At 37.1% G+C, this 60,010-nt stretch overlaps 4 protein-coding genes across 8 annotated transcripts; 1 reads left to right on the top strand and 3 right to left on the bottom strand.

Annotated features, from left to right (window-relative positions):
- Nucleotides 1–24,416: 24,416 nt before the first annotated feature.
- On the top strand, nucleotides 24,417–35,178 carry bnip2 (BCL2 interacting protein 2). Of its 5 annotated transcripts, XM_054619861.1 has the most exons (13): nucleotides 24,417–24,805; nucleotides 24,981–25,293; nucleotides 28,364–28,459; nucleotides 28,596–28,663; nucleotides 29,097–29,273; nucleotides 30,710–30,892; nucleotides 31,106–31,208; nucleotides 31,291–31,422; nucleotides 31,540–31,626; nucleotides 31,710–31,808; nucleotides 32,924–32,959; nucleotides 33,529–33,556; nucleotides 34,498–35,172. In XM_054619861.1, the coding sequence occupies exons 1-12, from the start codon at nucleotides 24,733–24,735 to the stop codon at nucleotides 33,533–33,535; spliced, it is 1,374 nt and encodes a 457-aa protein (XP_054475836.1). In that variant the 5' UTR covers nucleotides 24,417–24,732; the 3' UTR covers nucleotides 33,536–33,556; nucleotides 34,498–35,172. The 5 variants fall into 5 exon arrangements, with proteins under 5 accessions (XP_054475836.1, XP_054475833.1, XP_054475834.1 ...); XM_054619858.1 differs by lacking the exon at nucleotides 33,529–33,556 and having other exon boundaries at nucleotides 34,498–35,178; XM_054619859.1 differs by lacking the exons at nucleotides 33,529–33,556; nucleotides 34,498–35,172 and adding an exon at nucleotides 33,045–33,131.
- A 4,890-nt stretch (nucleotides 35,179–40,068) lies between these two features.
- LOC129107880 (beta-1,3-galactosyl-O-glycosyl-glycoprotein beta-1,6-N-acetylglucosaminyltransferase 3-like) lies at nucleotides 40,069–41,361 on the bottom strand. Its single transcript, XM_054619481.1, has one exon. The coding sequence runs from the start codon at nucleotides 41,359–41,361 to the stop codon at nucleotides 40,069–40,071; it is 1,293 nt and encodes a 430-aa protein (XP_054475456.1).
- A 925-nt stretch (nucleotides 41,362–42,286) lies between these two features.
- Nucleotides 42,287–45,378, bottom strand: LOC129108158 (beta-1,3-galactosyl-O-glycosyl-glycoprotein beta-1,6-N-acetylglucosaminyltransferase 3-like). Its single transcript, XM_054619844.1, is given in 3 exon segments — nucleotides 42,287–43,310; nucleotides 43,313–43,651; nucleotides 45,289–45,378. Coding segments are annotated over 2 exon segments (1,290 nt in total). The 5' UTR covers nucleotides 43,650–43,651; nucleotides 45,289–45,378; the 3' UTR covers nucleotides 42,287–42,357.
- LOC129108157 (proprotein convertase subtilisin/kexin type 5) lies at nucleotides 44,219–59,093 on the bottom strand. The gene is made up of 16 exons (XM_054619843.1): nucleotides 58,841–59,093; nucleotides 56,873–57,076; nucleotides 56,719–56,787; nucleotides 56,516–56,558; nucleotides 52,377–52,522; nucleotides 51,226–51,420; nucleotides 50,051–50,137; nucleotides 49,772–49,970; nucleotides 49,441–49,664; nucleotides 49,084–49,326; nucleotides 48,047–48,292; nucleotides 47,308–47,503; nucleotides 46,789–46,994; nucleotides 46,590–46,690; nucleotides 45,787–45,958; nucleotides 44,219–45,709 (listed from the first exon to the last, which is right to left on the bottom strand). Exons 1-16 carry the CDS (start codon nucleotides 59,019–59,021, stop codon nucleotides 45,327–45,329), a joined length of 2,895 nt encoding a protein of 964 aa, XP_054475818.1. The 5' UTR covers nucleotides 59,022–59,093; the 3' UTR covers nucleotides 44,219–45,326.
- Between the last annotated feature and the right edge of the window lie 917 nt (nucleotides 59,094–60,010).

Below are 60,010 nucleotides of genomic sequence, written 5' to 3'. Positions count from 1 at the left end.
AATATAGTATTCCAAATTACATTTCATATTACTGTCTGCCAGAAAATATTAAATAGTTAATCATAAAAATGTCTTTTAAGAAGTCATTGAAGTATTTCATTAAAAAAGTCAGAAAACAGCCTTTGTATTGTACACCTTACTCCTGCGACTTTCAATCACATCCTGGCTGGTGGTTATCTTTTCTAGAAGTTACTCTCTTGTCCACCTCTGTGGTGATGCTCTGGACACTGTTTTCCTTAACGGTAAGGACTAAAATGGGGTACTTGGTCATTCCACTTCAACTTAACTCAAACACACAAAAAAACTCTTGAAAAACATCTGCACAACATTTCAGCATGACAAAAGTCACAGATTTAGAAATAAAAATTAAATCTGCATGATAAAGTTCCTTCAACTTAGTTGTTAGTGTTTCAAGTCTCTTCTGGAACAGACTGGACCTTCCTGAGACAGAAGTGGGTTTTGATCCTTTCATCTTACTTTGTCAAGTATCAGTTGTATCAGCATCTCATCAGGGTGGGCTATTTCTTAACTTCACAATTCTATTGTTTGTTCTAAGATTAGTTGTCCACACTTCTGAGGAGAACACTTGGAGAAACTCAAGATTGTTTAGCTAAACAGGGGAGCTGGGACTTGATCCTTTCACTTCAGACATCAGCCTTTCTTGCTGCTGATGGAACACCCAAGAATGCTCGACCCACTGAGATTGGACGTTTCTTTTGCATTTTATTTATTTGTTTTAAATTTTTCCTTAACATTTCTTTGTTACTGTGTTAAGAAAAGTGCTGTGTAAATAATGTTGTTTACTAATATAATTGCTGCAACCTGAGCTCTCCATTAACATTAGAAAAGCAAAACCTCAACATATCTTCTGTCATAGACTGAAAACTCATTAGTACTGACTGCCCCTTGGTCCATTAAAAATTATAAAAAAATGTTCTGTCTTTTATTGTTGCTAAAGGAAGCACTTAAAGCAGTTCAGTATATTTGTTGAAGTTGATGTAGTTGCATGATTCTTGTAATTTTTGGTTGATGAAGCACTCATTGGAATTAAAATTGGAATAAAGCGTCAGTTAAATGAGTGTTGCGGTAATATATTTCTTGAAAATGTGCACGAGGAAACATCTTACATTCTCAAAATTTTAGTACGATGACACCAGAGAAAGTAAGAAAGTCTACTTTACAATTTTGCCATATTATTAATTTTTTTCAGTTCTTCAAGATATTCTACCGTCCAAATTTTCTCTGCAAACAATTTATTTATACAAATTTCTATAAAAGTAGCTAAAATATACAGTCTTCCCATTGGTTTTTAGAACTTATTAAAACAACACTGGATCACAAGAGGAGTTCTACAGCTTGAAATGAAAGGAACCGATGCACTCAACAAAGAAATCTCATCTGCTTTTTCAGTCAGGGTTCAGAGACAAAAGATATTATAGACTTTAACATTAGGTGTAGACATTTGAATCTGTTGGACGACGTGGGTGAAGTGAAAAAACTCCATTGTCTTCAGTTTTTGTTCGGAACTCTGCCCTCTGGGGGAAAAAAGAAAAGAAGAGGGCATAAGAATTTGCATCACATTTACATACTATACATACATACATTTACTACAACTACTACAAAATGTATTGTTAAACCTTTACAATACCGACTATAACTACTACAACTAATAGAAAGAAGGTTCTAAAAGTCTTGTTAACTCCCAATTTAAGGAGCCAGCATATTGTTGAGGGCCAGAAAGGAAAAATGTTATATTCTGACATTTTCATAGCATAATAGAGAATGACTGTTTATTACATTTTTATGACATATTACTGTATATTATACTGTAATGACATACTATTCGTATATATGTAATGTTTTATTTCATTATATACTATATTATAACTTATTACATTTTTATAGCATACTATACTTTGTCTTTTGAAATGATATTTTTACATTCTATACTATGATATTTTATGGCATACTTTAATAAGATTTCTTAATCGTATACTATACTATGACTTCTTATAGCATCCTATACTATGACTTTTTTATGACATATTACATAATGATTCTTTATAGCGTTTGTTATGACATTTTTATGGCATACTTTACTATGACTTTCTAATGGCATACTATAGGACTTCTTTCACGACATTTGTTATGACATTACTGTGGCATACTATGCATATTAAAGGCATATTTATGATTTTTTTATGGCATAGTATAGTATGATATTTTTTGGCCTTTTATACTTTGACTTTTTTTTATATTATACTATAGTATAATTACTTTTTTCATGATAAAATTATGGTATGACATTTTTATGATATTTTTCATTGCATTAGTTATGACATTTGTATGGTATACTATAATATGACTTTTTAATGGCAATCGACACTATGACCTTTTCATGACATTTGTTATGATGTTTTTATTCCATACTTTACTATGCCTTTTTTCATGACTTTTTATAGCATAGTATATACCGTGCCATTTTAAATGATAATCACTATGACATTTTTATGGCATACTATAGTATGACTTTTGTAGGACAAATAATGTCAGGATTTTTTCTTTGGCCTATGTTATGATATTTTTATGGCATTCTATTGTATGGCATTCTTAAACCATACTATGACTTTTTAAAGGCTTACAACTCTAGAACTAGAAGTAGTATTATGGCATTTTGGTAATATGTGCTATGACGTTTAATGACATACTATACAAATTATATCATGAATTTCATGGCATGACATTTCTTATGACATATTTATTACGTACTATACTATCATTAGCTGTGATATTTTATGGCATACTATACAATTCTATTTTTACGACTTTGTTTTGACATATAATAATATACGTTCATGGCATAGTTTACTTTGAGATTTTTATGACATTAATATGCCATAGTACTATTGCTTTTTTATTGGGATACTTACTTTTTACTGATATAAACATATTTTCATAACATGTGTTATGAGATTTTTATGGCAAACAATACAATGACGTTTTAATGACACTTTAATAGCGTTCTATACTATGACATTTTATGGCATACTATAATATTACTGTTTATAGTATTCTATACAATTACATTTTTCATGGAACACCATACTATGATATTCATGGCATAATAAACCATTATTATTATTTTATTTTTTTACAATGCCTTTTTTATGACATGCTATAATATGACTTTCTTAATTAGATTTTTATGGGATACTATACAATGAAATTCTTGACTTTTATGACTCTTTTATGACATGCCATACTATGACATTTTTCATGACTCTTATGATAATGTTATAAGATTCTTATATTTTTATGACTCCTTTGGCATAATATATTATGATGTTTTAAAGATATGGCTTTTTATGGCATACTATACTATAACTTTTTCCATGACGTTTTAATACTATGACTTTTTAATGCCATTTTCATGGCTTTCTATACTGTTGACTTTTTTTAATGAAATTTTGATGGCACACATTTTTCATGACATATCTATATTATGCCTTTTTTTAAAAAATATTATACTATGACATTTTTAGGACATACTATAAGCTGATATTTTGTTCAAAAATTGCTATGCCATCATTTATGGCGTACTATGCTATGGCATTTGTTAAGAAATTTTATAATTTTAATGACATTCTCAAGACATATTATACTTTTACTTTTTTAAAGCTATCATTATGGCATACAATACAATGAGACTTTTAATTACATTTTTACAGCAAACTATATTCACTGAAACCATAATTTATTGGTGTTTCCTTACTCGTTACTTGTCTAGCATCCTTTGCTAGTCTTGGATCTTGTCTTGAAGGCAGCTGAGCTGCCTCTGATGAGCTTCCCTGTGATTCTCAAGCTGTTCCTCCAGTATGTTCTGGAGGACGGAGACGCAAAACAAATAAAAACATTATACAAAAAAATTCATTCAGTCATTTTACTGCTTTTTCAGGTACACCTCTCCTATTCTTAATCGTCGTCTCCATCAAGTCCACTGCTCCTCCACCAACACCATGTGTCTTTTCTCTGAGAACCAACAAAGACGAAGAATGAGCTCTTTAAATGGGCTGTAATGTCATCTTCAGGTATTCTGAGGTTCTGGACCTGAGATAATAGGAAATTATCGTGAAGTGTAAATCCCACTGAATGATGTCCTAACTTCCATGTCTATTACAGATCATATCCTATAATTTAATGCATTTTTGTTATGAAAGTTCATAACAATGCTAAAGATGGCACTCACTTTCAATATTTAACAACATTTAACACAAGGCAGCTGGTTATGAGTAAAAAGATCCTGCCTCAGCGTTTAAGCAAAAGAACATGTTCTCTCAGTTGGTCTGTATAACGTTAGTCTTTGTCCCAGAAGTCATCCATTGAGCATGCATACCTAAAAGTGCGTGACAAATAAAAGCATCTCTCTATTGTTATTTTTTATAATTTAAGGACAGATGCAAGTCACACAATGTTACAACTGAAGCAATGTTTCTAACCATTTCCTTTCCTTATAGGAACAGTATGGAAGATTTGGTGAGATCTAGTGGTAAGTTGCAGAATGCAACCAACTTAATACCCCTCCACTCACACCTCCCTTTTCAAGCGTGTCGGTGAACTACATTGGCCTTCAGGTAGGGATAGGCATCTTTCAGATTTCACTACTAGGAGCTGCTCCTATCATAACTCGGATATGCTTTTAAAAACATATATATCATTTTGAAAATAACTAAATTTAGAACAAGATCATAAATTGTTTATAATTTCGATATAACAATATATTGTTTCTAAAACAGCAACATGTTTACAACAGCAAAGCCACTATATCAATTTCCTCGCTGCCGGAATAATAAAGGATTATCTTATCTTATCTTATCTTATGTAAAGTATTAAATATCTCACAGGAAACAAATCTAAAATGACGATAAAATAAATTACATTTCTGAGTGACGTTTACAAAGAATGAAGAACACAGACATCAGTATCAGTCATTCCTCCTGTCCTGCAGGTATTGCTGGTGGAGGGAGGAGGACTGCTTCGTCTAAGCCAGCAGAGAGGTCTACAAGAACAAACCATGATAAACAGACTACATACAGATTGCTTTTGTTTTAGTTTGGTTGGGGGGAAAAAATGCTTTTGGCCCAGGCTAGTGGGCTACGCTTTTGTTAACATACTGGCGTTGGATGAGAGACTGTGGACAGAGCCCACTGAATTAGGTTTCTCTTAGATTTGGTTTGTCTGTTCTAGGCTGCTGTAGAAACATGGAGATGAAAGATGGCGGACTCCGTGGAAGAAACCCTGCTCCCTGTGTAGATATAAATGGATCTTTCTAAGCTCACAGAAACTCAACGATTCTGAGTTTCAAGCGATTAAACACTGATAAGAACATAGTTATGAATATTATTATTAATTTCTGCCTATAAATCCCTCTAAATGTTACACCCTGTTCCTTTTCACTTCCAGTATTTAAAGTTAAAATATTCCTTATTTAAAATCTATAACTGTCACAGCAAAATGCTGGTCCAATGAAAGGTGACTATTACAAACAACACAGCAATAAAATTAGCATCTAAGAGCGTGTTTACTGTATTGGACCAAATCCAAATATAGATAATTACTGCACAAAGAGATGGATGTTAATTAATATGCACTTTTAATTTAATACATAAACCCTAGAATAGACATGTCTGCACACATCTGGGCATAGCCTGTTTATTTTAATAAACCTTCATTTTCAGACATTTATTCTTGTGGAGCAGGTTTTGATCTGTATTCTAACAACAAAATAATGTATTTTCAGGTAATGGAGACATCAAAAATAAGAAAGACAGAAAATGAGAGCTAGTACATTGTGCAACCAAATATCATGTTAGTTTAAAGAGGTATGGTCACTTGTCAGTGACTCGATGTTAGTCCTCAGGGACACAGTTGAAAGGCTGAACTGGAGAAAAACATCCTTTGGGCTTTTGGGGGAATAAGCCCAATCATTGTGATGGTAAAAACAACCTGCAGACGAGCACTGAGGGCAACACAGCTCTGACCGGCTGTGAAGAACTCACTGACTACATACATCCTCCAGGAGACAATTACACAAGCTGGGTGTCTATTGCTTGTTTCTGTTCACCCCTTCCTGTTGTCACGCAGGAGTCCCTTGGGGATGTGTGTGTGTGTGTGTGTGTGTGTGTGTGTGTGTGTGTGTGTGTGTGTGTGTGTGTGTGTGTGTGTGTGTGTGTGTGTGTGTGTGTGTGTGTGTGTGTGTCTGTGTGTGCTGGGGAACCCTATACAAACTGGAATCACTTCTTACTGCTTTACTGAATAAAAATTGTAATTTGTGTTTGACGCAGCTATCCAAACAAAAATAAAATGAAAACACAAAACCTGTTTAAACACACTTTGTGCAATTAAGCTGCTTGGCTCTTGTTTATTTTTGAACTAAAGGGGTCTTACTTTTTTTTTCATTTTTTATTATTTTTAGTCGCAATAAATAAAAAAAGTCACTCAGAGGAAGCCAATTTAAGTGCCTGAAAAGATTGCACACTATAAACTACTGATGTGTGTAGGCGTTAACGCTGTACCTCTCAGTTTATTACATAAATATTGCATTACTCAATTATTTATGCGTTATTAATTAAAAAAAACATTTTACTTGAAAAGGGATTTATATTTGTAAGGAGAATCACACGACTTTTGTTAAATATATTATGTTACATAATATACATTAACATAGGTATTATAATTTTGCACGTTTGGGGTCAAAAAATTACCAGAAATAAAGTTTGAAATAAAATTGAATAAATGTTGTAATGAAGTATTGAAGAAAACAAAAATTCTACTATGCATGGGGGTTATATTAACTGTAATACATTCATAACAATCAACCCATCCAACCACATGGGTAATATGATTTATGTCACTGTGTTTTTCAGAGAACTGATTTGTGAGTGGGCACACTGGGAGATCAAATAATTCTCAAATCTGTCTCAATGTTCTCAATCTGTTTTCATTCACCAAATATACAAATTTAGATGTCTCATTCTTAAATTGTAATTTCCTGACACATAACCCCATTACAAAAGCACTGTAGATAATACACAGAGTATTCTCAGGTGTTGAATGGCAGATACTATTAAGAGTCAATTGTCATAATCTTTGTATACTTTGGTTTTAAGAGACAGGGTTGTGAGGTGTCTGGTACAATGGCTGTAAACATTGACATTATCATGTTGACTGATGCAGTTTTTCCACATTATTCTGACAATCATGGTGCTGATGTCAAAATCGAAATGCTGATTGTATTTATCCACACTGGACCTCCAACCAGCAGATGACTTAATATACATCTCTATCATCATTTCATTTCCATTTTTTCTCACTAGGAGTAACAGCTGTGAACCATCCCATTGACCATAATTAATCTGTGTTTAAAATAAACAGGCCACATAGTAGTGGAGGCACAGCCCAGGGTCTGAGGGCCCGAGTCACAGTGCTGTCTGTCTGGCCCCATGCATCTCGGTGTAATTATCCCATTGCCATGAATAATGGGACAAGGGGGATCAGAGTGATGCTTTGATAGAGATGAGATTAGTTTAATCAAGTTCATTGCTTGGGCTAGGCCACCGAATCTCATCATCCTCTCTCTCAAATCACCAGACCCTCACCCCACCCGCCGAAGCTCCCTTTACGCCTGCCATATTAGCCAGAAAAATTTATGACATCGTTAGTTTTAAGTGCTACCTCTGTTAGCACAATGCATACTTAAAGCAGAACCCTTTGTGACAACAGGATTCATATTAAACGGGGCAAAAGCAGGAGGCCCAAATCCGTGGTTAGACTCATATCATATGGTGTGAAGCACATTTACAGCACAGGGGGGGAAAAACATATCACAATAATATTATATTACAGTTGTGCCTCTGATAGTAAAATTGTTCAATAAAATTAAAATTTCAAGTCAGACAGGGCAGATCTCAGGTACCTCTACATTGAACTATAACCTTGGTCCAACAACTGAACAATTGAGGGTCACATTATAAAGAAAAGAGTCATTATGAAGAAAAAATGTTGGTTTTCTGTAGTTTAGGCACCTCTCATTAGAAAGTCAAACATGAGATTCATCACTGTTATGTTTTGCCCCCTTGAGGCAGATATTCATGTAGTACAGAAAGAATGTCGCAGGCCACTGTGTGTATTTACAGACGACAAATCATGTTTGTCTCATGCTGGCTTTGTCAGTTTTGACAAAGGCGGTCTCCTAAAGTGATCTTAGCCAGGAGAAATCCATAAACACATGTTCCCTGCAGCGCACCATCACTCTCTGCAGCTTTCCTGACGTCAGAGGACAGGGCTTAAACTGTCCACAGAGGACTACAACTTTGCAAACAAAGCCCCCAAGTCCAGCCTCTCAGAGTCCCGACTTTGACTTTCTCCTAGCTTCGTGTCAACACTGCGCTCCGCAGGCCCCCTCCACAGAAAATACCTCTATTACAGCACAATTTGGGAGCCATTCATCAAATAAGACATAGGATTAATTAAGCCTGAGGACTGAATTAGCCTCCCTCTTCACTCATCAAGGTGTACCCTTGGCCTGATGGGGGTGGGGGCTCCACGCTGGTGGTGAGGGGTGGGTGCAGGGATTTCATATTACTAGCATGTCTTTAGTACACCATACATTTATCCTGGCACAAAAAAAATGAAAATCCCTTTATCCCCAATTTGCATATGATGTATGACAATAAAATAAAAACTCCAGAGGGGAATGCTACCACAGTGCTGTTCATTACATATTAGCTTAATGGCGATACATCTACCGGGCTAAAGGGCCTTGTAGGAAAAAAGGTGCGAAAGATTGAATGACAACATTTCTGTCCCTGCAGGTACTTTTTCACACAAAAACCTAAACATCCATCTGTTTTGAATGTATAATGCCTGTTGTGACCAATGAGGATCCCACCCGATCCATGACAATGACATTCAGCCTTTCAACGTTGTTTTTAGCGGAATAATTTCACATAAAAAACAAGGACAAGCACACCAGAGAGAGGTGGACTGTCCTCTTTACCTTGAAATATGATACAGGTGTGTTTTATGTGTTGTGATGGCCCGTAACAATAAAGATCCCCTCCCTTATGGACAGAGATACGACACACATATGTTCAAACCATACTCTGAGTTCATTAGTCCATACAGCATCCTGTCCCTCACAGGAGAGGGTCATGCTTTTGATGAATGGACTGTGGCTTGTAGCTTCAGGCCACGATTCAGCACCTCAAGAGGCAGAGAGGACTCAACTCTGGTTAGAGCGAAGGAAGAGAAGAAAGAAAAGGAGGAAATGAGGAGAGAAGCAGAGCGAAAGAGAGAGATGAATTTGGATTACCCTGGAGTTCTGTCTCCCCCGAGTCCTGCATCAGAGAGACATTAGGAATCTAATGTGCTATTATTCTCCATCACCCCCCTAAGCCTAAAACATCTGTCCTTGGGGTGTCTCCAGTAATAGACAAGGGCTTTCGGACCCTCCGATAAGACAAGACAGCAGCTCCTACAAGGGCCCTTGACGTCCTGCCGACTTAATCTGCAAGTACTTCGACAAAATTGACATTGCCTAGAGAGTAAAGCAATCAGCAGACACGGTGTTGCAGAGCATTTATATTTCAGCGGTGCTTCCTGAGACAGTGGAACCTGACCTTTAGGGGGCCTGCCGAAGAATAAAATTTCATTCCACTGGTTTTTCTAACTTTCTTTTCTGCCATTGAGTTTCTTCGAGGTGAGTGGTAATTGGATGATTAAGTTCAGAACATGGGAGGTTGTGTTACATCAACATATGTTGTACTTAGTGTGTACACCAACAATATTAGTAACAATATCCTATATTTCTATTTATTTATAAGAGCTACTGTAGAGAATAATATACAATATGGCAGGATTTTGATGACTATTAGAATCAAAGTGAGGGGAAGATAAAGGTATCTGGATAAATCAATTTATTGACACTTGAGTCCTTTCCCTCTTCGTTTTAACGTATAAACGGCTTTTTATCGATACACTGATCACTGATGGATTAAATCACTTATTATTTTAATAAAGAAAACCATGTGAGCTGTTCCTCCTCCTTCCTTTCTCACACTGGATAATTTATGCTCCAAATCTTTACATAAAGTGGATATTCCTGTCTTACATTCTGTGCTTAAATTATGATATTCTGTATTTATCCTATTACCAACAAATCCCATGAAATGATTAAAACCAAGATTTCTTCAATTTATTATACTAACAAGTATTATCTATTAAAATAACATTTGTGAAACGTATTGCTACAATGGCTAAAATGTTCCTTTATTACTGAATGTAGTTCAGGCCGAGGTATGTAGTAATTATATTACAGCTAAGGGGCGTTGGGCAGAACTACGACCCTTAGCTGTGATTATGGGCTATGGGGTGTTTGTCAAACAGTGTGTCTGGGACTGACAAACAATCCCACAAAACACTGTTCTGGTGTTGTAAATAACTCACTTTCTCTGAAGTCCCCCCCAAAAAAACACAACTTATTTGTTTTTAAGTAACGTTTGCTTAAAAAATACAGAGCCAAGCAGTTTGTTTAACCTTTTAAGAAATATAAAGTTAATATTTGTGGCCTGTTTTTAACATTTACTTCTTTATTATAAATGAATGGGCTTGAGGCTGAGGGACACAAACAGGGTAGGAAAGTTTGAAAGCACTGAAGAACTAACAAATAGCTGAATTTGCTCTTTTCAGAGATTTGTTGACAATAACAATGACTTATCGATGTAATACTAAAATCGATGTATTGTGAGAAGGTGATCTAGACATTGGACATTTCCTACCAAAACGTGAATGGTAAAATGCTCTGTTTTCACTGCCAATTGACCCTTTGGATTGTAATAATTTAAATTCATGTTTAAATGGGTTTTGCGAAGAGTAATTCTGATATTAAAACAGCCTGTGATGAGGTGAACATTACAGCGTAGAGTTAATTTCTGTCAGATCTACAACTCATCACTACCTGTACAATATAGGGGAATTCTTTTTTTTTTTTTTTTTTTTTTTTTTTTTTTTTTCACATCATGAGAATAATTGTTTTCATATAACCACATATGTAAAATTCATGATACTCATTTTTAACATGAAAGATCTGTAAATGGAGGCATAGTATTTGATGTGTACTAATTGAATTAAATCTAGTCAAAGAGCCGAAATATTTGTCTTAAAGGCTTTCGAAACCCCCAAGCTATGATTATAAATGCATCCCATTAAATGAAAAGAATATATCTTGATTCATTAATTATTGATGGGAACGAGAAAAAATACTATGGGTACTCATTAATTTAACAGAAATAATGTATCATCATAACATGGGACGGCATAGCAACAACTCTGCTATGAGTGAGTGCTCGATAGAGCCACGGGATAGCTGAAACCATCAAACCTGTTTAAATATGAAGTTTCTTTGCTAAAGAGATGGTGTTGGCTGAACAGATGGCCAAACCTGTGCTTTTCACTCCTGTTTCTGTTGAGCAATTAAAAGTTTCTTGCTGTTTTTCTCCCTCCCCCTCCAAAGTACAGATTGCAAACATGACAAAAGGTCAAATATCTGCAAGGGAAAAAGGAGTGGAACAACTGTTCCACCGAGCTGCTCTGGCCTCAGCTGGTGTGCAAGCGGACGTGTATTCACCTGAACGAGGACTGGTAATCACCCCACACCGAAGTGAATAATTAGTGTAATAATTACCAGGCTTAAAATGAATCTGCTAGCTGCCCCCTCTCACAAGGCCATCAAGAATAACAGGTGTTGAAAGTGCCTAGAAGGGACAGAGATTAAAGATTATTTCGTTATCCAGAGTCTCCTTCAGGCACAATTGTCTTGTGTTTCATCCTGTCATCCACAGCGAGGGTCGTGTGGGGGCTCATTTTCCTCTGGCTTGGCAGTTTTGGGAGCCAGGCGTTTGACAGAGAGTGAATGTTGTTTAATCTGGGAGTGTGAGCCGTCCTTGAGATCCTGGACACTCCATGTCCACATAACCTCCAGCTACATGGAGCTAGGTTGTACTAATGGTTATTATTAACTGCCACACTGACTTCATAGATAAAGAAATACTGAAATAACATTTTTGGTGTGTGTTCATACAATGTAAACAAAATAGTGAAAGGTATGTCAAGATTACAATTCCAGTAATAAATCAAAAAAATACACAATTATGCTTTCCTAATTTAAGGTCACTTTCCAACAACACAGTTGCCCATGTTTTTTTATCAGGGATGACCATTTAATAATCTAAATTTACTCATTAAAAAAGTGGGCACTACTTATCTGATTTCCGTGGCAGCCTAGTGGCTGTATGTACTCTCTGTTTTGACTTAAGCAATGAAGCAAGTGAGCCTTGGGGTGTTTGTTCTTGTAGGAATTACTTAAAGACTTGTCAAGATGCCACAACTCGTGCTTCGGTTCCCAGGCTCTTTCTGTGTTTGTTATTCACACTTCCTGTGTGTTTTCGAAATTGCTACAGCAGGTGCAACAGATCTTAGCCACGACGAATTAAATATTTGTTTCTAATGCTTCACAAAGTGTATTTTGAGTTTTAATTACAGGGGAGCTAGAGCAGTCCCGATAGTATACCAGGGAAAAAGGATATAAAAAGGTCATTATATTTACAGCTATAATAACTTAGCCAGGAACCATAATGTTATATTTTCGTGCCACACAAAAAGGATCCAGCTACATAAATAGCTATTTGTATTGGATTCCTGTGTTTCCATTCAGAAATGTATAGAATAAGTGAATGTCTATGCAAAATCAAGATGAATGTGCCGATGAAACAGACATTGGTTGATTATAGCATCAGCATGACATCCTGCACTTCATCTTTCACCGTGCCTTGTTGTCCTATAATGTTGTATCATTAGTTTCTCTGACAATGATTTAGTACTCAGCCGTCTGCCCCATTGACCTGCACTGTGTTTAAATGTAACCTTCTTTTAGCCCTAGTTGTCATTTGTCACCTCTGAGCTGTCAAAAACACATAAATTGGAGACGACCCGGCATGGCCAGTGACAGGGAGACGCAGAGTGGCTGCACAACAGAAGCAGGGCAATCGGTCGCATCCATTGCATTTACATGGTCTGGGAAGGTTAGCAAGTTGTTCCTGAAAGATTACCACATCTAATTTCTTTGGGGAAGGTGGGACCTTGGTTCTGCTGCCAAGCCGGCTTTTCAGGTCAGGGCCTCCTGAATGTTAACTAAGACCCAGGAGCAGGTCAGCAGGCAGGCCGAGGGACCAGAGGAAAGCCTGCACCCTGCTCGTACACTGGCGGCCAGCAAGTCGAGCAGAAAGTTGCCATCCATCTTTGGCACGATGTTAATGATCCATTCTGGGAGAGGTCTGTGGTTAGGGAAGCTATCCAGGTAGTTCTCCACTGGTGCATCCCTGCTGCTAGGTGCAACACCCACTCTGAAAATCTCTGCCAGCCAAAAAGGCAGACTCACTTACCAAAAAATTCTCTTCTATTTCTTCAATAGGAGGCAGAATTGTTTGATGTCCTCATAACTGCTCGTCAACCCTCTGGTTGTCTTCTTCAAGCTATGCTGCGAGAAATTTTCATGTGGAGCCACAAAGGGCACCTTCTGCTTTCAGTTGTTTTTTTTTACTTTTACTTTGATCTAATTTATTCTAACAGTTTCAACCCCATCTCAAACTGTGATGTGAGCAGCAACTGTGTTTCTGCATCTGTTGGAGTCCTACATCATGTTTTGAACATCACCCAGTGAATAAAAACATTGCAGACAGCTAGGCTGCAATAAATAAAGCAGAATATGTCCACAATAGTTCTAGCACACTATATAGTACTACTATACTAATAGTATTGTGCATGTGCTTGCATTGTTAAAATGTCACAGACAAACAGTAAAAGGTGGTGAAAACACTAATTACAGTATTTTTACTAATGTATTTATACAAACCCAACTTCCTCATACAGTCATTATGAAATTTGTGCTATGACAAAAAAAAAATGTAAATTAAAATTACGTTAGCTCAAACTAGCTCTACTTTACTCTAAGGAAACTTAAACCAACTAAAATTACTATTGGGTTTTTAATTACCTATCCTTTAACTAATTCAACACCAATAATTAATTGATAAAGACAGAAATAGCCCTGCCATATCACACATTTATTTTTTAAAAATACACATAAACACCTTTGGTCCCGTGATATACAATATATATTATCCACCTAAAATAATAAACAATTCAAAATGAAAATATATTATTATTATTATTTATTATTATTATTATTATTATTATTATTATTATATTAATAATTAATTAATAATAATAATAATAATAGATCATATTCTTTACTTTTGATGAGGAAAATATAATTTGTCATTACCATAGAAACACAAAAGGTAAAGAAGACAATACACGTTCTATTCTTCAGAAATGTGTCCATGTCATTTTATCTAATTTGGTTTACAATGCAATGGCCAATTAAAAATGACTGCATTAATTTGTTAATAAAGCAGAAGACTGACTCGAGGGAACATTTCATTGGCAGTTAATTATGCCGGCTGGTATTCTCAGATGTTATGGGCAAATGTACAGTAAGACTATAAAGCTGTTATTGTGCACTGGTTCTATTTCATATTTGCATAACAGAAAGCACACCATGTGTTTTGTTGCTGCTGACATATGCAAAGGCTCAGCATGTTTAGAAAAATGCTAGATTTATTTGTATCTGCAAAGATGCATTATCAGTACATCATAACTCACTGGATTCAGTTCCTGTGCTATAAGGTGGTAATCCCTAATGTTTGATTTTCATAACACAAGTATAATCATATATTTATAATGTTGATGTTCTGTTGTCCATGAGTAAACACACACACAACATACTGAAGCATAAATGTCCACTATGTTGAAGAGCTACATATAATGTTCCATTTATAAACAATGGTGCACGCATGAAGCATATAAACAATTTTATGTTAAATCTAAGTATCTTCTATGATCTGAATTCTTCGATGCTTGTACCCATCTTCATTATGTTGACACTCTGTTTTTGTGTCTTTCTGAGGTAAATGATGCTTGAACAGCAGGGAGATCGCTCACTGTTAACCATATGGTTTGGTGCAAAAGGTCACCCGTGTTTCTGAGGGTTAATATCAAACTCCCGAACATAGACAAGAGGGACCCATGCATATTAATGACAGTCTATATACCCTTGTGCAAAGCAGGTAGATGGCAAATCTTTGTTTTTTAAGACAACATTGTACTTTAATCACAACCTATTCTTCCTACCAGACTAATATGAGATTACTTTTTTTTTTTTTTTTTAAGAATCAGACTAGTAAAAAAAAGTAATTCTTTATCAGCTGCTCAAAATAATTGAAAACATGGGGATGTATTTCAGTCAGACAACGATCATGTCACAAGATAGACTGAAATGAACTGAACTCATAAAGTTTAAATATATAAACTTCACAAAGGGTTACATTAATAAGTGATTTTTCTCCTAGGTATGATTTTTCCACATTCCTTTGTCGACATTTCTCTTTACATTGACAGTGAGCGGAACCGGTCTCCCCTCAACGGTAATAAGAAATATTGGCTTTTAACAGCCACTTTAAAGCATATGGACGCTCAGGGCCATTCCAACATTGTGTAAAAGCCAGGAGGGATTTATACAGTGTAGTTTTCCCCCCACAAATCTGAATACGCACCAAAACAACTATCACTTTATGTGAGAATTAGCAAATAGTTATCATTCCTGTGACATAAAAGGGTCCGTGCTAACATGCACTGAAATAATAAAATATTGAAAGGTCTATGAAACATAAATGTGAATCCTTGCTACATCTGTCTCTTGCTAATTGAGTTGCTACCAAGAATGTTAGTACTCTGGAGAATAATTTGTCAGTGCAAAACATCGAATGGACCAATTTATTGGTTGCTGCAGGCTGTAGAGTTCCAACAGTCTTTGATCAACCTTTTTAGGTCAGTATCTCTCGAAATACAGAGAGAAGAGAATCACATAGCAGAGAAAATATTTCATCTTTTTAAAGACAAGGAAAAGTATTTTTGTAGTTACAATGTTTGGCTGTAATGGTGAATAAATTCTTTAGAGGGCTTGAAGCCAGATTGGGGAAAATAGCAACTTCTGTGCACAATATTTATTGTTTTGTGTGGATGGTAACTTAAACATTTATCATAAAAAAGTGACAGAAAGAGTAATTATAAGTTTTGCTTTTTCTCATCACTCACTGGATGTAAGATGCATGCTCTGACAGTTACGGAGAGGCTTTTCAGACACACTACATAAAAAAGACGCTTCAAAGAGTTCTGTGTTGGCTGAGGGCTTGATCAATCTTTGACTTTCAAAGAATCTTGGCATTTTGACAATGGATGTACTTAGGTTGTTTGATAGCTCAGTCAAGTGTCAAAAATCTATTTTTGCCTAAACAATACCATAACTCTTAACTGAGTTAAGATTTGTGTCCTCAGTGAACCTGATGTAATGGAAAATTTCCGTTTTTTGTATCAATAGTGCTTTACCTTGATGTATACGATACTACATCAAACTTATTTCAACAGTAACAATAAACATGACCAACATTTTGCTATAACCTTAACTGACTCTAATCTTACTCTGAATAACATGATCTAAATACTAAAGAGCAAATCTATATAGTAGTTATGATGCACATCTGAATGTTTTAATGGGATGTGAAAATAAAATGTATGCTTAGCATAAGATATCAAACAAACTGTAATACAACAAATAGTTCATGTTTTATTCTTATTTTATAAGCAAACCCCTTTAAATGATATTTTCAACCTCTCTTTGGACAGAAAAAGTTCAACCCGACCGATCCATCATACGGTGACATAAGAGTACTTGATTCTTTATTAGGTCATTTGCAAATGTTGGTGGCCCCAAAAGGCAAACAGACGTAACTATAAAATAATCATATCTCACATCGGCAGTCCAATGGTGCTTGAGTACAGAGTATTTTTACAACCGCAACTAATTTGCATTTAAATATTTTTCTTGGATGTTCTGAATTAAAGTCAATAAAATGCTTATTTATATGTTGTATTTGTTGGTGAATTCTGCGCTCTTACTGACCACCCAAGAACCTGAGCTATTCCTCCCTAACAACCTTTGCTGTGGATGTGTACAAAGACAATGTTTACTATTTGTAAAGACTCTGCTTTAACACTAGGCACCCTGGGTCTTGTAACCATAGAAATAGACAACAAATCCTGCGGTGACTTTTTAAGGCTATTTTCCCTTTTAAGCCACATTGTAACATTTTACATTAACAGGTGACAGCTGTATGAATCAGACATTGGAGTGTCTAACATAGTTTTATTACAATTAACAGCATGGTTGTGTTAGTAAAATATAATATGTTATAGACCTTAGACTATTTTATTGTAATAATTCAAAGCGTTCAGCTTTTTCTTTCTCTCATTAGGCAACTTTAAATGGAGTGTCTATGCTGATCACCGCCTTACCCCATTCATTATACATAAGAATGCTCCCTTGGTCACATGGCTGGGAAATGCAGATATGCTGGCAGTGAAAGGGAAAAATTGAGTAGTACATTTAAAAATGCTGAAATGGTTTAATTAATTTGGAAAAGGTAGACTTAGCTAGTGGAGGCCTATCCTCCTGCGTCCTTTCAGAAATGCTGTCTCAACACCGGTCTGCTTTGTTGGTCTGTGGCCACATAACGATTCTTTGTTTGATTACATTTTTCCCCATTGTTTTTTAAATAATGTAAAGAGTTACAGTCTGTTACAAATCGACAAACACTATCAACTGTAATACAGCAACAAACACTATAAGCAATATTTCAACCACTACGAGAACCTAATCACAAAGCAAATATCAGACTAATATTTTGTCTGTTACACAACCAATGCTAATAAAAACTCTGAATTCACCAGGCAATCAAACTGAAAAAAGTCAGAATAATCAGTTAAGAACAGACACAATAAAATAAAACATGTTTGCTTGGAATATATCCACACTCCATAATAGTGAGGTCATAGAAATCATTCCTACTCAAAACATTTCAACAAGACCCTCAAGATAAGATATCAGGTTGTACAGCGCACACTACATCATTAGCTCACACATGTACAGCGTCTCAGAGGACCTTTAATTTGAGTAGGAAAAGTCTGTTCCTCCGCTATGAGGTTAAAGAGTGGGTGACAAGTGAAGAAAATCACAGCGGAATGCATTAATTAGACAGACCTAAAAGCATATTTATCAAAGGCTAAGCCATATGGGAATTATCTTAGAAAAGATCCAATAAAGACAGGACAGGTTAATAGAATAAAAGGCCTTGAATAGAATATGTGCTTATACATAAAATATCAACCTGATCTCACATGTAAACGAATCATTAGGATGTAACTATTAAAATGCTATGGCAAGCAGATCCTTAACAACTGAAATGACCTTCATGTGGTTTGACAGTGACAATTGGCTTCTTATGTTCACTCTGATTAAAATGTCAAAGCCCTAATTCATCTCGCCATTTGAAAGATTCCACATTAAATTGGACCAATATTTGCTCAGTGTGAAAAGACTCATGGCATGAGGTTGAATAAATCGATATCAAGAATAAATATTTCATGAACTCCCTTAATCGGAAAACAGTACACTGGTGCACAGAGGAAATAAACAGCCCAGTGATTCTAACTGAATCATCTAAACGGTGTCAATCACAAGTGAATATGGAGGGTTACCCGTCCCACCTAGTGATGACTGATGGCCCTTCAGCACGATTGAGACAGACGGAGCAGATTGAGGGAGCTTATCTTTATGGTGGAGCCATGGAATTGTTAACAGGATGTGATGGCTTGCGTCCGTCGAGTTGAGCTGGGAAATAAAGCTGTTGGGCTCGGGCTACCTTGCCATCATTCACAGAGGTAATGATCTCTGTCTGGCTCAGAAGTAAGTAATAGTCTGCCCAGGGGTTAGTAAGGGCACGACACAGAGTCACCAGCAAAGTTGAACTTGGACAGACAACTCTGGCCAGTGCACTGCTTTATCTTTAAATATATTTTATAGGCAATTTAATAAAGATAAGAACATATTCTAAAAACCTAGGGTCCATGAAGTAAGAGATGAATATCCCTTAATTTCTAATTTCTATGGACAATTTCAGATTGTTTCCTCTAATGATGCAGGAATAATGTAAAGTAATGCAGAAACTGCAAAATTAAAATAGAGCTCTTTAAGAGTCCCACATGTCATCATATTATGGCGATTTCAAAATAATATTCTTCAAGATCAAGGTGGAGGCGAGAGTATGTTGAAAGGAAGCAGTCAAAGATCCAGCTCCACTCAATTATCTTTAGCAGGATAATTAATCAATTCAGTATGCACATCCAAGTCTCAGAGGCGTCTTTGAGATAATTGTTCTCATTGACTTGAATAATTATTTGTTTGCTGATTTAATTATTTTCGCATTGAGAAAACAAATGAACTGAGCTGGTGCATACTCCAGATGTTTCTTTGTTTTTTTTTATGTCGGTAGGTGAAATAGTACAAAATGTACTGTGAGTATCATACTGAAACACTATTATAAAACCTAGTGCAGAATGTCTCTGTTAAAATTAACAGCAACCATATTCAGAACTTTTGTCATTATGTGTTTTTTTCAGAACCCTAACCTCAACTTGAAGGTCAATAAATAGTTTCTGCCTTGTGGCATCAATACAAAGGCCACTGAATCAAAGGCTAATATTTCTCAGCTCTGAGGTCAGCCCCGGGTTACAGACACAATGTCCTTATATAATGAGTGGCACGCTGAAAACAATTGTCAGAGTCCTAAGTTCGCACCATTTTGAGTATGAATGAGAGCTTATGGCTACTGCAGCAAATAGCACAAATTAAGAGGGTCATTTTAATGGCACTCACTACTATTTATCATGCCGTTTTAAATGTTTTGCTCATTTGTTTCCATTAAATATTTCATCTTGCCTTAAATATTCATTTAACTTCCTCTTTAAATTTTTTACAAGTCTCTTTGCAGTCGCTATCTTTTTGCCTCCCTTTTAGGCTTTGCAATCATAAATAATTATTCATCTACACCCAAAAAGAGATTGCATAAAACATGCACATGAATCCTTTTTGTCTTTTCTCATTAGTGATATACTTCGAGTAGCCTAAATACATCCCGCTACCCCACTTATGGAAATTGGTTGGAGAACCCTCCTAATGATTCTGCTTCACAAATAGGTTACAGCTTCCATCTCTGATCCCAACGTTCATCCCTCCTTTCATCATGAAAGGACAGGTCTGCTACAGCATCTGTGTTGAGATCTGGAATTCTTGTATTGCTTTTAAAAAGGAGAAACATCCTGCATCAGACAATGCTACTTTATTGTTTAAATCAACTGCTAGGCTTACAGTAAAACTGTATGAACAACAATAGCTGCTCCCTGACGCTTAACTGTATTGACGAGAAAGGTTTACTGTATTGAACAATGCTACACAAACATTACAATAGTGTTCTTTCACTAAGGTTATTTGCACTGGCTTTTTTGGTCTTAACTATCTTATTCTGGTCAGAGTTTTTCTAAAAAAAACATTTTAGAATTTAACATACAATTTCATAACAATAGAAATTTATATTTTATTAAGTATCAAAAGGACAAACTCAATTTATCAAAAGGTATGATTGATCAAAATTCCACTGTTATTCTGGGTATTTTCTGTGACATTTTGAGTACAAATGTGAATTTATAAGGAACCTCATTCTTCTATCTGTGTTATCCATGTTAATGCTAAAGCCTGGCTCAATACATCTATCTTGGCCAAACAGTCAACATTTGTCTTAATCTGTTAGATAATTGCAACAGGACTCATTAGCAAACAGCACCATGGTGGAAAGGAAGCATAAACTCTCAATTTGACTGGATTATCCTTTTGTGATGAGGCCTAATGATCCAACAGAGTAAATAGCAACGTGTTAATTAGAAATTACACTGAATGATCCGCTGCACACAGAGGAGGTATTAACCAGGCAGCATCATTATATTAGATCTATAGCTATCAGTCCTTTTTTAAAACTATGAGGTCTGATAGTTAAAGGGCAATTATTACCAAAAGAGAAATCATAGCGCATTTGTTGCATTTTAATCCTTTAAATCGTTTCTGAAAGCTCTTAAAATTAAATAGATTGACATACCCTATATTCTCTAGAATTATCTATTGATAAGGCAACACCTGATAGGTGAATGCAAGTTCATATGAAAATATTACTATCACAAAAGACATGTAATTTTACCTGAATTACAGGACAAAACAATGTGTCATTGGTAAATTCAGATAAATCTGGAACCATCTACAAATGTAACTTAAGTTTGCTTAAATAATTATAAATGGCAAATTCTTCCTCATAACATCTCCAACTTTGGTTCAGTTTTCTCTTCAAGAGGGTCTGAGCTATGGTGGATCTTAATCAATGAAGATATCCCTCCAGACTGCAGTGTTTAAATAAGCATCTGCCTCCACCTAGTGGAAAAGATCAGTCACTGAGGATGAGCTAAGACTTATTGAAGTGACTGAAGTAACTGTTCCAAAATCAGATTTTAACACAGTATAATAAACTACATAATATTTGTATAACATGTAACCTAAATGAGCAATTTAAAATCTAATAGGTTATTTAATATAATGTGAGGATGTGGTTTTTAATACAGACAATATACTGTAACGGTGGATGCAAAAATGTTTTAAATAATATCATGCATATATTTGTATACTTAATTTCCTTTTTTTCCATTTCTTAAAAGGATAAGCATTGCATACCCCGTTAATGCTATATCTGATAATCCCTTCTCATGCTAGCTGAATTGCTGAATCTTATTTAAAAAGAAAATGAGCATGTGTGAACAGATTTTGGCATATGACTGACGAGGGTGCAGAGAGGCCAAGTTAGCCAGTTTTATAGCTATACTGTCATTGTGAGCTTAGACTCACATGCATTTATACATAGCCACCAAAACCCTTATTTTACCACATGAATCACACGACCATCTTCCAAACATGCAAATAACATAAAACCACGACTTAATGAATGAATGTAAAATACTGTGGTGACCCAAAGAAAATAAAACAAAATAATCCCCGGGATTTTATAATTCAGCTTTTCTGGCATTGTCAGTATTCTAAAAAAAATTGTGGAAAGATGTTTCAAAAGACTTTTCATTACTTTTTGAAAATGTTACATTTAGATTCTTTACCTATAATAAACATGTTAGCTAAGGGCATATATCACAAATCTATTGGTTATTCTTGCCAAATTATATAAATGTATGTTTACAAGTCAAAGACCTATGTTATGTGTTTTTTACAAAGAATTTGAACTGTACATAAATAATAAGTAATAAATGCTATACCAACAAAAAAAAGACATAAGAACTTTAACAACATGCATTACTTGTTATCTATGTATGTAAAAATACAATTAAAATGTGTACCTTAGCTATCCCTTTTTTCTTTTTATTACTTATTTACATTTTTCCATGTTTATTTATTTCTGTCTATTTTTCTTATCTTCTGCAGTTGCACCCTGGCATGATAGTTTGAATGTTTCTATTTGGCTTCGTTTCAGGTTGTGAAAATGGTACATGTGCAATTTGTTCAATAAAAAATAATAAAAAACTTTATAATTCAGCTTGTGGTACCAAGACGTTTGCGCGCTTGTTGGGGCTCATTTGAAAACCTCAAGGGAAACATTGTCTGTACTCACTGTTCCTTAGGACTCAGCAGGCTGTTAGAAACAGTCTTTTCAAACCCCAATGTCCAGCAGTGAGGTGTGCAATTGAGAAACCCTTTCTGAGGCTCTGTCCATGTACAGGTTCCTCTCGCATGCAGCTATGAGAACTCGATTATGAAACTTTATTATTCACAGTGAAATAAGCGATTACACATGAGTCACAACCTGAGTTTAAAGTTGCATACTTCTGTTTCTCGCCCTCGTAGTCCCACCCCTAGGTCACATTAGTCACCTGGGATAAGGCACTGATTGGCTAATAGCTAATTGACACCTGGCCACGCCCAATTTATAGAGAGATGGTACCTGAAGATTTCAAGGGCTATTGAAAACAGAGGACATTTCGACCCTATTATCAAACTATACATTTCTCCTTATCAATGCTAACATTATATACAAACTATGGTTATTACACACCAGCGGTGATTGAGCTGGCCCATATTTCAACATACCTTAACGTTGTATTTACAATCAATAACAATGCAATTACATGTATAAACTGATCATAGGTTTAATCGGTTACTTCAGTTTAATTGAGTAAAATGTACAATGTACAATAAAATAAATTATAGACGTATTAAAAAACACAATATGAAAATAATCATATAAAATAGTGTTTTACATGAATACTATGGATACTACGTATTCTTTGTATTTACTTGAGTCTTTATACTTAGTTAGCCTACTACTTTAACAGACCTACTACTAAAATTTACAGTAAGTACAATAGAGACATTATTAATAATTGTGCAACCAAAATTTAGCATACCACTTTACAGATAGTTAGGGATATTTGATCGAGAGCACTGTTTCCCTAAAAGTCCAAAGGAAAATCAAAGTCTAGAATACAAAGTAGATCAACGGATTCCTTAGTGACACCTACAGTTCAAGGGAGGATCTAATGTGTTAGTGGTGCCAGATTTGATTATATACCATAGAGCAACAGTCAGAAACATTTAGGCTAATATATAATATATACTAACCTATATCAAAGACTCTAACTCCAATAACATGATTTATTTTGAACTACAGTTGGAGATAAATGTAACGCAATACAAATACACTGTGCAATACTATAACTATAACTATATGTGTATTTATTGTCTGTGTAGTTGTATAGTATGTGTATTATATAACTATATGTGTATTTATTGTCTGTGTCTGTATAGTTGAGCTGCTGCAACACTTGAATTTCCCCATGGAGATCAATAAAGGAATAATATAATTATTCTGTCTGTATTTATAAGATTTCTTTTTTTTTTATATTATTATTGTGGATTTTTTTTTTTTATCTTACTTATTTTAAATACTTGTTTGTTTTGTCTACTATGTACCTTGTTTGCACTATATCTATGCTGCTGTAATCTCATTTTATCTAACTCATCAACTTTGTTTAGATCATTTCAACTTGTGAGACACTGAAAATAATTTAAATTTTTATATTATAAAAATATTTTTTCAAGGCAAGATGATGGAAAGCATATAGTTATTCGGATGGTGAAAACAATGCGTCCTGAATAAAAATGTAAAAATAAATAAAATAAATCTGTGCTTTGCGCTTGATTGATGAGCGTAGAAAGTTTGGATCTGAAACTGGAGGACACACAACTGGCAACCAACTCTGGCAACCCTACCGCTAGCTTAAAACAACAGAGCGCTCCTATAGAAAGCTAACGGTAGCATAGCGGATATTGGTGTTGGTGGACACTGACTTTACACCAAACATGGATCCATGGGACGGTTGTCCTTCCGTTGTTTCATAGTCAACAACTGCATCAATTTTATGGATTCATACCAGCGCTTACTAGACAACCATTAGCGTGTTTTTTATGCTGTGGCTAAGTTAGTTAGCTAGCTAGCTAGCACACATGCTAGCGCGGATCACGTGACGTCCGCAGGAGGAAGGAAGGAAGGGAGGACGTTCATGAGCTGCTTGTGCAAAGCTAGCACACTCTTTGGTGTCCCGAGTTCACGCACTGTGACGCATTTAGGAAAAAGTGACTATCTGTGCACCCTGTTGTTAGCTGTCAACAACAACAACAACAACAACACTCCTCCTGGCTAGCGGGTTAGCGACCGAGAGCTAACACGCTAAGCCAAAAGAAGTTGTGTGTCTTGACTTATTCGAGCTAACAAGCAAACTTTTCATTGTTTTTTCCACTCTGGCACTAGGGAGGACAGGAGGACACGAAGGCATGGCATCGGATGTGATTGAGAGTGATGTGGGTTTGAACAATAGCAGCATCGCCTTTGGGACTCAGCTGGGAGACAGACAGACGTCTAGTCCCTCATCTTCTGGAGTGTCTGGAGATGGTGATGGTGATGATGATGAATTAGACCAATTAGAAAACAGCACTGCTTCCACAGTGGAAAATTGCGAAGAGGCACTTCAAGAGGGTCTGACCCAGAGGACGACTCCAGACAATGAGCAGCCGGGAGCAGTGAGCCTCCCCCAGCCAGGCTCTCCTCCTGGGCCCATTGGAAGGTCTGTAACGTCATATGCACGTTTTTATGTTTGGCCCAACATGCTGGTGATTTACATTACATTACATTACATTACAGTCATTTAGCAGACGCTTTTATCCAAAGCGACTTACAGGAAGTGTATTCAACATAGGTATTCAAGAGAACTACTAGTCACCAGAAGTCATAAGTGCATCTCCTTTCTTAAACAAGCATCTTAAAGCATAAACCAGAGCAAAAGTGTAGTGCAGAGGCAGATTACTACGAAAACTATAATTGCAACAGACTAATCCGAATATAGTAAGTGCTACAAACTACTACGAATAGGATAAGTGCAGTAAATAAATACAAATTCAATAAGTGCAGCGAACTGATACGAATACAGTAAGTGCAGCAACTAATACGAGTGCAATAAGTGCTACGAGGAAGGCTCCGGGTAGTACTTCTTGAAGAAAGAGAAAGGTTTCTGGTTGAATACCTCCCTTGCACGAGAAGCTGTTCTTGCAGACTTTTCAGCACCTGAGCCAGATGTTTGTGAATGTTTTCAAGTGTATTTGTATATGCCACATTTTTTTCTTTTTCATGCTCCTCAGATGAAGACCTTCCCTAACCTAACAGTCAAAACTGAAGTGTTGGAGCCAGAACACAATAGGAGCAATGCTGTTAAAATGATAATGGGACCTTACCACCCTGGCTTTAAACATACAGTAACAGTCAAAGGTTTGGACACACCTTCTCATTCAACTACTTTGAAGAATCTAAAATATAAAACATATTCTGGTTTGTTGAGCATTTGTTTGTTTACCACATAATTCCTTCATAGTTTGGATGTCTTCAATATTAATCTACAATGTAGAAAAAAATAAAAATAAAGAAAAACCATTGAATGAGAAGGTGTGTCCAAACTTTTGACTGGTACTGTATAGTTTACAGACATTTTTGTTAGTCAGTTCTTACCCTACAAATGGTTATTGGTACTAAAAGATGAAGACGTACTTTTTCAAACAATAGGACATTCCTGTATTTGTAGCATGGCCAGAAAAGCAGGTAAAGCAGAAGGTAGACTGTGGCTGGTATGACATTTGTTTCTCGAACATTTCAGAGGCAGTAGACACAATAACAAAAATACTAGTACTCATCTTCTTATTTTGTCCAGACCAGGATGTTCAGACCATTGAGTTAGATCAACACTTCTCTGGCACAAGCTTAACAAAAACTGGAAACTATAAGCTTCGGGAATGTAGTATACTGCATGGGTTTTTTAGACGACATTATAATGTACAGGTGTAACTGTCATTCTCTCAAATTATAGTAAGCAATGTCTGTGGTGGCATGAAAATCAACTTCTTAGTAAACATTTTGGTCCAACCTTCCTGTCTGATATGCTGCTTAATTAAGTGCTTCATTATGAGTACAGTTTTTAAACTGTCATTCATCTTTTCCACTCCTGGATGTGGCTGATCACACTTGCATGCAGCTTGGTCTCCATTGCACTTTGATTACAAGGGTTTGTTTTCAGGGAACCACATTCCTGTAGCATTTCTACCTCTCTCACATGGATTTCAAATGTAATGTGGGGATTAGTACTACACATGAGCAAACAGCTAAACTTTTTGAAAAGTTGAGCACCGAATTCCTAGCATGTTTTTGTGTCTGGTAGCACAAATACAGTTGTGTATGTGATTAATGCATCAAAGAGAGCTCTGTACAGCAAAGATACAGATACCGTGGTCAGCATTAGTAAGTAGTCTTATGGTTTATAAACTAAGCCCTTAATATAATCGTGTAAGCTTTTCAAAAAGCCAGTGATCTGATTATGTGGCCATTGGCTAGTTGCAAGCTGAAACTCTTGAGGAGCATGCCGATCAACTTTACAGGACTGTCAATTATGTATTGATATAAGGCAATAAGCATATCTAGCCTCACCTTGGGGGACTGTTGTGATAGTAAAGAAGCACATACAGCTAAGCATATAAACATAAACAGGGTTTTGACTTGGTGTAACGCTAAGGTGGTAATTAACAGGTGGGGTTAACCACAGCACACCAAAAGTGGTCATTAACCATTTTTTTTTTTTTTTTTTTTTTATGAAAAGTAGATTAAGGTTCATCCTAAAAGCCAAAGGGACCCTTTCTCCCAAACTTTGGTTATTTGTTCATAATTGTACTTCATACACAGTATGTCCAGTTGTGAACCAAAAAATTGCCTTTTTAAAATAAAACAATGCAACATTGACATGGACCATTTTTAATTCCATATTACTTATCCACCTGTCATGTCATGTGCAATGTGATTAAACATTTTAGGTAATGCAAACTGAGGAGTTTTGATTGGTTTTGGGTGACAAAACATGGCACACAATCTCTTACTAAAGCTGTTAAAATAGATCTTGTTAGACTTGTACTCTGCAAATATATGTACATACATTGGGATTAAGGTATTGACTCTGTTTACATTAATTTGCTCTTGTAATATTAGAAACCTCATTAACCATTATAATTGTTACATCAGATTTCAAAATGTAATGTAATCTACAAACCTGTAAAGGTTAATTTAAACTGTAACAGGAGGCTGCGGTTGGCCAACTAATGGGAAAGTATTAAAGACAACATTACACATCAACAGAGCTAAAATAAATCATGTGTTAAGCCGTATTAGGAATGAGAATTTTATTTCGCCCATTGAATCCTAAGGATCAAATCGTGTTTTTCTTTCTAGTGTTGTGTTGCATTTCCTCAACATTGCCTATTCAGAACGAAAATATCCCACCCTTGTTGCACAGTCTGAAATGGTGTGCTTTTGTGCAGCTTTATTCAAGTGAATTCATCTACTAACTTTATTTTTGTCGCTGACGTATTAACCCAAGAAAAAAAAATGCCCTTGAATCCTGTTTGACCCATAATTCTTTGAGGACTGTACAAGTCACAAGAAGCCGTCGTCAGACAACTCATTATGTGTTTGGGTTTGTCATGGGTAATCTGTGATGACCCTGCTCTTGATCTTAATATATTTGTAGTACAAGAGGGCCTTTTAGCAATTAGAGATCATTAAACATAAAAGATGGCACAATCATTTTGTGTTTCCGTTCCCAGCCTGGAGCGCCAAGAGTCAGTCGCCACAACAGAAGCTCGCCTAAGAATGGAAGGAGTTGAACTGAAGGAAGAGTGGCAGGATGAGGACTTTCCACGGTATTGTCAATCACTCATAATGTTGTAAATCACGTATGAATCCTGGTTCACAGCTTTGTAGCACATGCTTCTGTTTTGAAAGTCACATGAAACATAATCCTTCTGAAGGCATGATCACCTGCTGTTTGATTGTTAGGCCCCTACCGGAGGAAGAGGAGCTTGAAGATGAGCTTTTCGCAGGAACTTCTGAAGAAATTGACCCTGGTAATGAAAACAGAATAGTGAACAATGCATTGCTTTACAACATTAAATGAACTTTTGTCTTGTTTAAAACCCACACACCCATATCTATGTTGAGAGAGTTATTAGTCACTTGTATCCTTCCTGTTCATTCTCGTTCAGCCGAAATTAATATGGGGCCTCTATCTTCCAACATTGTCTTTTAAGCACAAAATCCTCTCAGGTAGTGTTTTCTATGCTGTGGAGGAACAGTAACACAAAGAGTGAATCTGGTACTGAAAAAAAACAACATAGGAAGATACCACTTGAATTTTCAGACTGAATAGAAGCCTCATATTAACTCTGTATGCACCACATAATTGTATTATAATAGACTAGACTAGAAAATCAGAACCTGTCCTTTTTTTAAATTGTTTTAAAAACGGTATAACCCCTGATGATTTGTCATCTACCCCAGGCTATGCAAAGGACCATGGCCAGAAGGCAAAGAAGAAGCTTGCAGCTCCTGACATCAGTCTTACACTTGACCGCAGTGAAGGTTCTCTTCTCTCTGACGAGCTGGATGAAAGTACAGAGCTGGACCTTGATGACATAGACACACCATCAGACAATAGCAATGAGTTTGAATGGGAAGGTAAGAACTTTGTATCATGCGGCGAGAGCAGCTTTGATTCAGATGCAAAGATGCTTTCAAGTTGGACTCAGATAGTCCACAGTCGTGTAATTTAGTCATGAAAACATTTACCCTTTTTGGTTTATTTCTTGGTTTGTAACACAGAAGCAAAGTCTTTTATATTCAGAGTCTTGGATCCATTTGTGTTCACCTTCCTTGTTTGTACAGGTTTGGATAGGCAGCAGACTGCCTTAAGTTTAGTTAATGTGCTTTGTTGTTTTTGTGTTTCCACACTGCTGCCTTCCTCTTTTTCACATGGAAGAATTGTTTCCATTCTCAGCCTGGAAACAGGCTGCAGGCCAGCAACAGGTTTCTCTCTTCCTTGTGGTAAGGTCTCTCGGACAGTCCCCAGTTTGTTCTGCCAACCGTCAGTCAATCATCTCCTATTGTCCAGATTATTTTCTGTCTTCAGTTTTCCAACAAATCATTGGGAGGTTTTGTGTTTCATACACTTCCTTTTCAGTTACTATTTTTGCGCATGTCATTTTTTCTTTCCTTGAACATTTCCTGTGTTTGAGGAAACATCAATCATGCAACTTGTCGATTAAGGTGAAGAAGAAGTGGTTAAATCTGCACAGCAATGCTTAAGCTATCAGATATAAGCCATTTGCTAGCATTGGCTGTTTGTTTACTAGAGATTCAGTGTGTCATATTTTACAAGATAACGCTTGGAAGTGACATCGTAGCATAGGAAAAATGTAATTGGATTCGCATTACGTTAGGCAATTTGGGATTTGAAATAATTGAACATCTTACCAGTCATTTCCATTCTAAATCCGTTTTGTGAATCATACAGATAAATAAACACAGATCAATCTGATTTGCTATATTACATAAATGGGCTGCTCACAGAGAGAGATCCTTGTCAAAGTGTGTCGATGTGATTTGGTTGCCCTATTCACTTTATATTTAATTCTGCTTGGCATGCTTGATTTACAGTAAATTATAATTTAACAGGTAACTTGATGTCTTCATCATGCACAGAACATGTGACATTGTGGACATTATACAGCTAGCTATACATCCCACAAAGATGCACAGAACTCCTCCTGGATTTCAACATTTATTTCTCATGCAGGGAACAATAGCAGGGTTTCAACCAGGAAATTCTATCGGGTAATTGTAAATGCTGACCTCAAGTGAAAGAGAGTCATTGATGGTAATGATTCAAAGAGAAAGCATGCCATCCAGATACAAAAGATGAAAGCAACACATTTAAATGTCCATTGATTAAAATGCATGTGTTTGAAAAGTGAAATTGTGAATTATTGATGGATCTAATAGTTTGATAAATGATTTGATCAAAATGGATCTGATTTGATGACATCAGACATCCCTCTCATCCGGTTGGTTGTAGCGTCCAAGCTGTGGGTTTAAAATGCCTCTTCTCCTTTTAGACGATCTCCCCAAGCCCAAAACCACAGACCTACTTCAGAAGGGCGTGGAGTCGGTGCAGGAGTACTCCGCCTCGGAGGAGAGGGAGGAGGGTCGACGCTGGAGGGTGTTTCGTATCGGAGACCAGGAACACAGAGTGGACATGAAGGCCATCGAACCTTACAAGAGGGTTATCAGCCATGGAGGTCAGTTGCATTACATTGTGAAATTTGTCAAAAACGTAAATACAGTAATTTGAAGTATGTCTATGTACCTTGATAAACAAGCTGCGTTACATTTGTGGTTGTCATTGTTGATCAGTCTGTTTATTCAAAATATGAAAAACAGAATGTTTTGACAATGCAAGTACTGTTTTGATCCTGAAACATCCATTTTTCACATTTGATTTGTCACTGTAGGTTACTATGGAGACGGTTTGAATGCCATAATTGTGTTCGCTGTGTGCTTTATGCCTGAAAGCAATCAACCAAATTACAAATACATCATGGACAATTTATTCAAGTAAGTGTTTATTTGATTTCCTCTGGCCTTGTGAGCTTTAATTTGAGGACCAGCGCTAATGGAAGATTCCCGTTTCCTGCAGGTACGTCATTGGCACGCTGGAGCTTTTGGTTGCTGAGAACTATATGATTGTGTATTTGAATGGGGCTACCTCTCGGAAAAAGATGCCAACTGTTGGCTGGCTCAGAAAGTGTTATCAGCAGATTGATAGGAGGTGAGTCTGAGTGTCAATCACACTCAAAAACAAGTTGTTCTTTTTTAAACTACAAATGCAGTGGCATCATCATATGTGGTTACATTGTTGATAGCTTCTCTCACTCTTTTTGTACAGGTTACGGAAGAACTTAAAGTCTTTGATAATTGTCCATCCCTCTTGGTTTATTCGCACCCTGCTGGCACTTACAAAACCTTTCATAAGGTAACTTTAATGTTTAAGGTGGCTAGAATAATGAAATGAAGATCTCCTCCAGTAACTTTTCGATTTCTTGCTTCTTTCCACAGCTCCAAATTTAGTCAGAAAATCAAGTATGTGTTCAGCTTGACAGACCTGGCAGAACTGGTTCCAATGGAGTATGTGTCCATACCAGAATGTATCAAACAGTAAGTATGCTCCACTCGAACACGACAGCATTTTTCAAAACAAAGGTCCTCTCAAAAGACAAAATATGAAGGTGTCTGCAAGCTAATAAGTATAAATCCAAGGCCATATCAGAAATTTGGTGATTTGACACTCTAATTTTAATACTTGTGATGAAAAAAAGTGTTCATGAACACTTGAGTAAGCATTCCCATCTTCTATGTTTACATATCAGGTCAGGGTGGTTCTTGGTTGAGGGTAGGATCAAGACTGTTTTTGTTTCCATAGGAATTGCAGATTGTACAGCTGTGCAGTGGAGCAATATATGGTTGCTCACTTGAATTAGTAAATGAATGAACCACATCAGTAGAGATCACCTTCCATTTCTTCCTTTCTGCTGATTTCATCGAATCCCAACCAAACGTGGTTCAAAATATAATGAAACAATTTGTTAAAAGAAATGTAACTCCTTCTGACTTCTTCAAATTGACTTCCAGTTTTCCCTTTAATTGGTTCCCAAATTCTAGCCGATAACCTAATAACGTTTTGTTCAGCTCTGACTGGTCCTGGAAAATGTGGTTACATTTCATCTGAAGGTGGTGCTACAGCTACTGTCTGCTTTTCCTGTGTGGCCAGTGTGTCGGTGGTTATGAGTCAGACTCACCTGAAAAATTGTGCAATTCATCTTTGCTCGAAGTCCTGCAATTACCAAGCAGGGATTTAGATATTTTCCAAAATCATGGACACTTTTTGCCAATAAGCATGATTGTCTTACTTACACTCTGTATTCTGGTTGATGTACAGATCCAAATGCACCAAAATACAAATATCTACACTTTTTCTTTTGTAAAATACAAATTTAGAGAATAGTACAGCCTTGTGCATCTGAGTTCTTTTACCATTTCAACAAATGTTAACCTTTGCTGATATGAACTATTGAGCTCATGCTGTGGAATTGCTCATGCTGTATTTTTCCCTTGATGTGGCTTAATCTGAGGCGGGTCTTCTATCCATGTGGCATTTGAAAAGACAGAAATACATCTTATCTTACCAAATGTGTTTGCTCCTTTGGATGTCTGGTTGCTGTTGGCTGTGTAATTCTCCTCTCCTTAACTCCATTTCCCCGCCCCCTCTTAAGGTTTGACGACGAAAAAAATAGGAAAAGCCGTAAAAGGTATATGCACTTTCACCCGGGGGTCAGTCTCAGCATTCTTTTGCATTTCACAAGACTAACAACGAAATGATCTGTTGGCTTTCAGAAATGCACCAATACGCCTCATTCTGTCCCACGTGTCTGTAGTTGGATGATTTGCTGTTACCTCCTATCCAAAACCAACGACCCCCCCAAAAAAAAATGTCCTACATCTCTCTCACAGTAGATTTCCCCTCCAAAGCGGACTGAGAAGCTGTTTGATTGGTTTCCAAAAATAGGTGGCTTGGTGATTGTTTAACAAACTAAATCCCTTTTCTGAGCCAATTCTGTGTTGTTCATTTCAAAGTCATTTCTTGTTAAATTTGTTATTTATTGCCTCAAAATAATATCAGTTATGGTTTGAATCGTACCATGTACTTTTTAGCCCATTTTATACAATAAGGCACTGTTTCCACTGTGATGCTGAATTATTGATTTATGTCAAGAAAAAGTTGGAATGGTTTTGAGGTAAATGATTTCATTGCTTTGTTCTGATATTAAAGTTGGGGCATCAAGTAGCAGTTACTTGCATATGTCTTTTTAAAATGCAGGTTTTGAATTTGATGTGGTTGATGTTGGGTAAGTTGGTTCATGTTTGTACAACAGAATGGGGTGTCACTACAGGGAAGTAGCTGGTCTTAGTCACTGTGGCTTTATGGTAACTCGCCCTCACTGAACACTCGGCCTGTCCACTCTCACAGCTCTCTGCATGACTCACTGCATACCCACTCCCTGCTCATGTTTAGTTACTGCCACAAACCCTTTGTCGGCCTTGCTCAAGCACTCAGAAATATTCTGCTCAGTACTGCTAAGTAGTGAGTGTGAGGATGTTCATTTGCAGATATGTCACGACATGTTAGAACATTTGAAAATGATAACCGTTGTGAAAGAGTATTGTGTATGCAACACTGCCACTATGAAGTGTACTTTGTAATTAGGTGGAGGCGTTTTTAAAGTTGAAGATGAATGCACTAAAACCGCACACATTACAATGGAGCTGTTTCTGAAAGAAACAACAAACATTGCACTTTTTAAGCACAAAGGTTGCACTTGTATGCATTGTAAAAGGTTGTTGACAGATTGCGTAACCTATTTACATTTTCTTATTGTACGACAATTTGCAGTGTGGGCTGCAGATAAAGCAGTCTGTGCCCTAACATGGATTTATAGTATACACTAGTGCATTTGTTTTGCGAGGTTTTCAAGGGAAGTAAGAACCTCATATTGTTAGAACGATATCGGTGCCCAGATATTTATAGTGCTTTCAGTAGAAAAAGCATGGACAATATCAGGCAGTCATTCATCAACTCTGGTAAGTCCAGAAAATAGAAATATTCTGTCACACTCAAAGAATTCCCTTTTTTAATAGTACAAGAGCAATGATCACATTTCAGGATGTGATTATATGAAAGGTGTGTTAATGGGCCGTCAACACTTTGAGTATCAGTTATCTTAGACCTGTTTGATGATATGCCAGCCCTGGCACACAGATGACTGATAACGATTGAATGTGTCTGCAGGATCGACCAGGACATGCACGGCAAAGTGGAGATCGCAGCTGCTGCTGTTCCAGAGTGACCCTGCTGGAACTGCAAGATAAAGAGGAGGAGGAGAATGTTTCCAACAGCTGTGACTCTTTGCATCAAGGAAGTGCCTCTTTGAAACTGTGCTGCCCGGCACACCGTGGAACTTTTTACAGCTTGATCGTCAGCGTTTTTCCACATGCTGTCTGAAATATTTTAAATCTTTTTTTTTTATTTTTTTTTTTTTTTTTTATTTACTGCCGAAATATCATGTCATAATTAGCTTATAGGTGTTCCCTAGTTACTGGTGTATCTACACGTTATTTAAGGCACTCTGTTACAAGTGGTTGATGCATGTTCTGCTTTATTACATTGAAATATATATTTATATTCAACAGGTGACAATGGAGAGAAATTAATATATTTTTATGGTTGCTCTGATTTTTAAACTGCATTTTAGGTCTCTGACCCGTTGACTGGCATTTCATAGAACAAGTTTTGACAGCACCTTTTTTCAATGTTCACTGCTGATGTTCTCTATCAAAATCTTGCCTGGGGAAAATAAAGTTTTATCACTTGAATGTTCCCTCTGACCTGTGGAGGGAAAACATTTGTTACAATCTGAAGTAAAGATGTAGGACTTAATTTAACATTTTCTTCAAGTAAAGACATTGATCCATATCATTGTTTTTTTGTTTTTTTTAATTCCATTTAGTACCAGTTTTGCCGTGTAACGAGGGGTAGAATGTAAATTTTGGATATAATTAGTGACCAAACACAAACAAATTATCTGGGAGATCATACAAATACAGATTTTATTGAAATCATATAAAGAATTAGAATATTATAAAAAAAAAAATGAAAAAAAGGGTTGCAAGAAAAAAAAGGGTTGCAAGAAAAAAAAATGACATAGCAAGATACATAATATAGTGGAAATAATAAGAATGAATAATATAGATGATAGATAACAATAATAATCTGATAGTGACATTAACAGCCACAGAATAAAAAAAATCCCAACACAAGATACATAATATGAATAGAAAAAGAATTAGACATTTCAGTAGAAGATCTTTGACGATATAGTATAAGATATTATGGTGTCATAATATAAACATATACATGATATATTGGACATTTAACAAAGATAATGAAACATTAAATAAATAGAATAAAACATTAAATAAAGATATTAAAACATTAAATAAAGAGAATAAAACATTAAATGAAGATAATAAAACATTAAATAAAGAGAATGAAACATTAAATAAAGAGAATATAACATTAAATAAATAGAATAAAACATTAAATAAAGATAATAGATGATGTTTCAGCCTTCGTGGCATCAACTTAAGATCTTAAAAATAAGAACTTGAAAATGTAAATATATACATATATATATATATATATAATATATATTGTTTTATATGTATGAACAAATGTCTCAAAACATTAAATAAATAAAACATTAAATGAAGATAATAAAACATTAAATAAAGAGAATATAACATTAAATAAATAGAATAAAACATTAAATAAAGATAATAGATGATGTTTCAGCCTTCGTGGCATCAACTTAAGATCTTAAAAATAAGAACTTGAAAATGTAAATATATATATAAATATATTGTGTTTTATATTTAAAAATCCTGAGCCGGGAGACATTGTTGTGGCCACCGGTAATTAATTAATTAAAAAATAAAATAAAAAAAATAATAATAATCTACCCGGCATGCAATGCGCGGTGATCGCTATGGAACCTATTTCCCGGTCACCGGGATTCTCACCGGGACGCCTCCTCTAGCTCCCAGACGGCTCAACCTCCTCTAGCTATGCTAGCTATAGGAGGTTGAGCCGGCCGGTCCACCGGTACCGGTACCGTGAAAAACACCGGTAATCCGGCACACCGGTATACAGGAGGATGAGCCGTCCAGATAAACATCCGTGAAAACATCATGACGTGACGTCACTGCACCGCGACTGTGACAAACGCGAAACATTAAATAAAGAAAATAAAACATTAAATAAAGATAATGAAACATTAAATAAAGAAATAAAACATTAAATAAAGAGAATAAAACATTAAATAAAGAAATAAAACATTAAATAAAGATAATAGATGATGTTTCAGCCTTCGTGGCATCAACTTAAGATCTTAAAAATAAGAACTTGAAAATGTAAATATATACATATATATATATATAAATATATTGTGTTTTATATGTATGAACAAATGTCTCAATAAAGTTATTGAATTTAAAAATAAATTAATTAATTAATTAAAAAAATAAAATAAAAAAAAAATAATCTACCCGGCATGCAATGCGCGGTGATCGCCGGAACCTATTTCCCGGTCACCGGGATTCTACCGGGACGCCTCCTCTAGCTCCCAGACGGCTCAACCTCCTCTAGCTATGCTAGCTAGAGGAGGTTGAGCCATTAAATCCACCGGTACCGGTACCGTGAAAAACACCGGTAATCCGGCACACCGGTATACAGGAGGATGAGCCGTCCAGATAAACATCCGTGAAAACATCATTACGTGACGTCACTGCACCGCGACTGTGACAAACGCGAAACATTAAATAAAGAAAAAAGATATTAAAACATTAAAAAAGAGAATAAAACATTAAATGAAGAGAATGAAACATTAAATAAAGAGAATAAAACATTAAATGAAGAGAATGAAACATTAAATAAAATAATAATAATAACATTAAATTAATGAAACATTAAATAAAGAGAATGAAACATTAAATGAAGAGAATGAAACATTAAATAAAGAGAATGGGGAAATTAAAACTCTGCATTTAACCCATCCCGGAGGAGCAGTGGGCTTAAATGAAGAGAATGAAACATTAAATAAAGAGAATAAACATTAAATAAAGATGTTGCTGGTAGATTAAATAAAGAGAATTTGATTAAATTGTGGTTAAGGGACAAGCGCTCTACCTCAGAATGTGCCACAGCATTAAATAAAGAGAATGAAACATTAAATAAAGAAAATATAACATTAAATAAAGATATTAAAACATTAAATAAAGAGAATAAAACATTAAATAAAGAGAATAAAACATTAAATGAAGAGAATGAAACATTAAATAAAGAGAATGAAACATTAAATAAAGAGAATGAAACATTAAATTAGTAACAGTTACAGCTGCTCCTCTGATGTTTACCTGGTGAGCTAAATAGCACCCCAGATATTGCCCCGCGGCATTCTGGGATCCGGAGACAGGAGGAGGACGCAGTGACTCAGGACGCCGCTCAGATACAAGGACTTCACAGCAGACAAAACACTGGAGTCGCTCTGCAGCGCCGCCGAGTTCAGAACCTCTGAGGGACAAAGACCACAATGAATATGAATCAGAGAGGAGGAAAGGGTTAAACCGGGTCAACGGGACTAGAGAGGAGGAAAGGGTTCAACCGGGTCAACGGGACTAGAGAGGAGGAAAGGGTTCAACCGGGTCAACGGGACTAGAGAGGAGGAAAGGGTTCAACCGGGTCAACGGGACTAGAGAGGAGGAAAGGGTTCAACCGGGTCAACGGGACTAGAGAGGAGGAAAGGGTTCAACCGGGTCAACGGGACTAGAGAGGAGGAAAGGGTTAAACCGGGTCAACGGGACTAGAGAGGAGGAAAGGGTTCAACCGGGTCAACAGGACTAGAGAGGAGTTAAGAGGGTTAACCCTTTACTCCTCTCTAGTCCTGTTAACCTGGTTTAACCCTTTTTTATTTCTCTAAATATTTCCACATTATAAATTTACTCATTTATTATTTTATGTATTTCTCTTTATATTTTAACATATTGTAATTCACTTATTTATTATTTTATTTATATTTCCACATTATAAATGTACTTATTTATTTATTTAATGTATTTATATGAATATTTCCACAAATGTTATTTATTTATTACTTACTTTATTTCTCTAAATATGTACATACATATTATTTTAAGTATTTCTCTTTATATTTTAACATATTTTAATTCACTTACTTATTATTTTATTTATTTTTATTTCCACATTATAAATTTACTTATTTTATGTATTTATATGAATATTTCCACATATTTTTTTAATTTATTATGTACTATATTTCTCCAAATATTTACATACATATTATTTAATGTATTTCTCTTCATATTTTAATTTACTCATTTATTATTTTATGTATTTCTCTTTATATTTTAACACATTTTAATTCACTTATTATTTTATTTATTTTTATTTATATTTCCACATTATAAATGTACTTATTTATTTAATGTATTTATATGAATATTTCCACAAATGTTATTTATTATTATTTACTGTATTTCTCTAAATATTTACATACATATTATTTTAAGTATTTCTCTTTATATTTTAACATATTTTAATTCACTTATTTATTATTTTATTTATTTATATCTATATTTCCACATTATAAATTTACTTATTTATTTATTTTATGTATTTATATGAATATTTCCACAAATTTTATTTATTTATTATGAACTATATTTCTCTAAATATTTACATACATATTATTTAATGTATTTCTCTTCATATTTTAATTTACTCATTTATTATTTTATGTATTTCTCTTTATATTTTAACATATTGTAATTCACTTATTTATTATTTTATTTATTTTTATTTATATTTCCACATTATAAATGTACTTATTTATTTATTTTATGTATTTATATGAATATTTCCACATATTTTATTTATTATGTACTATATTTCTCTAAATATTTACATACATATTATTTTAAGTATTTCTCTTCATATTTTAACATCTTCTAATGAACACATTGATGACCTCATTCATGGAGCAGACAGACAGGTCTGTGTCTGAGCAGACAGACAGACAGGTCAGTGTCTGAGTCTGAGCAGACAGACAGACAGGTCAGTGTCTGAGCAGACAGACAGACAGGTCAGTGTCTGAGTCTGAGCAGACAGACAGACAGGTCTGTGTCTGAGTCTGAGCAGACAGACAGACAGGTCTGGCAACATGACGTCATGACGTCATTACGTCGTTACGTCGCCTCTGCACCAAAGAGCAGGGGGTCAATGGAGAGATGAATAAATAAAGCTTTTCAATTCAAAGATAACTTTATTGACAATGAAGGAGACACAACAATAGGTTTTTTATGCCAAAGGTAAATAAATAATAAATCTATAAATTAAATGTACATAAATCAAACACAGTCTACATGAGAATTTAAATATAAAATGATTAATATATTAATATATTTCATGAAATTAATCTTAATACAATAAAAAGATATTTAACTTTTTTGTTTTTACTCAACAAAAATACAAACATTATGTTGCCATAATAAAAACATAATGATAAAAGACTTTGTCTTCTCTTGGATGCCAGAAGCACTTCTAGTTCGCTTTTCTTCCCCTCTGCGTTTCCACTGATGATAGCCAAACAGCCAGGCAGGTCTAAAGAGAACTGCTGTGGTACTTTGAGATCAGGCAATGACTCTCTGTTTAAGGCAGTTTCCCAAAGGACAAAAGAAAGTAATGTACCGATGACGTACATTTTCTTTACATTTCACTTAACACTCTTTACAAAAGGGTGGAATATTGATCTGTATACAGTGGGTCATGGCCGGAAGCTTTCCAACGCAGAACTGACTCAATACATCTAATGGCGATATCATCAACCTCAGGATCAAACTTATTTGCAAACAGCTGATGTTGTCTCAGGAGCCACGGGAGGTCACCGGCTCCGTACACACAGACTGCTCTTCTGTAAGCGCCCATGCAGGGATAGTACGGAGCTCCATTTCTCACGTCTCCTGCTAGATAGCTCCACTTCACCACACGAGCGAGGGCTTGCATGTCTGACACATCATACTTGATGTTGGCGGGCATTGATCCAGGAACAGAGGGCATTCGCTGTAGAGTGGCCCACAAGTGCTCGTCAGGGCTGAATGTGTCCCTCTCCCAGTCAATGAGCTGCTGAACCTCTCTGTCCTGCATCACATGTCTCACAAAAGCTCTGGTGACCACAAAGTAAGCATTTCCTGTGAACATGGGGCTGCTGATGGGTGGGGGACTTTTCTTCACATCTGTCTTGATGACAGTATTAGTTACATTGTAATGATACAGCCAACGGCCTTTCTTGTAGTCATTGGTGGCCTCAGACTCCATGCTGTTCCTCCCTCTGAGGGCCTTCAGTACCCGAATCATTTCAACATTGGTTTTGATGGGGAAGTCTGACCCACAGGTGTTGAGCAGGTACCTCCACTGGACCTGCGAGCTCAGCAGATCTTTCATGCAGTTCAAATCTGCCTGCACTCGGGACCATGAGGCGTATACCACACTTTCTAATCTACTGGCTACAAACACGTTAGGAAAGCAGGAAATAATTACCGCCACAGCCTTGTGGAAATCTTTAGGGGCTTTCTGGTCCACATGCACACAGTAGATGTTCTGAGGAGTATAAACAGCTCGTAGAAGTCGCTCAAACATCTCTATCTTCTCGTGGATCACCATGGAGTAGGCAATGGGGAAATTATTTTCCTCCTCACTGAGAGGTGCAGTCAGGAAACCTCTCTTTTCAATGTAAGATGAACAGTCCTTTGTCGCATTAAGGTAGAAGTCCTCAGATAAAAGACTTTGTCTTCTCTTGGATGCCAGAAGCACTTCTAGTTCGCTTTTCTTCCCCTCTGCGTTTCCACTGATGATAGCCAAACAGCCAGGCAGGTCTAAAGAGAACTGCTGTGGTACTTTGAGATCAGGCAATGACTCTCTGTTTAAGGCAGTTTCCCAAAGGACAAAAGAAAGTAATGTACCGATGACGATTATTAAGGGGGTCCTCAGCATCCGGCTCCTCAGCAACCTCGCATTAGCCATGTCCTTACTTGAGGAAACCTCAACACAGGTAACCTTGTCTTCCGTGCAAGTTAAACTTTTATCAGTGTGACATTGGTTTTTATGACCACAATCTGTAACAGCCACACAGAAGGTGTGTCAAAGTGAGGTGTGGAAGGATCTTGTGTAACATACTATCTAATAAATCCTGAATAGGATGTGACACAGTCATGGTTATGGACGTTCCCTTGGAAAGTTAATATTTACTGTGTTGTTTGGCTTGTTTAAACTCATTGTACACCGTCATAAACATTACCTATATTTGTCTCTGGTTTAGAATTAAGACTGGTAAATATTCTCAGTACAGCCATCATAATGTAGCCAGCTTTCCATGTGCACTAATGGCATCAAGTAGAAAAGATTTTATTTCATATTTATAACAAACCATTCAGATTTCAATTACTGTATATGATAATTTCCTTGTTTAACAATTATCTCTTTAATATCAAGTCAAAAAGAAAAAGTCATACACAATGCCCGAGAAACACAGCCTATCCAAATATATCTCTCTATGTATTTCGCTGTCTATTGACTAAACAATGTAAATTAAACAAGGTGCATTTAGTACCAGTTTTGCCGTGTAACAATAGGGGTAGAATATAAATTTTGGATATAATTAGTGACCAAACACAAAAAAATTATCTGGGAGATCATACAAATACAGATTTTATTGAAATCATATAAAGAATTAGAATATTATGAAAAAATGACATAGCAAGATACATAATATAGTGGAAATAATAAGAATGAATAATATAGATGATAGATAACAATGATAATCTGATAGTAACATTAACAGCCACAGAATAAAAAAAATCCCAACACAAGATACATAATATGAATAGAAAAAGAATTAGACATTTCAGTAGAAGATCTTTGACGATATAGTATAAGATATTATGGTTTCTATAGTATTTACCTGTCCTAATTACAAACTTTGAAATGGAAACATTTTCTTTACATTTCACTTAACACTCTTTACAAAAGGGTGGAATATTGATCTGTATACAGTGGGTCATGGCCGGAAGCTTTCCAACGCAGAACTGACTCAATACATCTAATGGCGATATCATCAACCTCAGGATCAAACTTATTTGCAAACAGCTGATGTTGTCTCAGGAGCCACGGGAGGTCACCGGTTCCGTACACACAGACTGTTCTTCTGTAAGCGCCCATGCAGTGATAGTACGGAGCTCCATTTCTCACGTCTCCTGCTAGATAGCTCCACTTCACCACACGAGCGAGGGCTTGCATGTCTGACACATCATACTTGATGTTGGCGGGCATTGATCCAGGAACAGAGGGCATTCGCTGTAGAGTGGCCCACAAGTGCTCGTCAGGGCTGAATGTGTCCCTCTCCCAGTCAAAGAGCTGCTGAACCTCTCTGTCCTGCATCACATGTCTCACAAAAGCTCTGGTGACCACAAAGTAAGCATTTCCTGTGAACATGGGGCTGCTGATGGGTGGGGGACTTTTCTTCACATCTGTCTTGATGACAGTATTAGTTACATTGTAATGATACAGCCAACGGACTTTCTTGTAGTCATTGGTGGCCTCAGACTCCATGCTGTTCCTCCCTCTGAGGGCCTTCAGTACCCGAATCATTTCAACATTGGTTTTGATGGGGAAGTCTGACCCACAGGTGTTGAGCAGGTACCTCCACTGGACCTGCGAGCTCAGCAGATCTTCCATGCAGTTCAAATCTGCCTGCACTCGGGACCATGAGGCGTATACCACACTTTCTAATCTACTGGCTACAAACACGTTAGGAAAGCAGGAAATAATTACCGCCACAGCCTTGTGGAAATCTTTAGGGGCTTTCAGGTCCACATGCACACAGTAGATGTTCTGAGGAGTATAAACAGCTCGTAGAAGTCGCTCAAACATCTCTATCTTCTCGTGGATCACCATGGAGTAGGCAATGGGAAATTATTTTCCTCCTCACTGAGAGGTGCAGTCAGGAAACCTCTCTTTTCAATGTAAGATGAACAGTCCTTTGTCGCATTAAGGTAGAAGTCCTCAGATAAAAGACTTTGTCTTCTCTTGGATGCCAGAAGCACTTCTAGTTCGCTTTTCTTCCCCTCTGCATTTCCACTGATGATAGCCAAACAGCCAGGCAGGTCTAAAGAGAACTGCTGTGGTACTTTGAGATCAGGCAATGACTCTCTGTTTAAGACAGTTTCCCAAAGGACTAAAGAAAGTAATATACCGATGACGATTATTAAGGGGGTCCTCAGCATCCAGCTCCTCAGCAACCTCACATTAGCCATGTCTGTTGAGGTAAAGATTAATTTCAGTTCATATCAGCTCACATGACCACTCAACAAGAGGCTGCTCATTACCCTTTTAAGTTGGAACACCTTTGTTTGTTGCTCTCTCTGCTGATATGTTTGCTGAGAGACCTTCCATTCACAGGTGTTCCAACTAAAAAGGGTAATGAGCAGCCTGCACTGGCCTGCCGGTGGTGCATTGTGGGACATACTATCTAATAAATCCTGAATAGGATGTGACTTACCGTCATGGTTATGGACATTCCCTTGGAAAGTTAATATTTACTGTGTTGTTTGGCTTGTTTAAACTCATTGTACACCGTCATAAACATTACCTATATTATTCTCTGGTTTAGAATTAAGACTGGTAAATATTCTCAGTACAGCCATCATAATGTAGCCAGCTTTCCATGTGCACTAATGGCATCAAGTAGAAAAGATTTTATTTCATTTAATTTTATATATATAACAAACCATTCAGATTTCAATTACTGTATATGATAATTTCCTTGTTTAACAATTATCTCTTTAATATCAAGTCAAAAAGAAAAAGTCATACACAATGCCCGAGAAACACAGCCTATCCAAATATATCTCTCTATGTATTTCGCTGTCTATTGACTAAACAATGTAAATTAAACAAAAAAACTTGGAAACAGTTCAGCATTGCGAGATTGGAGCCGGCTTGAAGCACGAGCCCACATGGGTTCTGTGGTTTTTACAACATACACAAATACAAATGTCTGACCTTAATAACTGTCCCACACTTTTTGTAACCCCCAATTGTAACCTTTAATCATAGAGACAAATAGTGAGTGTTAGGAACCTGAGTCATAATTAGTATTTTTAATTAGTTATCTTATGTGCCTTCATATTCAGTGAAAGGTAAAGTTAATAAAGTATTTGTTCGTTTTACTTACCCTGTCCTGATTATTGTCATAGGTTGGAAGTTGTACATACTGCGACCTTTTAAGAGACATCCGGTTGAGATGCTTCACCAATGAAGGCCAGGCAGGAGCCTTCAAAGGAGGGCTACCCATTGAATGTAATCTTAAGGAAAATGATGAAAACACTGTAATCCAGTGATTTGTTAATCTTTTAGCTGTTGACCATATATGGATCTGGAGATGAGAGATGCTGAAGTAAAAATGTATAAATATGGGAAAACAACAAAGGATCAAGATATTTGTTGTTGTTTTTTAAGCTCTCTGACCTTTTTGGAGTTTTGGCATTTTGCTTATTTACATTTTTTCCTAGTCCTATGGAGGGCGTTTTTAATCCTTTTACTATTCAATGTTATTACTTGTAAACTTTATATTATTGTAAAAAAGAAATAAAAGTAGATTGTATTGTACATTCAAACCAAAGTTCGGCTTTGCTAATCTCTGAGGGTTCCTACTTGGTCTCCTTAAGGTAAGAGAGCTCTTCCTCTAGGATAGGCTGACAGAAGTTTACCATTTTAATACATATACACATTTTTTTCAATGTTTACTCACAAATGCCTCTACTTAGAATGTGCATTATACAGGTACAGTCACTTTGTAGAGTAGAATAAACACAAGATATCAAAAAGCAACATACAAAAGCAAAATACTACTACATTCTCTTCTAAAGATTGACCAAACTATTTTGAATTCACCTTCTCCTCAGACACTTAAATATCTGGTACCAATGTATCTAAGATTGATTGAGACAAGTGCTCTCATCCACTTCCTGGTCTGCATCTGTGTCCTGCTCATGGATAAAGCTGTAACGTCGATATACTGATCCACCTCTACTGGTGTACACCACATCTACCTCGTCTCCACTGTCCGGCTCAGGAACACCGTGGGGCATATTGATGCTGGCGCTGCCACTCAGTCTCTCATAGCTTTGGCCCCAGCAAAGCCTCTTCCTGGCATGGGCCTTGACTAAGGCAAACACAGCCAGAGCCAACCCCAGTGCTAGCAGCAGGGCAATAGGAAGGCCAGCTGAGGTGTGCTTCAGAGCTCTAGAAGACACATTCAGGTCTGTTACCTGATCCTCTCCTGACTTGGGTTTGGGGGCCTCCACACACAGAGCTAGAACAAAAAACTGCTTTTAGTGGATAGTCACATCAAAACTATCCTATGATTGTTATGATAGGCAGGGTCTCTACCTGAGCGGCTGTCACAAACACAGCAATCTGTGTCATTCTCTCCAGCCTGACAGCAGCGGGCACAGCGGTTCTCCACAGCATGAAGAGCAGAATCCTGGTGACAAGTCAGACACTGGTCGGGTCTGGGGCCGGTGCAATGCCTACAGGAGCCGTCGCATGGCTCACAGGTTTCCTGCAATGGTACAATTTCAGAAATCATATATTTTATTTGTACTGGGCACATCAAAGAAAAACATGACAGTTGTAGACATTAGAGCAGTCAGTAATGTGTACTGTTTGGAACAGAGAGTGAAAACCAATTTGTACAGATGTGCCTTATATTGATATCTGAATTGTGCTATCCGTCCGCACTTTGTGTTTCCAATTGCAGAAAGATGCTCCATATGATTAAAAGAACCCGTCCAAATAGGGCTGAACAGTTACTCAAAATTTTACCAAAATTGCAATGTGAAAAACTTGAATTTTCTAAATCGCAGGAGGCGCAATATTTGTTTAAGGCAAAATGAGTGTGAAATTAACATTTTAAATTCAATATGGTCTAGCTGCAGAGATATCCTGGCCTACACATCATATTATACAGACTTCAGAAAACACCTTGTTTGGCAGATTTATAGTAAGAAGCTGATTAAAACAAATGTCAAAATGTACTTAATTATGATTTCATAACGCATACAAAGGACATCAGCAGTATCTCATTTATAGATTTAGCAACCAAAGTTGATCCCCTATTACAATGAAGCAGTGCACTGATTTAGTGAGAAAGTAATGTGTGCCGTTGGATATTAAGATTATAATAATTACACCTTTTCAGAAAAGTACCGCCCCTCCTCACAATGTGGATAGCAGACTTTGTCCTTTAAAGTGCTGCCCCAGTCGCACGTCAGACATCTCTGGGGCAAGGCATCTGCAAATAACAAGGAAATAATAAGTCAAAAGAGAAGGTTCAATATTGACAAGAGGTGGAGGAGACAAAGCTGCAGTTAATATATCCATCATCTGTACCTGTGCAGGTCTGACAGCTAGTGTGGCACTGTTTGCAGATGTAGTTAAGTTGATAGAAGCGGTGTGGGCAGTGCTCAACACAAAGCTTGGTGCCTTGCAGCTCCAGAAGAGGAGGTGAACAGGCCCTGCAGGACTCAGGACCTGGTCCTGTACATTGCTCACAGGACTGGTCACATTTCTCACAACGGGAGCCCTCTCTGTAATACCTGACGAAATGCATTAGAAGGCAGACATGTACTTTGAATTTTTGATTCTGCCAGATATCATTCAGGACTTAAAAGGAAGTCTATATCTGTGGAATTAAGAATAAAAGTTTTCAGAGGAAATTGCTCTACTGATGAAGGAATTGCATAGAAAAGGAACACACTGGCTCTGTTAGCAGGTTTGCTCGTTTCCAAACCAGACATGTTCTTTGTTTTGTTGGATTAGGGGTAAGTGCGGGGAGAAAGACAACAGACCATTTTGTTTCATGGCAAAGTAATTAAATTCAAGACAAAAATGAGGGCTTAAGTTTTGTACCTTGTGGGACAATGGGTGACACAGAGTTGAAGGAGACGCAGGTATCCTGCAGAGCAAGTGAGACAATCTTTAGGGGATGCTCCAGAGCAGGTTGAGCAGGCGTTATAACAAGGCAAACAGAGTCCCAGCTCTGTTCCGTCAGCATCCTGCTTTGTGTCGTATGTACCAGCCGGACACTCACTCACACAAGTCCTGTCTGGAAGAAAGCACATAGACACAAAGTTCCAAACCCAATTTATGAGTATAGATTCAAACAATCTTTCTTACTTCTTTATTTTTTTGTCCTGTTTATCTGGACACTTTTTTGACACCTTACAAGGAGGGTTGGGGTAAATAATTAATTCACATAAGAATCGCGGATCTAAGCTATTCTGAACCGAATCACAAATATCACAAATATATTTTGGTAATAACGTTAGTTAATAATGTTACATTGAATTGAACTACATCTGTCTTTACACTTCAACATAAATAGTTCTTCCTAAAAACAAACAGTTTGAAGTCTCTAAAGAATTGAGTGCACACATATGAATTTAAGTCTTAAATGTATATTGCCATCTTCAATCTATCCAGCTGTTGTTGTTGACTGTTATTAATTATATGCAGCTGTTTCAGCAAAAGTGAAATTGTGGCCGGTTTTCAAGATGTACTAAAAATCAGCTTCTCTGCTGATTCCCGTTTATTTTACACCCTGAACCACTTCAGTATGAAATAAAAACAAATGGTGGAACATGCTCACTATGAAGGTATTTGGGGACGGCACAGGTCTGGCATTCATCGTGGCCCGGCCCCTCACAAGAGTAACAGTGCTGATGGCAGCCCACGCAGGTGAACTGGTCATCGTGTAGGTAAGTCCTTGGTGGGCAGTCAGTGTCACCTGTCACGCCACACAACAATGTGTTTGGATCCAGCACAAGTCCCTTCTCACACTGGGTACACTGGTTTGCGTCTGAGCCGGAGCAGCTCATGCAGGTCTGGTGGCACTCTGCACATGGTAAAGGTAAGGTAAATAATTATCGTCTGAAGTAAATCCTGTTTTGCATTAAGCCAAAATAGCCCTTACAGCTAACAGACAGACAATGTAGTGTTGTGGTTTTACATATTGTGGATTTTGTGCGTGAGCATAAGCAAACTTTCCATACAATTGTAAATTGTGTCTTTGTCAAACATTTCCAGTGATTTTTCTGATCAACCAGTTATATGAAACCCTTACTAGCCAAGGCACAATGATATGCTGGATATTCTAAAAAAAATGGCTGGCAAAAATACCGAGTGTGCACATTGATCACTTGAGATAAATATGGCGCCGGTACAGAGGCATAACATTGTCATATTGTAGTATGCCATACAAAGTATCATAAAATAGTCTGTTTGTCAAAACATTTTTAAAAAGTCTTACTAGACGTGTGTAAAATTGTCATAATTACCTTATTTATTCTTGCTTTTTTTTCCAAAAATGTGTTTTGTGAGGTCACAGTGACCTTGTCATTTGACCACCAAAATCTAATAAGTTCCTCCTTGTGTCCTTATTTAATTAATAAAAATGCATGCCTGAGATATCACAGTAACGCTGTTGCCAGTGATGAGGCCTAACAGGGTGATACATTTGACTATTTCAGTTTCCATAGGTGAGCTGCCTTTATGCATAAACAATAAGACCTGCATAACAATTTGAGAGGGCAGTGCCAGATAGTACATGGTCAGAAAACTATGTTAGCCTAAATATTCAACACGGCTTAAAAATTGAATTAAGTCATGTCGTATTGAGAGGCTTACCTTGACATTCCAGAGCTTCAGTTTCATAGTAGGTACCAGTGGGGCAGTCTTTGGAGCATGTACCCTTATAGAGTTTGGGGCTAAACGTCGTGCAGGTCTCACAATCATCTGCCAGGGGCCCTGAACAGCTGCCACATGTCGGGTGGCACTGACCACAGCGGCCCTCCTCCATGTCCTCATAATAGCCCATGGGACAACTTGCCTTACACACACCATTCAGCATCAGGTAAAGGAAACTGCATTCTGAAATGATATTGAGGAGGATGTAATAAAATGTTTTACAAATCACTTTGAAATGAAATCCACTTGGAATATTTTTCCTCTTTAAGAAAGCTGCCCATACGGCCAATAACTCACTGAAACAGGTCCTGTCATCTGAGCAAACGTCACAGTGGGGAGAACAGCGTCTGCAAGTACCATCATCTGCAGGATATGTCCGCAGTGAACAGTTGAGTCTACACATACCACTCTCCAAGTAGTGGCCATCAGGACAGGATAGACACTGGGTCTTGGTTCCATCACATGACAAACAGGAGCTATCACAGGCTTCACATGATCCCTCTGCTGTCTCAAAGAAACCTCTGAAATCAGCCAGGAGATTTGTTAAGGCATAAAGAGTGAAATCAAGAACACACCAGCATCACAAAGGTTTTCTTCATTTTACTGCTTCGCTTATTCAACTACTTACTCTGGGCAATTTGACCAGCACCTCCCCTGGTGGAGAAAAAGTTTATAGCTGCCTTTAGAGCAGCTGATGCAGTTATCACTGGTGTCCACGCAGGCCTCGCAGCTTGGCGAGCAGTCCTCACACAACTGAGTGGCAGAGTTTGCGTAGGAGCCAGATGGACATTGCACTACGCAAGAACTGTCCTGACCCAACAAATATCCTGTAACACACAAATGCATAAATGGAACTGGGAAAATGTTTCAATTTATAGACATAAATGAAGACAGTAAATACTTGTACCTTTGAAACAAGAAGAACAATCCAGGGCTTGTGGGCCAAAACAGGTCTTACAGGATGCATCACACGCATGGCATTCACTGTATTTCCCTAAAATTAAAGTAATAAACAGAGTAACCATATCTCACAATAACGAAACATCACATTTGACAGAACACAGAGACGTTTCTTTGTGGCCTGAGCCCCTGAGAACAGAAACTTGACAATTGTCTGCTTTACCCACCTGTACCACTAGAGGGAAGCATAATAAGCTATTTCAATAATAAGTTTTGTGTTGCTTTTGCACAAATGATGGATGCTGTAGGGGTGTCTGAAACCTGCAGAATGTTACCTAGTACTCACAATAGGGAAACCACTAAATGACCATTTAATGCAAGTAAACCATGATGTTTTAATGCAATTCTTGCACCCTTTATATGGATAAAACTGTAAACAAGGTATAAGGTTTGCATGTAAGGCATTATCAAGCTTTTTAAAAAAAATACTCAGTACTACAGAAATAAAAAGAACTTATACTTGCAATTGTTGTGATTACTTGCTAGATTAGAAAAATACTGGTTAAATGACAAGTGCTCTTTACAATGAAAGACAGACCGACTGATACACACAGGGATGGGAATAATCATAAAAGGCAGAACTATAAATGACCAGCCTGATTACCCTGTATGGTTGACGACAATGGAGTGTTATATACCAATGCTGTTGACACAGACACTAAAAGGGGAAGCAGTTGAAGAGCCATGTGCTTGAGGCAGAGAACCCTTTTGAAATAGCTCCACTAAAATGGCTCTTGACTGAAAGGTGACGCAGTGCATGTGCGGCATGGTGACATAGTGAGTTGGAGAGCGTCCTTCAACCTAGAGGTCCTTCAGCAGGGTTCAAGCCACCGTCTCAGTGGCAAGCATCCACCATGCTAACATGTCCTTGAACAAGACGCTGAATCCCTCCAAATTCCTCTGACCTCCCATAGGATGAAAACAATTATTTCCATCAGGGAATCAACTAGTCAAGTATCATGTTTTTCAGTATAATCTCTGACTCCACTGTCACCTGATACTCATGCCATAATCGCTTTGCTTTCATCTTGTCTTGTCTCTGATGAGTCAAAAACAGTTACCTTTGAGAAAGATCACATTAACATAGCTAAAAATCAGGCCTTATTTGCTTGTTCCTCTTACCGTCAAAGTACTGTCCCAATGGGCAGTTAGCCAGAGGGCACTGCCCATGCAGAGGAGGTTTCCCGCCAAGACACAGGTCACAGTTGGTGGACCGAGGTCCATGGCATGTCTGGCAGGAGCTGTGGCAAGACTGGCAGAGCCAACCACTGGAGTCACTGAAGGTTTGCTGGGGGCACTGTTTTATACAATCACCTCCTGACAGGGCAGTAAGCAGAGTAAAGTATTTTTTGGTACAGCACTTCATATGTATCAGCAACTAGTAATCTTGAAAAACCTAGCAGAGACAATACTGCAGATGATATATAATTTACCATTTCACTATTTCAACCAATATTTTTTGAGGGATGTTTCAAAGAGAGTCTGGCTATCTTACGCAGGAGTGCCCAATCACTCTGTGATATGGTAACATAAATTATTTCAGGAGGGCAACACTTAAACATTCCAATTTGCGTAAACACAATGCTTAGAATAAGTTTTATTGAAACATAGCATAAAAACTAACAAACTGGCTCTGATGTGGTCTCAGAATATAATCTCATCAAAAGAGCTCATCTCTTCTTTTACTTTTGTCTGCCGTTTCAGGATCTCTCTCTTTCTCCAAATTCCATTCAACTGCCCAGGCACATAATATTACTGAAATATTTTTTAAACTAGACCTTGTGGCTAAAGAAGACGGAATGAGCCGACCTTGTGTGATAGATGCTGCCTGACACAATGTAAAACCACATGCCCGTGAAATATGTACAATTTAAAATCACATTGATAGAGTGGTTGTGTGCTCGCTAATCTTTTATTAAATAGCTACAGGCTTTTCTTACAATCTCAAAACGTTGGTTGTTTTTAGATGCCCATAGAGAACACAACCGAACAACCCAATCCTAATTCATTGTTTACATAAACCATATATTTGCATATCTCATGTTACAGATTTGCTGACATGGACATGATTTGCAATCCAAATGAAGACTCCAGAGTGCCATCATTTGTCTTTAGCAAGAATGATTGATCACTCTCACATACAGAGTGATTTAAGAGTATATTACACCTAAACTCCACTTCTACTGTGTAGGACAAAGAGGTCACCTGAATCCTTTAGTGTGCTAGTAGTAAACAAAATATACACAGATATGGTAATTCTTTGTTACTGGTACCATTGAGGAAATAACCAGGCTGGCAGGCAAGACAGCGTGTGTTACTCCTGCAATCTGTGCATGGTGCTGGACAGGGCAAACACAATCCCCTCCCCCAGTCTTCATAGGTGCTCTGGGGGCAATGCCTGCGACACTGGTGTCTGAAACTGTAAAAGAAAAGGTTGATTCAAAACTAAATTACCATCCAAAGAGTTAATCAATAATCCAAAACAATTTTTAAACCATATGTCTAAAACTAGGGCTGGTCTGTGTGTGAAATCGGTCAATAAATGACTAAAACTGTCTATAAAACTATAAAACATAAGGAGGATCCATTTTCTAAAGCAAACATGCAGAACAAAGCTATTGAACTATCAAAGACCTGATGAAAACCATTGTGATTATATGGCACTTTCAAAGCTTTACAGTGAATGAAGAATGAATAACATGGATGATACTGAGGCTACATGAACTGAAACCAGGGGAACAGACAAAACACACCGCACGAAGGGGGAAATCATGCACTGTGTCAGTCCACAGCACACCTGCAGATCTATTGTTGACTTTAATACAGTCCTCAACCAAAAGGTATCCTCAGTCAAACATCACGAAGGACAGCAAACAGTCACCAAAACATAATGTAGGCTGCTTTATAGAGGCTTATCATGTTTCTATTCCCTTCTTAAGGCAGAAAGTTAATTGGTGTTTTATTTGTAGCCCAGGGGCATGGGGAGGTTTCTATCATTAACCTGTCCTATTAGTCCTTTGGGGCTTAACTGAGCTATTAAACATGAGACAGCTGTCCTAAAAAAAAAAAAAAAAAGAATCCAGCCTAAAGGAGCTGAGATATTGTGTTGCAAAAATGTCACGCATAAAACATTCAAACAAGAATGACTCCTTATTTAGAGACTTATCACCCTAAATGAAACAGGCTTAACAGATTTTCTTATGTTGGGGACTTATTGCAGAGCATGTTGTACTATATAAGTTAGTGGCTTATTATTGCTGATGATTGACAGCCTAGACGCAATTCCTGCTGCGTTGCCATGGATTTGGTGCTAAGATGCGGTGGTCGTTTGAAAAGGAACAGCTGGAGGCACCACACTGCATCCATCAACTCACTCACAATAGCAGTTGGTGCGGACCAGGTCCTGTCTCTGGCCTGGAAACAGTACACTACTCAAGAATCTGCGGGATGTTTAAGAATCCCTCTGTGCAAATATTAGACTATCCATTCCAGAAAAGCACATCAGCATTTCCAAAGGAACTTTTGTTTAGGGCTTTAGGAAAAGATGAGAATATGCTCAAAGTTATCCCTAAAGTTAAGAAGGCTTAAGTAAATAAACTGTAAAAAAAAACATATTGAGAGTTAATAACAACTATTTCTTGGTTTAGCTGCACTTAATTCCATAGAGATGAAGATAATGTCAATAAATACCAAGCATCAATCATGCTGTGACTCTTTTCAATAGACAGTGTTTTATATGAGAATAACATTGGCTCCACAGATTCACAGTTGTACCAAAGCTGTCTGACTTTAAAAAAATGTCATTACTTCTAGCAAAACCTCAGTAGTGGAATTTCTTTAAGTGCTGGAAAATGTCACAATCTATCACAGTGAGGCTCTTCCTGCAGTTGATGATCGCACAATGCTCTATTGGATTTATTTTATTGGTGTTTGCCTCACATGGTAGATGTAATAAGTACTGATGCCACAAAAATGACTGAGAGGACCTGTTGTTTTAAATCTCTTCACCATTACTGTTAAAGTAAAGCATACATAATTAGATTCACAGAAGAAGAGTCACATTGAACCTATATAGAGGCAGTAAGAGCAGGTGAATGCAATAAAGCTATGAATTTTCCTTGAACCCTCCTGCGCTGTGATTCACAAGAGTAGTGAAGTCAGGATGGTACACCCTATATAACCACACCTGATACTCGTTCTCTTTTTCTCTCATCTCGTTCTCTTTTTCTCTCCTCTCCTCTCCTTCACACACATAACAAAACAAAACACACACTGTTAAGTATCTCCATGAAGCAAACTACTCTTCTGTGCTCAAACCAAGGCTCAGGTAACAGTGTGTTACTCCGAATGGAAGGTAACCCGACTAACACAAAACCAGGAGGCCTAAACTCGGGGGAGAAGTAAACAATTGAAGGTCTGTTCTACCTCTGTAACCTCCAAGTGATAATGTGGTGCAAACAGATATACAGATGAAATGCAGTTTCTTGTAGCGTGAGGTAAAATGAACAGAATTTATGGAAAGCTATGGTGTATCAACTCACAAAAAAATTGATTTACTCTTTATGTAGCATGGCAAAGGCAATGCAAATAAAAACTATTCCAAGGTCATTTAGTTAGTCAGAATTAGTTATTCAACAAGTCATGTTGCAGTTTACATCCATGTTTGTTGAAATGTCATCACTTCATCATTTTCTCCTATAAGACATGTAAAATTGTCATTACATTACAGTCATTTAGCAGACTCTTTTATCCAAAGCGACTTACAATCAGTAGCTCAAAGCTTATATTACATATCATTCACCCATTCACACACTGATGACAGGCTACCATGCAAGGTGCCACCATCAGACTCTAACTAACATTCATGAAACATCCAGTCCACACCGATGGCAAATCCTTCAGGAGCAACTTGGGGTTAAGTGTCTTGCCCAAGGACACATCGACTGCCGAAGCCGGGTATCGAACCACCGATCCTCTGATTGGAGAACTACCCTGCTCTCCACTACTCCAACTACCCTGCTCTCCACTACGCCACAGTCGCATAATTAGAATATGATCCATAATTAGAATATTTGTGCCAAATTTGAAGAAATTCCCTATAAGTGTTCCCAGGATATTCTGTTCACAAGAATGGGATGCAGATGAGGTCACAGTGACCTTGACCTTTGACCACCAAAATCGAATCAGTTCATCTTGAGTCCGGACTTGACATTAACGCTTGCCCGCTTGCCCAGGGCAAGTAGACTCTGTGTTCAGGCAAGTGGAATGCCTCATGCAGTTGTCCGATCGGGCAAGTCAAAAATAACTGTGATCTTTATTAGGGGCCGAATAACAAATGAATAACAAATCCGTGAATAACAAATCCGTTGAAATCGGCAAGAGGAGAGCTAGCGTTAGCTGTTGCTCCATACAGTAAAAACGAGAGTGGGCAAAGGAAGTTCAAATGTAATCTTGTAGATTTTTTTTGGCAAGAAAAGTAATAAATACAGTTGTTTGAAGGAGATATTTTGACAGCAATACAAAAAAGATATTTACTAGTAAAAAAGTCAACGTGACGTCATCCACTGGTTTGTGGACTGCTGTTTTAATGGCCTGAGTTCGGCATTCTGGCCATCCCCATCTTGGTTTTTGCTGTGGCCATCTTGGTTTGTTGCAACCACAAGTGACAGGAGAGGATGGAGCTGTATAACTGAACGCTGACCAAGAATCTTTTAGGAAATCAAAATTATTCTTTTTTTAAACTAAAAACTGTGAAACGGTTAATTTTGTAAGATAGAAACGCTGAAAACACCCAGACTGAACAATCCCGTGGCAGCGATCCTGTCGATCACTAGGTAGATACACCCTACAGCATTCAGTCTATTGTACTATAAATGGGACCATAATTTACTAAATAAACATCATGCTGTATTTAAGAAGACTCGAAACTGGCAATCGGGCCCATAAATTCATGTTTACAAGGTTATCTTAAGTAACAATCAATAGGAAGTAAAGTCATTTTCCTAATAGTGTTTCTGTACAATCTGGCTTCTTTTTTTTACCCAGAAGAAAGAATGCAAGTTTAAGGCACTTCCACCTAGGCTTCGTTTTCAAACCTGCAGGGTGCTGCATGGTCGGTACATACATACAGACAACCCAAAAATATTATAATTTTGATGATAGATAAATATTGTATGTATTGCATTAGCCATTTCTTTTACTATTTTTGGGCATTTTATTAATCATGCATTATCATACAATTTGTCAATTTAATAAATAGTTAGATTAATCAAAAATAATCTTTAGCATTAATATAAAATGTTAACCATATAAAATAATACCTACAAAAGCATTTGATATTATTGCAGAAAATATGGGAGGACAAAAAAGTGCACTAATTAAAAGATTATAGAAAGAGAAAAAAAACACTCACAGAAAGTAACCTTCCACACAGCTGTTGCAAATCTCAGGGTCCTCTGTGCAAAATTGAGAAAAGGGGATTGGTTAGTATTTATAGGTAAAAAGAACCCTGCATTGTGCACCACCTTTAAAACCAGGGATTTAAAATATATAACCTTACATTAGGGTGAATGTTATGGTGTTGTTAGCCTCATAAAACAAGCGTTTGTGACTTGCCTGTTGAACATGCTTTGCAGCCCAACTCACAGTCGATGCACTCTCCTGTATCCGGGTCCTGCACCTGCCCTGAAACACCAGACATCCAGCATAATGACATTGAATGACCTTCTCCTAAGCTACAGCTAACACAGAAACTGTATTTTGCGTTTACCTATGACACAGGATTCAGTTTGGCAGACTCCATTTTGGAGTTTGTAATGTTCCCGACATTTCGCACATATGTTACCATCTGTGCAGAGTTCACAATTGGCTATGCAGGGCAGACAGGCATAGTGACCCCTGTCAGGATAGAGTCCCCGGGGGCAGTGTGTCCGACAACGACCTTGGTGAAGGAAACGTTCCTGTCCATCTTCATCTGAGGAGGAGTAGGAGTAGGAGGAAAACACAGGGGATTTGTTAATCTAAAGCCTACTTTATTTTCTCTTCTGATGAAGATGCCATTAGCCACACAGAACTCACGCCAGGAAACGCCCCTTCCAAATATCTGGACTCTTTTGAAAGTGGAAACAAATGAGCTTCTCATGATGCAGATGTAGAGCCTATGGGGCCGACAATTACATGGAAAGAAATAAAGATGGAAGGACATGCTGCCAACTGTCTTAAAGTTCAGTCTCTTCAGCACTTAAAACTCGTGCAGAAATCAGAAACCGAATATAGTAGCCGAACAAATGGATGGCAAAGCCATGAGCGACGTCATGAACTGATGGCTGCAGCCCAGGATGTTGACTGTAGGCCTGTAAATAACAGATCACAGTTTGAGATCCCCCTCATGACTGATGATGCTCCAACTAATGTAAACAAGGGCAATCAGAGGCGGAGGAGAGATCAGAGCTATGGGCAGAGACAGAGGCTTCTGTTGGCTCGAATGATTAATTCTCTGCCACCTGCACCTAGCCTAGCTGTGGCACCTGAGGCATCTCTGGAAGCATCTGAGCCCCAGCATGGTCTCATCTGCTTGTTGCTGCAGTCAAGACGTGCGAGACAGGGAGGAAAGGGACCACAAGCTGCTACCGCCTTTCTAACCCTTCCACTTCCCAGAGACTCAACCTCAGCATGCACAGAGAAATGTGACTTTTATACGACAACCAACAACAGAGCATGAGGAAACCAGTAGAGTGTTTTGGCTTGTGATGTTTTTTTCAGAAAGAACATCACAGAAATATACACACTGAGATCAAGTGTCGACTGCAGTATATTTAGGTATAAACTATCGTAATATCATCAATGTACGTTGAAATACAGTTAGTGAAAACTGAAACGACTGTCACTATGACAAGGTCTAAAAGCAAATATTAAAAGAAAGGGGTATTTGTGAGAGAAAGAGAGACTTGCAGGTTTAGCCCAGTGAACTGCGACAGTAATACTTCTAGCCCAAGGGGGATATTTTTTCCTTTCCCTCTGATTAACAAAGGCCTCTTTCTAACATGATCAGATTACACTGTGAAAGCTCGGGAGAAAAATGATCACACCTTCATTTCTTACCTATTTCTAAAAAGGTGCCCCTGTGACAGAAAAATCCAACAGAAAAAAGTTCTACAGCCAATCTCTGACTGTTTAACAAGGGTAAATGGTAAACCTGAAGCTGAATGCTCCTCTCTCAATCAAAAGCCTTTAAACAACGTTGCTTTGGTAATCATTAAATAGACTTGCTTTGAGAAAGGAACTCCACCTCTCTTTCAGATGGATTAATGATTCTGTGACATAGCTTTGTGTTTTTAATCAGGCATCTGTGGAGCCCCCCCCACCCCACACCCCACACCCAAAACATAAATAAATCAAAACAGAGGAATTATATCGACCAATGGAAAGCAAATTCACTGATCACATTTACACAACTGATAGAATAATTATGAGAAATGTGACATTTGTCATATGACGACAATGATTGTTGTCTAACTAACTTTGATGAAGCCTTTGTTTAGCTGGTGGTGATTTATTTGTTTTCCTGTCTATTACAAAACACTACTTTTTTTTCTTTCTTTTTTTAAAACCCCTGTTAAAGTAAACCAAGGGTGTCGTATTACAAGGAAATACAAGATTTAATTCATATAGAATTCATCCTTTACTTTTGATAATCCATCCATGATTTCATGCTGCATTTAAAGGACATTTTACTCACCAACTCCACAGGTGGTGCATTGAAACAGCTCGTACCCATCGCACTCAGAGCAGGTGGGATGGCAGAGGACGCACTGGTTCTTCAGCATAAACTGTCCACTCAGACAGGACGACGAGGGTTCACATCCCATAAACCCAACACAGTGGAGAGAGATCAGAAACGCTGCTGCGATGGACCGCATGGCTGTTTAGCAGAGACTTTCACTGGAGCAACAATGAGCCAGGAGTTCCTCCACAGACGCAGTCTGCATGCAGCAGACCAGTGGGGGCAGGACCAGAAAAAAAAGAAAAGAGAACGACCCAGTTTGTGTGTCAAAATAGACTATTTACAGTGACTAGTCTAAACAAACCATCATACTATACTGTCTCAAAGAAAATAAAAATAATAATAATTTAGTCGAGGGTGTCTTTGCAGCCTTCTAATTAGAAACAGGGTCTGATATTACCTGACAAACCAATTATAATATTTAGCAGCACAAGATTAAACATGTACAGCTAGAATATTTTTTTTTTAGAAAAGCACTTAATGCTTTGGGCTTTGGTAAAAAAATAATAATATATATATATATATATATATCTATATATATATATATATATATATATATATATATATATATATATATTTAAAATTATGTTACTGTTGCAACAGTCTTTCCGTTAATTGTAGTGTAAAACTCAGTGATACATAATATATATTTTTTTCCTTTACAGTTCATTAATATTAAGTACAGCTAGAATATTTTTTTTATTTTTTTTTTGGTAGTCTGATTTATTTAAATAAAACATTAAATTGTTGAGGTCAGTTGTTCTTTGTACCTTAAATGAATATGCCACCGGTTTGAGGATTAATTCATCAATAATGTTTACATTAGTGTTTATAAGGAAACATTTAGCCCAACACAATGAAGAGAATACAATTATTAGGCTTGTTTTATAGGCCACTGTTTAAGAACTATATATTGTTTCTCGGAATAATAATGTGAAACGTTAATTGCTTATTGGCTTAGTTTATAAGATATGTTAAGATAAGATAAGATACAATAAAGTGGGGAAATTTACAGGATTACAGCACCATAAAAGGTAGTGCAAACAAGAGACATAGTAAAAAAAAAAATTGGTCTTTACTGGTAGAACATCCAGTACAATGTTAAACATCTACCATATACAGGAA

Source organism: Anoplopoma fimbria, chromosome 19 (genome assembly GCF_027596085.1).
Source record: "Anoplopoma fimbria isolate UVic2021 breed Golden Eagle Sablefish chromosome 19, Afim_UVic_2022, whole genome shotgun sequence".
Taxonomy (NCBI): domain Eukaryota; kingdom Metazoa; phylum Chordata; class Actinopteri; order Perciformes; family Anoplopomatidae; genus Anoplopoma; species Anoplopoma fimbria.
This window is presented reverse-complemented; position numbering and strand designations above follow the sequence as displayed.

Bases quoted from the DNA above. Each gene is read 5' to 3' on its own strand.
- LOC129107880 (XM_054619481.1), bottom strand. From the start codon at position 41,361: ATGGCTAATGCGAGGTTGCTGAGGAGCCGGATGCTGAGGACCCCCTTA.
- LOC129108157 (XM_054619843.1), bottom strand. From the start codon at position 59,021: ATGCGGTCCATCGCAGCAGCGTTTCTGATCTCTCTCCACTGTGTTGGG. The intron at 48,293-49,083 runs GTAAGCCTCTCA...TACCATGTGCAG, and splicing joins TGAAGCTCTGGAATGTCAAG to AGTGCCACCAGACCTGCATG. The intron at 46,995-47,307 runs GTACAAAACTTA...GCATTTCGTCAG, and splicing joins GTCACCCATTGTCCCACAAG to GTATTACAGAGAGGGCTCCC.
- bnip2 (XM_054619857.1), top strand. From the start codon at position 24,733: ATGAGCTGCTTGTGCAAAGCTAGCACACTCTTTGGTGTCCCGAGTTCA. The intron at 24,806-24,980 runs GTGACTATCTGT...CTCTGGCACTAG, and splicing joins TGTGACGCATTTAGGAAAAA to GGAGGACAGGAGGACACGAA. The intron at 31,627-31,709 runs GTAACTTTAATG...TTCTTTCCACAG, and splicing joins CTTACAAAACCTTTCATAAG to CTCCAAATTTAGTCAGAAAA.